At 39.2% G+C, this 72,089-nt stretch overlaps 2 protein-coding genes and 1 non-coding gene across 4 annotated transcripts; 1 reads left to right on the forward strand and 2 right to left on the reverse strand.

Annotated features, from left to right (window-relative positions):
• The first annotated feature begins 32,671 nt into the window (after window positions 1-32,671).
• Window positions 32,672-43,002, forward strand: LOC110908632 (DNA topoisomerase 3-beta). Of its 2 annotated transcripts, none has more exons than XM_022153571.2 (15): window positions 32,672-32,843; window positions 32,927-32,983; window positions 35,157-35,260; window positions 35,382-35,475; window positions 35,574-35,673; window positions 35,745-35,985; window positions 36,905-37,067; window positions 37,143-37,262; window positions 39,230-39,309; window positions 39,403-39,681; window positions 39,924-40,092; window positions 40,674-40,802; window positions 40,886-41,098; window positions 41,188-41,367; window positions 42,173-43,002. In XM_022153571.2, exons 1-15 carry the CDS (start codon window positions 32,823-32,825, stop codon window positions 42,812-42,814), a joined length of 2,592 nt encoding a protein of 863 aa, XP_022009263.1. In that variant the 5' UTR covers window positions 32,672-32,822; the 3' UTR covers window positions 42,815-43,002. The 2 variants fall into 2 exon arrangements, with proteins under 2 accessions (XP_022009263.1, XP_022009264.1); XM_022153572.2 differs by having other exon boundaries at window positions 32,803-32,843; window positions 35,387-35,475.
• A 2,956-nt stretch (window positions 43,003-45,958) lies between these two features.
• TRNAQ-CUG lies at window positions 45,959-46,030 on the reverse strand. Its single transcript has one exon. It is a non-coding gene; the product is annotated as a tRNA-Gln (tRNA).
• A 4,059-nt stretch (window positions 46,031-50,089) lies between these two features.
• On the reverse strand, window positions 50,090-53,420 carry LOC110908631 (dCTP pyrophosphatase 1). The gene is made up of 2 exons (XM_022153570.2): window positions 53,196-53,420; window positions 50,090-50,543 (listed from the first exon to the last, which is right to left on the reverse strand). Exons 1-2 carry the CDS (start codon window positions 53,319-53,321, stop codon window positions 50,226-50,228), a joined length of 444 nt encoding a protein of 147 aa, XP_022009262.1. The 5' UTR covers window positions 53,322-53,420; the 3' UTR covers window positions 50,090-50,225.
• Between the last annotated feature and the right edge of the window lie 18,669 nt (window positions 53,421-72,089).

Genomic DNA, 72,089 nt, shown 5'->3' on the forward strand with positions numbered 1-72,089 from the left:
GATAACATTACTCATCGGATCATGAGATACTATGCTTCAACCCTTACTCGATTTACAACTCCTAGTAGTACAAAGTGCCACCCGATCGAACATGCTGTTCGATCGATCAGGTGACATCCAGCTGAGGACTCACTAATGAAGTATCTAACCAATCGGTTAAGCCGACCGATCAAACAGATCGTTCGATCGATCGACCTGAAAGGCAAGAACACTTCAGTGTTTCCAAATACTACAACGAAAACTTCAAAAGGTCAAACCGTCATACACAAACACATCCTATTCAAAGGAAGAAACAATCCACTCGAACAGTCCATCCGATCGAGCCTACCGGCCGATCGAACAGACTGTCCGAACGGACTGTCCAGCCGAATGAACAACCCGTTCGATCGAACCAACTGTCCGATCGACCAGGCTGTTTGACCCATCATCACTTGTTTCTGTTTTACGTATTACTCATCGTTATGCTATCGAACTATTCAGGCTAACCCTACTCTCAAGCGCTCCCTTCAATCCATCAATCAATCGCTGTGAGTATACTCGATCCCTTTTTGCTTTTAGCACTTTTGGGTGTTACATACGTTACTTATAACAAAACACAATCGAACACACTACTCAATTATTTGAACGCTAACCGATTCGCATGTATTACGTGACTAAATGAATGCTTGTTGTTATGTTTACACGTGGAATGTTGTCTACCTGCCTTAACGATGTAGTACTATAGTTTGGACTCAGCACCTGTTCACACGGGGGTTGTTAAGGACAATTACTTGCAAGGATTACGGTGGTAATCATGTAGTGCGAACTGTCTCGGACAGTCAACCCGCAGTCATTGGTATCGATAGATCCATGTCGATAATTAACATGCTTCGTTTTCCTCTGTGTACGTGCTGGTTATGCGTAAACTATTCGAACTCTATATGCTATTATCAAACTTGTATGCTCACCTTTACATTATAAGTATTGACTTTATTTTAACATATGTGACAGGTGTTTAAGATGTTTGCTTGCTAGGAAAGCGAGGCTAGAATAAAGCTCTAGAGGCCCCCAACAAATAGTTGTCTGTCAGGAACAAGCGTCTAGAGCATAGTTGTCTGTAGATCTTGTCCGACCGGGTCTTTAGGAGCATTTGGACAATATTTATTTGTTTCATTTAAATCCGAGTTGTCGGAACAGAATATTTGACTGGTTGTTATCTGTAATAATTTGTTTTATTATTTGGGACACGGTATGTGACGTGTTATTTAAACTAAATAGTGATGATAGTTGTTATGGAAACTTCTGGACAATCTGTTTTGCTCAGTGCCATGCCCCGATGATTCCGCCATCGGTTGGGGTGTGACAGATTGGTATCAGAGCCATAACTATAGGGAATTAGGCTAGACACGACCTAGTCCGGGTCGCTGTCTTAGAGACCTAGACTATAGTTAGGAACCAACAGACCAAGCTTATGTGCTATATTCTAATATTCCTCGCTATCACTGCACTCGAATTTTCAAATAGAGTCAAGCGATTTAGTCGAGATTAGGTGTGAAAGCCGCAAACTCTCGACTGAATTGTTTGGTCAATGCTGATTTTATCAATTTATCAATGATTTCCTCATTATTTTCGATAACAAACGAGGATAATTATACCAAATCAGGAGTGAAATCCATATTTTGATGAATAATCTCCTCAAATTTTGCTAAGACAAGGAAGAAGTTGCTAAGCTAGGGGTGGAACCCTAACCTTGACAACTCGTTCCGGATTTTTAATTATCTCACCAAAGCCTCGACGGACTCCAACGACCTGAACTCATGAGGATGACCTAGGGAGTGCGTGTTGAATGCCCAAGAATCGAGGCAGAAACGCGATCCAGAAAGTCGAAAAGTGACGACAAGTCTACTGCGAATAGTCGAATCGCTTTGGGTAGTCGACGTCTAGTAGCCGCAGACAATCTATTTCTCGATTTTATGTGTTTCGATTTTGAGCCCGCAACTGCAGACTCTGACAATTCGTCGATTTTATGAGTTTTAAGTGTGTTTACCTGTTTAAATTGTTAGCGTCTTGAGATACTATGGGTTTTGATCTAATGTCTTCTGCTCCCGCAAATCACACAACACACTACACATCGCTAACAAGTCGCTGCAATTCTAGGCGATACTATGCTACGATATACGCCATACTGCACTCGACATGCTATACGATTATACGATATGCGATCACTATGTATGAACGACACGCGAGCTTTGAAAGATAGGTTTCTGTATTCTGACTGCATCTGTGACTAAATGTGTATGTGCTTCTGTGCTTACGTGTCTATGTGCTCTACGTGCCTACGTGCTTATGTGCTTCTGTGATTATGTGAATCTGTGACTTTGTGCTTATGTGATATGCAATACATGTTTCGACGTAATTCTAAGCTCTAGTAAGTAGTAGACGTGTGAGGTGAGATTCAATCATGTTGTGATTGAGTCCTGTGACGATGTTTGTTGCAGACAATGTCGTCTGGATCCCGACACCATCTTACTCGCCAAGAGAAGAGAGATAGCCGTCTCGCTGCTATCATCGCCAAGAGTGTGGCAAAAGCTGTGAGCGAGGTATATGAGAACGTCAGCAATTCGTCCGAGGAGTCACAAATTAAAGCTCCTAAGGATGCCAACAAGACTGGTTTCAGCTTCAAACAGTTTAAAGCATGCGGACCCAAAGAGTTCACCGGAGAAGATGGCCCTACCGCCATATTTCAATGGTTTGATTCAGTCGAAGTCACTCTGCGCCAAAGCGGCTGTCCTGAAAATCTCCGCACCCTTAACGCTACAGGCGTCTTCCAGTCACGAGCTCTAGACTGGTGGACGGCGAAAGAAACAAGCGCGGAAATGATGCAGCCTATGAGCTGACTTGAGAAGAGTTGAAGGCGATCATGATGGACGAATTCTGCCATTCCCATAACGCCAAAAGCTGGAGGACGAGTTTTGGAACATCAAGCAGAAGGATGGAGACAATGCTGCTTTAACTGCTCGCTTCAAGCAGCATAGCATCATTTGTCCCGATAAAGTCAAGACGCCAGACATGGCTATTAAGAAGTATATTCGAGCTCTACCCGACTGTGTTGCCGATTTTGTTCACGCCGCCAAGACATCATCGATTGAAGAGATTTATCTGCTTGCCGCCGAGATCAATGACAAGCGGGTAAAGTCTGGTTTCTGGGATAAGCATACCAAGTCTCTGCACCAAGCCACCACCGCATCGACCGTCGACACCACCACTGCTCAACCCTCCAAGTCGTCAAGAAGAAAGAAGAAGCACAACAACAACAGCTCCAGCAACAAGAACTGTGTTGTGACAACAACTGCTGCCCCTCTGCAAGCCGTACAGGCTCAACGGCAGTCTCACCACCGACAAGCTCCAGTGGTCAATGCGCCGCCAGCCAAGCGCACTTACACAGGTCCCCACCCGCTCTACCTGACCTGCTCGTATCATCATCCGGTGGGAATCGCCTGTCGTTTTCACTGCGAATTGTCGTTATGGGCATTTCACTGCGAATTGTCGCTATGGTCCCCGTCAAGCCCCAGTTCAAGCCGCCGCTCATCAAGCTCTACTCCCAACCCCTCAAGGCCAACCTGCAGCTCAAGCACCCGCGGTCAATGCTCGAGTCTGCTTTGCATGTGGTGATCCTAACCACTTTGCAAACATGTGCCCGAACCCGGTTGTGAAACAAGAACCCCAACAGCAGCAGCAGCCTCAGCAGCAACAGCAAGCAGCCCAGGCCAGAACCTTTAACATCAATGCCCGTCAAGCCCAGGCTGACAACAACGTGGTTAATGGTACGTTCCTTGTGAATGGTATTTATGTATCATGTTTGTTTGATACTGGAGCCGATAACTGCTTTGTGTCGTTTGAATTCGAGAAGCTCCTTAGTCGTAAGCGTTCTTATCTCCCCTCGTCATTCGAAGTTGAAGTTGCTACCGGAAGAACCATCACCGTTAACTCTGTTCTTCGTGAATGTACCCTTGAGCTCAACAATCATATCTTCCCTATCGACCTCATTCCAATGCAGCTCGGAAGTTTCGACGTCATAATAGGCATGGACTTTCTTCGCGAAAACCATGCTGAAGTTGTGTGTTTTGAAAAGATGATTCGAAAGGTGTGTTTCGAAAAGATGAGCTCAACAATCATATCTTCCCTATCTTTTATGTGTATACGGTGAAACAGCTTCGAAAGGTCTCAAGCTCATGTCATGCATCCAAGCTAGCAAGTATCTCTGCAAGGAATACAGAGCTTTCTTGGCCAACATTGTAGTAGCGGAGAAGGAAAAGAAAAAGAAGGCCGAAGTCAAAGACGTTCCAGTGGTTCGCGAATTTCCTCAGGTGTTCCCTAATGACCTTCCCGGACTACCGCCAAGTCGTGATATCGACTTTCGTATCGACCTTATTCCTGGAGCTAACCCTGTTGCCAAAGCTCCTTATCAACTCGCGCCATCCGAAATGAGGGAACTTTCAAACCAACTCCGGGAATTACTTGAAAAAGGCTTTATTCGCCCGAGCACCTCTCCTTGGGGCGCGCCAGTCCTCTTCGTTAAAAAGAAGGATGGGTCGTTCAGGATGTGCATCGACTATCGGGAATTGGGAATTGAATAAGTTGACTATCAAGAACCGTTATCCTTTGCCTCGAATCGACGACTTATTTGATCAGCTACAAGGTGCTAAGTGTTTCTCGAAGATCGATCTACGTTCAGGCTATCATCAATTGTGCATTCAAGAGGAAGACATCCCCAAAACCGCTTTTTGAACTCGATACGGCCACTACGAATTCGTTGTTATGCCTTTTGGTTTAACCAACGCACCCGCGGTTTTCATGGATTTGATGAATCGCGTGTGTAAGCCATTTCTAGACTGTTTCGTCATCGTGTTCATCGACGATGTCTTGATTTATTCCAAGTCGAAAGTCGAACACGCGCAACATCTACGTTTGGTTCTCGAGCTACTCCAGGGGAACCAACTCTATGCCAAGTTCTCCAAGTGTGAATTATGGCTGGAGGAGGTCCAATTTCTGGGTCACATCGTGAATAGTCAGGGTATTCATGTCGATCCCGCGAAGATTGAAGCAGTTAAGAGCTGGATTACGCCTAAGAACCCGTCCGAAGTTTGTTCTTTTCTCGGACTAGCGGGCTATTATCGACGATTTATCGAAGGATTCTCTAAAATCGCTGTGCCGCTTACCGCTCTTACTCATAAAGACAGGTCCTTTGTCTGGGGAACTGAACAAGAATCTGCTTTTCAAACCCTTAAGCGCAAACTCTGCAATGCTCCTGTTCTCACATTGCCAGACGGAAACAATGATTTCATTATCTACTGTGATGCTTCCAACCTTGGTCTTGGTTGTGTTCTCATGCAACGGGACAAGGTTATAGCTTACGCATCTCGTCAGCTCAAAATCCACGAGAAGAACTATACAACCCATGATCTCGAGCTAGGCGCAGTTGTTTTTGCATTGAAGATTTGGCGACACTACCTGTATGGTACCAAGTGTACGATCTTCATCGATCACAGGAGTTTACAACACATCTTTAATCAGAAAGAACTTAATATGCGTCAACGCCGATGGGTAGAACTTCTTAACGATTACGACTGTGAGATTCGTTATCACCCAGGCAAGGCAAATGTTGTTGCCGCGCGCTCAGCAGACGGAGTTATTTGCTCAGTATCCGCAATACCCAATCCCAGCACAATCTCGAAACTCTCATCCGCGAAGCCCAGCATGCCTGTTTTAACGAACGCACCTTGAAGAAGGAGAGAATCTATCACGATGGAGCTCAGCTTGTAAGCAAGGCAGATGGGATTTTCTATTATCTGGACCGAATTTGGATCCCTAAGCGGACCGATTTGCGAAAGATTATAATGAGCGAAGCCCACAAATCTCGCTATTCCATTCATCCTGGTGCCGATAAAATGTACCAGGATCTTCGTTACAAGTACTGGTGGCCGGGTATGAAACGGGATATCGCCCTCTATGTTGGAAGTTGCCTGACTTGTGCGAGAGTCAAGGCTGAAAATCAGCGACCTTCTGGCTTACTCGAACAACCTCCAATCCCCATATGGAAGTGGGAGGCTATGGATTTCATAACCAAACTTCCGTCCACGCCATCAGGTCACGACAACATTTGGGTTATAGTTGATCGTCTGACCAAATCAGCCCACTTTTTGCCAATACGGGAAGACTACAAGGTAGAAAGACTAGCCCGAATCTACACCGACGAGATCATTTGTAATCATGGTACGCCTCGTGACATCATTTCAGACCGTGATGCTCGGTTTACTTCGCGATTGTGGGAAACGTTTCAAGCGGCCCTTGGTACGTCGCTTAACCTGAGTACTGCATTCCATCCTCAAACTGACGGACAGACTGAAAGAACGATCCGTACTCTTGAAGACATGCTCCGCGCGTGTGTCATAGACTTCGGTGGTAGTTGGAACAAATACCTACCGTTAGTCGAATTCTCGTACAACAACAGCTATCATGCCAGCATACAAATGGCACCATTCGAGGTTTTATATGGAAGAAGATGTCGTTCGCCTATTGTGTGGCACAAGATCGGTCATTCGTAACTAACTGGTCCCGAGCTATTACAAGAAACGACTGACAAAATCCTCCAGATTCATGACAACTTGTCGAAAGCCAGGGATAGACAGAAAAGTTACGCCGATAGAAGACGCAAGCCCCTTGAATTTGACGTTGGCGACTACGTACTCCTAAAGGTATCACCTTGAAGGGGTGTGGTCAGATTCGGCAAGAAAGGGAAACTAGCGCCTCGATATGTTGGACCTTTTAAGATTCTGGAAAGGATCGGGAAAGTCGCCTACAGACTCGAACTACCGGAGGAACTCAATAACGTCCACCCAACTTTCCATGTGTCAAACCTCCGAAAATGCCTAGCTGATCATGATCTGATTGTAGGATGATTGATTACTAGGTTTTGAACCCTTTGATATAAGGTTTCGAACCCTTTAAGTTTTCAAAGATCCCGTCAAAGTTTGGGTCTTATAATGTGAACACATGCGAACTGGAAGGGTGGATGCCTGTACCCTGGGTCTTCTGTCTAAGGCTAGAGTGTTCTTACAAATCCGCAGTATCGGACCAGTCACTCTTACCTGGGAACTCTTGGGGTGAGTGTCCACTTATAGGCGAGCATGTCTTCGCGATACATTATATTGACCCGCTTACTTTGATTAGTCACTGTCTCATTTGTTTGCCTTTGGTAAAAACAAATGGTCACAATCTTCATGCGTTGTTATTCTCTTTTGACTATCTTTCGCTTGTTTCCTCCTATGCCTTCCATTGTCTACAAGATGCCTCTTCATCGCAACAACACTCAAATGTCCGAACCAGGTGCTGTAGTTACCCAGCAAATAGGCATCGTACTCCAGAGGACCGTTGTTTTAGCTATCACCATGACTCGCCTCAGGGATGAAACCGTATAAGGGAACTGATCCTTGGTGCAATCAATGTAGCCGTCATCATCCGAATCAAATACCCTGTTTCAAGTGTACCCACGGTGGACGATGGGGACATTTGGTTAACATGTGCCGCTTTGTAATCCAAAGCAAAGCTGTTATAAACCCTGCTGTTGTTCAAACCTTCAAAACACTTTAGTGTAGTGTCGAGTCAAAGTTTCGGTCAAAATGCGTTTTAGCACGCATTTTGCAACGGAACTACTTTAGTGTATCAAAACACTTTGTTTTGATACCAAATCTGTAGGTTAAACATGTTTTGACATGTTTAACTCGACACTATTAGTTTAGTGCTTGTTTAGGGTCGTAAGGTAAGCGGTCTAAACAACCGCTTAGACTTTCGAACCCGACCCAGTTGGTCGATCTTTAGGATCCGACCAAGCTTAGTTAGTGATCATAGTTGCTTAGGGAATAACCACTGAGGTTATACCTTATGATCACATAGGATTGGTTAGTCATTTGCTAATTAGCTTGTATGCCCATAGGAAATGACCAAAATACCCTTTTGAAGCTAAAATCCGTATTTTGCCTATGTGAACTTATTTTTGACATATAATCTGATTTAGTAACATGTTTAGGGATAATTGGGCATGTAAGACTTGGCATAGCACATAGTTAACCATCCGAACATAGTTTTACTCTAACGACGCCTTATAGTAGCTTATGTTACCATAATGTGTCGAAACGGGTCAAAAGCACTTAGGTAAACTTTCCAATCAGAATGTAAGGTCTATTAAATCATACCATATGAGTTTAATTACTCGTTTGATTTATAGAACCTCATTCTATCCTATCTCCCGATTTAGGTCCGGTTATTTACATAGTTACCTATATAGGGTGCCGTTTGATTCCGTGATCCCTCTAGCTTTGCTTGGTTGTTGTCCAAGACTTCTAAGCACCCTCAAGTGAGTACATAGTCCTCTCTTTTACTGTTTTCAAACTGTTTTCGGGTGGAACACATGTGCCTACTTGTTACTTTCATATTTCCCATGTTTTTACATCATATACATACTATGTTCAATAGTACACTATTAGTACACGATTTCATTATGTTTTGCTATGTATGTTCACTTAACATGCTAGCACATTGATTTCCATATACTACATTTTGTCGCATATGCTCATCCAGCAGATGGACACATTGTTTTACATTTTGAACCGTTTGTAACCGTTGATTGACATAAACCGTTTGAAATCTGTTTGAACTATTGGGTTAGGGAAGTGATTAGGTAACGGGGCGGGTGTAATGTGTTAAAAGCATGGTGGATACGTCGCTGGTACTTCCTATATATAAGTGCTTTTATCACATTATATATCGTTGCGTTATCTAGATCACTTGGGCAATGGTAAACAAAACAAAGTTGTACCCTGGGTCTTCTGTCTAAGGCTAGAGTGTTCGTACAAATCCGCAGTATCGGACCAGTCACTCTTACCTGGGAACTCTTGGGGTGAGTGTCCACTTAAAGGCGAGAATGTCTTCGCGATACATTATATTGACCCGCTTACTTTGATTAGTCACTGTCTCATTTGTTTGCCTTTGGTAACAAACAAATGGTCACAATCTTCATGCGTTGTCATTCTTTTTTGACTATCTTTCGCTTGTTTCCTCCTATGCCTTCCATTGTCTTCAAGATGCCTCTTCATCGCAACAACACTCAAATGTCCGAACCAGGTGCTGTAGTTACCCAGCAAATAGGCATCGTACTCCAGAAGAACGTTGTTTTAGCTATCACCATGACTCGCCTCAGGGATGAAACCGTATAAGGGAACTGCTCCTTGGTGCAATCAATGTAGCCGTCATCATCCGAATCAAATACCCTGTTTCAAGTGTACCCACGGTGGACGATGGGGACATTTGGTTAACATGTGCCGCTTTGCAATCCAAAGCAAAGCTGTTATAAACCCTGCTGTTGTTCAAACCTTCAAATCCTGCTTCATATGTCGCCTTGGCATATCTAGCGCCTCAACCTCATGAACTTTCTACCTTGTGTATCGACTTAAGCACGCCTAGTGCAAGGTGTCGGAATACCTCTCGTTACACAAAATTCCAAATTCCAAAATAGGATCTTTCTATCCTCATAATTAGATCCTTATGGATGATTATCAATCAAATTGGAGACCTAAATTGAATTATTCGTATGCCTTAATACGTATATTACGATTCAATAAGGATAAATCCGAATTCCTATTAAGATCTTTCTATCTCCATAGTTAGATTCTTATGATTAAAGTGCCAAATGAAATCCACGGATTGGATTCCTGGTGTGCTTTAAATATCCATGTCCAAAGATAACAAATTAAAGGTCAAGTTAGTCAATTATGTGATTATGTGCTTATGTGTTCCCTTTTATGTTTGGTGTGATCCAAATTTTTGTTATCCAAATCCTCGTAGAATCTTCCATATCTTCGTATAAGGGATTCATAGTAGGATATCCAAAGGTACTATCTTAAATCCTTAATGGACTTCTACGTTGTAGTTAAGTCCCTTGGGTTATGAAGTACTATTCCATAATTAGACCCCTTGAGTGGTCTAGTTAAACAGATATATCCAAAAATCTGGTTAGGAATATCATGTGATGATATAGCTGAAAAGACTCCTTGGTGGTCTAATTAAAGAGATCATTTGTCGATCTAATTAAAAGGACCCTATGGTAGTCTAGCCACACTCATCACAGGTTTGATCTGCTTCCCCTACACATTATGAAATGAACTGTGCGGACTGTGCAAGGAATTACGTAATTATGGAGGCCTACATAATTATGGAATTTAGTGCACAGAAACCACAGCGAGTTTTGTCATGTGCCTTGAGTGAACCCTGTTCATTTCCAATTCTGATGAAGCACCCGTTGAAGAAAAATGAACTAGCTATTCATTTTTCACTTCTGAAAGAATATCCGTTGATGGAAATGAATATTCGTTTGTTTAATCCTTCATTTCCGTTCTGATGAAGAACCCGTTGAGGAAAATGGATCATCCATTCATTTTCGCTTCTGAAGAATATCCGTTGATGGAAATGAATATCCGTTTGTTTAATCCTTCATTTCCGTTCTGATGAAGAACCCGTTGAGGAAAATGGATCATCCATTCATTTTCGCTTCTGAAGAATATCCGTTGATGGAAATGAATATCCGTTTGTTTAATCTTTCATTTCCGTTCTGATGAAGAACCCGTTGAGGAAAATGTTCATTTTCGCTTCTGAAGAATATCCGTTGATGGAAATGAATATCCGTTTGTTTAATCCTTCATTTCCGTTCTGATGAAGAATCCGTTGAGGAAAATGGATTATCCATTCATTTTCGCTTCTGAAGAATATCCGTTGATGGAAATGAATATCCGTTTGATTATCCTTTTCGTTTCCGATTCTGAGAAAGCATCTGTTGAAAATGACTCCGTTTGTTCATTTTCGTTTCTGAAGAATATCCGTTGAAGGAAATGAATATCCGTTTGATTATCCTTTTCATTTCCGATTCTGAGGAAGCATCTGTTGAAAATGACTCTGTTTGTTCATTTTCGTTTCTGAAGAATATCCATTGAAGGAAATGAATATCCATTTGATTATCCTTTTCATTTCCGATTCTGAGGAAGCATCTGTTGAAAATGACTCCGTTTGTTCATTTTCGTTTCTGAAGAATATCCATTGAAGGAAATGAATATCCGTTTGATTATCCTTTTCATTTCCGTTTATGAGGAAGCATCTGTTGAAAATGACTCCGTCCATTCATTTTCGTTTCTGAAGAATGTCTGTTAAGGAAATGATAGGATTATGCTTTGCATATCTCTAGGGGTTATTTGACACAAAGTCACAGACAGACTCCTACGAATAAATTTCGGGACGAAATTTCCTAAAGTAGGGGAGACTGTGACACCTGTGTCACTGTGACCGTCAAACAAATGCCAAACCAACGAAATTTTGTGTTTCATACTTGGGATTTGAGAAAACATGTGTATCATTTGCACATATCAATTCTTGTTCGATTTCGGGCTTTAAATCGCTTTCTGGAAGGTTATACGCGATCTGATGCGTAAATATAGCCAGTTTAATGCAACAAACACTCCGGAATAGTGACATAGGCTTAACATACCTTAAATAACCTTTACGTAACTTAGAAATAAGTTTTGGATGGTTTGGTATGCCGAAATCAAGTTTATTCGCTTACAGGGACTAAATTCGACAAACTGCGAAAGTATGCCGATTTGTACTGTAATGAACAATCCGGAACTTGACCATAAGTTAAACACATCTTAAATATCCTTTACATAGCTTAGAAATAGGCTTTGAGGGGTTCGGTGTGCTAAAATAAACTTTATGCTCATTCAGGGACTAAAAGCGTCAAAAAGTGCACAAGTTTGTATTTTCGCGCATATCTTACGTTCTGAATACATCCGGACTTCCAAAAATTTATGTAATCATTAAAATATTATATTTTAGTGATTGGCATGATAAAATTCCATTCGTCGTTCAATTTGGATCGTTTTTGCGTTCGTTACGACTTCCGTCGTAATTAACCGAACAACGCAACCGTGCGACCAAACGAACCGACATCCGAGAAGTTTTTGAGCATGTTTTGAGTTCCCAATACTTTAACTTCATTTTGGAGCTTTGAAATGAGGTTAACGGGGCTTAAACGTGTCAAAAATCAGCCGAAATCCAAGTTTCTGAAGTGCAGGGACCTGTTTTGACATTTCTGTCAAACTTTACTCAGGCGGGGCGCGTAAGACTTCTTTGAGTCTTACGCGGGGCGCGTGAAAGTGCCAGCGACTAGAAAGTTGATTTTTGCAATCTGTTTGATAATTCAGGGGCTGTTATGCAAAATTCTTGGTGTGGTGAGCAAGTTACCACCTCCCCAAGGCTTTGTACCTGCATCAAACAAGTGTATGGCTAGGATCTTATGCTTGGAGGTTACACAAACATGTGTAATGATCTTGTGAACCTCCAACAAGTATAAATAGCCATGCTCTCCTCCTCATTCCTTGCTCATTCTTCTCATTCTCCTCTCTACATCTGCTTTGGGAGCATTCTCAAGCATTTGGGACTTTGTCTTCTCTGTAGAAAAGATAGCAAGGACCCTTAGTGAGTATTCTTTCATTCTTTTATTGCTTACTAGTTTAAAAAGTCAAACAGTGTTTGACTTTCAGTTTGACCAGCCTTTGGTCAACGCAAAGTTCGGTTGAACTTTGCAACGTGATTGTAATCACGTTGGTTATAATCCTTAGTGATTATACCCGCTGATTACCACGTTCGCTAGGTGTAGTGTCGAGTCAAAGTTTCGGTCAAAATGCGTTTTAGCACGCATTTTGCAACGGAACTACTTTAGTGTATCAAAACACTTTGTTTTGATACCAAATCTGTAGGTTAAACATGTTTTGACATGTTTAACTCGACACTATTAGTTTAGTGCTTGTTTAGGGTCGTAAGGTAAGCGGTCTAAACAACCGCTTAGACTTTCGAACCCGACCCGGTTGGTCGATCTTTAGGATCCGACCAAGCTTAGTTAGTGATCATAGTTGCTTAGGGAATAACCACTGAGGTTATACCTTATGATCACATAGGATTGGTTAGTCTTTTGCTAGTTAGCTTGTATGCCCATAGGAAATGACCAAAATACCCTTTTGAAGCTAAAATCCGTATTTTGCCTATGTGAACTTATTTTTGACATATAATCTGATTTAGTAACATGTTTAGGGATAATTGGGCATGTAAGACTTGGCATAGCACATAGTTAACCATCCGAACATAGTTTTACGCTAACGACGCCTTATAGTAGCTTATGTTACCATAATGTGTCGAAACGGGTCAAAAGCACTTAGGTAAACTTTCCAATCAGAATGTAAGGTCTATTAAATCATACCGTATGAGTTTAATTACTCGTTTGATTTATAGAACCTCATTCTATCCTATCTCCCGATTTAGGTCCGGTTATTTACATAGTTACCTATATAGGGTGCCGTTTGATTCCGTGATCCCTCTAGCTTTGCTTGGTTGTTGTCCAAGACTTCTAAGCACCCTCAAGTGAGTACATAGTCCCCTCTTTTACTGTTTTCAAACTGTTTTGGGGTGGAACACATGTGCCTACTTGTTACTTTCATGTTTCCCATGTTTTTACATCATATACATACTATGTTCAATAGTACACTATTAGTACACGATTTCATTATGTTTTGCTATGTATGTTCACTTAACATGCTAGCACATTGATTTCCATATACTACATTTTGTCGCATATGCTCATCCAGCAGATGGACACATTGTTTTACATTTTGAACCGTTTGTAACCGTTGATTGACATAAACCGTTTGAAATTTGTTTGAACTATTGGGTTAGGGAAGTGATTAGGTAACGGGGCGGGTGTAATGTGTTAAAAGCATGGTGGATACGTCGCTGGTACTTCCTATATATAAGTGCTTTTATCACATTATATATCGTTGCGTTATCTAGATCACTTGGGCAATGGTAAACAAAACAAAGTTGTAATACAAGGTTTTTCCAACAATATATTATACTACTCGAGTTTTTATTCCAAAAACGATTTACAAATCTGGATTTAATTAAACAAATGTTTTGGGGTTAGGAATCATGGCTACGAGAAATTTATAAATTATAACCAATTTGATTTGAGTTGGTTAATTGTGTCGCAATACTATACTTTTCAAAACAAGGTTTTTAAATAAGTATTGCAACATGCAAACTAGCCATGAATCTGAAACTCATACAAAACCTATGTACTCGCCGGCATTTTTATGCTGACGTACCTATTTTCACATGTGTTTCAGGTACTATAGTTGATGATGCTTGATGATGATATTGGTGCACTCTCACATAGGAAAGAACAAGGCCTTAGCGACTTTAAAACTTGAAAGATAATAGTTGTATTTATCTAATTTGTATCAAAACATTTAGTTCAATAATGCAATAAAACAAAACTGTTTAACCCATGGTTGTGAAACAATGATTCTGTTACAACACTCCCCGACGTTTCCGCGACGTTTTGTTGTTTTACGTGGTCGGGGTGTGACAGAAAAGTTGGTATCAGAGCCAATGGTTATAGGGAATTAGGTTATTAGTAATGCTTTGACCTAGATTATAACCTTCCTAGGACCCAAACGCGAGTTTACTTGCGTTTAGTCATAAAACAATACCGTCACCTATCCTTAGGTGATAACCACAACGAGAACACAAAATTCGAATCCGCTTTGAAAACTAATCATCTGTTCTAGGATGATTGATTACTAGGTTTTGAACCCTTTGATATAAGGTTTCGAACCCTTTAAGTTTTCAAAGATCCCGTCAAAGTTTGGGTCTTATAATGTGAACACATGCGAACTGGAAGGGTGGATGCCTGTACCCTGGGTCTTCTGTCTAAGGCTAGAGTGTTCGTACAAATCCGCAGTATCGGACCAGTCACTCTTACCTGGGAACTCTTGGGGTGAGTGTCCACTTAAAGGCGAGAATGTCTTCGCGATACATTATATTGACCCGCTTACTTTGATTAGTCACTGTCTCATTTGTTTGCCTTTGGTAACAAACAAATGGTCACAATCTTCATGCGTTGTCATTCTTTTTTGACTATCTTTCGCTTGTTTCCTCCTATGCCTTCCATTGTCTTCAAGATGCCTCTTCATCGCAACAACACTCAAATGTCCGAACCAGGTGCTGTAGTTACCCAGCAAATAGGCATCGTACTCCAGAAGAACGTTGTTTTAGCTATCACCATGACTCGCCTCAGGGATGAAACCGTATAAGGGAACTGCTCCTTGGTGCAATCAATGTAGCCGTCATCATCCGAATCAAATACCCTGTTTCAAGTGTACCCACGGTGGACGATGGGGACATTTGGTTAACATGTGCCGCTTTGCAATCCAAAGCAAAGCTGTTATAAACCCTGCTGTTGTTCAAACCTTCAAATCCTGCTTCATATGTCGCCTTGGCATATCTAGCGCCTCAACCTCATGAACTTTCTACCTTGTGAATCGACTTAAGCACGCCTAGTGCAAGGTGTCGGAATACCTCTCGTTACACAAAATTCAAAATTCCAAAATAGGATCTTTCTATCCTCATAATTAGATCCTTATGGATGATTATCAATCAAATTGGAGACCTAAATTGAATTATTCGTATGCCTTAATACGTATATTACGATTCAATAAGGATAAATCCGAATTCCTATTAAGATCTTTCTATCTCCATAGTTAGATTCTTATGATTAAAGTGCCAAATGAAATCCACGGATTGGATTCCTGGTGTGCTTTAAATATCCATGTCCAAAGATAACAAATTAAAGGTCAAGTTAATCAATTATGTGATTATGTGCTTATGTGTTCCCTTTTATGTTTGGTGTGATCCAAATTTTTGTTATCCAAATCCTCGTAGAATCTTCCATATCTTCGTATAAGGGATTCATAGTAGGATATCCAAAGGTACTATCTTAAATCCTTAATGGACTTCTACGTTGTAGTTAAGTCCCTTGGGTTATGAAGTACTATTCCATAATTAGACCCCTTGAGTGGTCTAGTTAAACAGATTTATCCAAAAATCTGGTTAGGAATATCAGGTGATGATATAGCTGAAAAGACTCCTTGGTGGTCTAATTAAAGAGATCATTTGTCGATCTAATTAAAAGGACCCTATGGTAGTCTAGCCACACTCATCACAGGTTTGATCTTCTTCCCCTACACATTATGAAATGAACTGTGCGGACTGTGCAAGGAATTACGTAATTATGGAGGCCTACATAATTATGGAATTTAGTGCACATAAACCACAGCGAGTTTTGTCATGTGCCTTGAGTGAACCCTGTTCATTTCCAATTCTGATGAAGCACCCGTTGAAGAAAAATGAACTAGCTATTCATTTTTCACTTCTGAAAGAATATCCGTTGATGGAAATGAATATCCGTTTGTTTAATCCTTCATTTCCGTTCTGATGAAGAACCCGTTGAGGAAAATGGATCATCCATTCATTTTCGCTTCTGAAGAATATCCGTTGATGGAAATGAATATCCGTTTGTTTAATCCTTCATTTTCGTTCTGATGAAGAACCCGTTGAGGAAAATGGATCATCCATTCATTTTCGCTTCTGAAGAATATCCGTTGATGGAAATGAATATCCGTTTGTTTAATCCTTCATTTCCATTCTGATGAAGAACCCGTTGAGGAAAATGGATCATCCATTCATTTTCGCTTCTGGAGAATATCCGTTGATGGAAATGAATATCCGTTTGTTTAATCCTCCATTTCCGTTCTGATGAAGAATCCGTTGAGGAAAATGGATTATCCATTCATTTTCGCTTCTGAAGAATATCCGTTGATGGAAATGAATATCCGTTTGATTATCCTTTTCGTTTCCGATTCTGAGGAAGCATCTGTTGAAAATGACTCCGTTTGTTCATTTTCGTTTCTGAAGAATATCCGTTGAAGGAAATGAATATCCGTTTGATTATCCTTTTCATTTCCGATTCTGAGGAAGCATCTGTTGAAAATGACTCTGTTTGTTCATTTTCGTTTCTGAAGAATATCCGTTGAAGGAAATGAATATCCATTTGATTATCCTTTTCATTTCCGATTCTGAGGAAGCATCTGTTGAAAATGACTCCGTTTGTTCATTTTCGTTTCTGAAGAATATCCATTGAAGGAAATGAATATCCGTTTGATTATCCTTTTCATTTCCGTTTATGAGGAAGCATCTGTTGAAAATGACTTCGTCCCTTCATTTTCGTTTCTGAAGAATGTCTGTTAAGGAAATGATAGGATTATGCTTTGCATATCTCTAGGGGTTATTTGACACAAAGTCACAGACAGACTCCTACGAATAAATTTCGGGATGAAATTTCCTAAAGTAGGGGAGACTGTGACACCTGTGTCACTGTGACCGTCAAACAAATGCCAAACCAATGAAATTTTGTGTTTCATACTTGGGATTTGAGAAAACATGTGTATCATTTGCACATATCAATTCTTGTTCGATTTCGGGCTTTAAATCGCTTTCTGGAAGGTTATACGCGATCTGATGCGTAAATATAGCCAGTTTAATGCAACAAACACTCCGGAATAGTGACATAGGCTTAACATACCTTAAATAACCTTTACATAACTTAGAAATAAGTTTTGGATGGTTTGGTATGCCGAAATCAAGTTTATTCGCTTACAGGGACTAAATTCGACAAACTGCGAAAGTATGCCGATTTGTACTGTAATGAACAATCCGGAACTTGACCATAAGTTAAACACACCTTAAATATCCTTTACATAGCTTAGAAATAGGCTTTGAGGGGTTCGGTGTGCTAAAATAAACTTTATGCTCATTCAGGGACTAAAAGCGTCAAAAAGTGCACAAGTTTGTATTTTCGCGCATATCTTACGTTCTGAATACATCCGGACTTCCAAAAATTTATGTAATCATTAAAATATTATATTTTAGTGATTGGCATGATAAAATTCCATTCGTCGTTCAATTTGGATCGTTTTTGCGTTCGTTACGACTTCCGTCGTAATTAACCGAACAACGCAACCGTGCGACCAAACGAACCGACATCCGAGAAGTTTTTGAGCATGTTTTGAGTTCCCAATACTTTAACTTCATTTTGGAGCTTTGAAATGAGGTTAACGGGGCTTAAACGTGTCAAAAATCAGCCGAAATCCAAGTTTCTGAAGTGCAGGGACCTGTTTTGACATTTCTGTCAAACTTTACTCAGGCGGGGCGCGTAAGACTTCTTTGAGTCTTACGCGGGGCGCGTGAAAGTGCCAGCGACTAGAAAGTTGATTTTTGCAATCTGTTTGATAATTCAGGGGCTGTTATGCAAAATTCTTGGTGTGGTGAGCAAGTTACCACCTCCCCAAGGCTTTGTACCTGCATCAAACAAGTGTATGGCTAGGATCTTATGCTTGGAGGTTACACAAACATGTGTAATGATCTTGTGAACCTCCAACAAGTATAAATAGCCATGCTCTCCTCCTCATTCCTTGCTCATTCTTCTCATTCTCCTCTCTACATCTGCTTTGGGAGCATTCTCAAGCATTTGGGACTTTGTCTTCTTTGTAGAAAAGATAGCAAGGACCCTTAGTGAGTATTCTTTCATTCTTTTATTGCTTACTAGTTTAAAAAGTCAAACAGTGTTTGACTTTCAGTTTGACCAGCCTTTGGTCAACGCAAAGTTCGGTTGAACTTTGCAACGTGATTGTAATCACGTTGGTTATAATCCTTAGTGATTATACCCGCTGATTACCACGTTCGCTAGGTGTAGTGTCGAGTCAAAGTTTCGGTCAAAATGCGTTTTAGCACGCATTTTGCAACGGAACTACTTTAGTGTATCAAAACACTTTGTTTTGATACCAAATCTGTAGGTTAAACATGTTTTGACATGTTTAACTCGACACTATTAGTTTAGTGCTTGTTTAGGGTCGTAAGGTAAGCGGTCTAAACAACCGCTTAGACTTTCGAACCCGACCCCGTTGGTCGATCTTTAGGATCCGACCAAGCTTAGTTAGTGATCATAGTTGCTTAGGGAATAACCACTGAGGTTATACCTTATGATCACATAGGATTGGTTAGTCATTTGCTAGTTAGCTTGTATGCCCATAGGAAATGACCAAAATACTCTTTTGAAGCTAAAATCCGTATTTTGCCTATGTGAACTTATTTTTGACATATAATCTGATTTAGTAACATGTTTAGGGATAATTGGGCATGTAAGACTTGGCATAGCACATAGTTAACCATCCGAACATAGTTTTACGCTAACGTCGCCTTATAGTAGCTTATGTTACCATAATGTGTCGAAACGGGTCAAAAGCACTTAGGTAAACTTTCCAATCAGAATGTAAGGTCTATTAAATCATACCATATGAGCTTAATTACTCGTTTGATTTATAGAACCTCATTCTATCCTATCTCCCGATTTAGGTCCGGTTATTTACATAGTTACCTATATAGGGTGCCGTTTGATTCCGTGATCCCTCTAGCTTTGCTTGGTTGTTGTCCAAGACTTCTAAGCACCCTCAAGTGAGTACATAGTCCCCTCTTTTACTGTTTTCAAACTGTTTTGGGGTGGAACACATGTGCCTACTTGTTACTTTCATATTTCCCATGTTTTTACATCATATACATACTATGTTCAATAGTACACTATTAGTACACGATTTCATTATGTTTTGCTATGTATGTTCACTTAACATGCTAGCACATTGATTTCCATATACTACATTTTGTCGCATATGCTCATCCAGCAGATGGACACATTGTTTTACATTTTGAACCGTTTGTAACCGTTGATTGACATAAACCGTTTGAAATCTGTTTGAACTATTGGGTTAGGGAAGTGATTAGGTAACGGGGCGGGTGTAATGTGTTAAAAGCATGGTGGATACGCCGTTGGTACTTCCTATATATAAGTGCTTTTATCACATTATATATCGTTGCGTTATCTAGATCACTTGGGCAATGGTAAACAAAACAAAGTTGTAATACAAGGTTTTTCCAACAATATATTATACTACTCGAGTTTTTATTCCAAAAACGATTTACAAATCTGGATTTGATTAAACAAATGTTTTGGGGTTAAGAATCATGGCTACGAGATTTTTATAAATTATAACCAATTTGATTTGAGTTGGTTAATTGTGTCGCAATACTATACTTTTCAAAACAAGGTTTTTAAATAAGTATTGCAACATGCAAACTAGACATGAATCTGAAACTCATACAAAATCTATGTACTCGCTGGCATTTTTATGCTGACGTACCTATTTTCACATGTGTTTCAGGTACTATAGTTGATGATGCTTGATGATGATATTGGTGCACTCTCACATAGGAAAGAACAAGGCCTTAGCGACTTTAAAACTTGAAAGATAATAGTTGTATTTATCTAATTTGTATCAAAACATTTAGTTCAATAATGCAATAAAACAAAACTGTTTAACCCATGGTTGTGAAACAATGATTCTGTTACAATACTCCCTGACGTTTCCGCCACGTTTTGTTGTTTTACGTGGTCGGGGTGTGATAGATAGTGTGAAATGTAGATGATTGTATGTTAGATATATTGATTGGGTCTAAAAGTAATTTGAATTGGAAACTCTATCGTACTCGTATCGTCTTCAATCGAAATCGAAATATCAGAAATCATTGCATCGAACACTCGAACCAGGCTGTTGATCGATCAGGCTGTCAGCCGATCGAACAGCCCAGCCGATCGGACGGACTGTCCGATCGAGGAGGTTGTCCGATCGGGATGCCTGGCCGATCGGCCAGCCCTTTCCTCTTTTGGAGCCTATAAATAGGCCTGTCATTGTCATTCTTTCCACTTTTGGAAGCTCTCTGACCGACCAGCTCGTGCTCCTTATCTTTTCTCAGATTTCTTCCAATTCCGGTAAGTTTTCATCCTAAATCTTGTACTTTCTTGATCAAGACACACTCCTACACCCTTCTATCTTTCAAATCTTGATTTCTAACCATGAAATCATCAAAATCTAAGCATTCTAGGATGATGTCATCATGGTGTTCTTCAAGAACATCATGTTTTGGCCTCAATCCACCATGAATAGCTCGGATCTAACCGATTTCCACATAAACAAGCTAAGATCTCTCATAGATCTGAACATTCGCATGATGTGAGGGATTGAAAGAAGGAATTCCAACTTTCTTTCAACTCTTTTACACTCAATGACTTCAAACCGGTAGAAACGGAGCTTGAGTCAACTCACCAATCATTCTAGTGGATGAGTGGTTCAAGATTCGGATTCTATCTACGAGGTTCACCGACTTCGGGTTAAACATCAAACTACCGTTCCGAACAGTTCACCGGTCGGACTTGGGTGATTCTTGTCCGAGCAGGGAAAACCAGTAAGAACGAAAGTTCCATGGTTCAGCTCGTTGTCAAACTACCTCGAAATAACGTCAAATAATCAAAACAGCCAAGTGTTAGACGAACAGGCCGACCAGGTCAGGATGCTGACCGAACGGTTAGGCTGTCCGAACGGACAGCCCAACCGATCGGACATGTCAACCGATCGACCAGGCCAGCCGATCGGCTAGCAAGTGGCCCCACACTTGACAATTTCATGAAGTACAGTATTGAACGAGGTGATGTCCGATCGAACGAGCTGTTTGATAACATTACTCATCAGATCATGAGATACTATGCTTCAACCCTTACTCGATTTACAACTCGTAGTAGTACGAAGTGCCACCCGATCGAACATGCTGTTCGATCGATCAGGTGACATCCAGCTGAGGACTCACTAACGAAGTATCTAACTGATCGGTTAAGCCGGCCGATCGAACAGATCGTTCGATTGATCGACCTAAAAGGCAAGAACACTTCAGTGTTTCCAAATACTACAACGAAAACTTCAAAAAGTCAAACCGTCATACACAAACACATCATATTCAAAGGAAGAAACAATCCACTCGAACAGTCCAGCCGATCGAACAGACTGTCCGAACGGACTGTCCAGCCGAACGAACAACCCGTTCGATCGAACCAACTGTCCGATCGACCAGGCTGTTCGACCCATCATCACTTGTTTCCATTTTACGTATTACTCATCGTTATGCTATCGAACTATTCAGGCTAACCCTACTCTCAAGCGCTCCCTTCAATCCATCAATCAATCGCTGTGAGTATACTCGATCCCTTTTTGCTTTTAGCACTTCTGGGTGTTACATACGTTACTTATAACAAAACACAATCGAACACACTACTCAATTATTTGAACGCTAACCGATTCGCATGTATTACGTGACTAAATGAATGCTTGTTGTTATGTTTACACGTGGAATGCTGTCTACCTGCCTTAACGACGTAGTACTATAGTTTGGACTCAGCACCCGTTCACACGGGGGTTGTTAAGGACAATTACTTGCATGGATTACGGTGGTAATCATGTAGTGCGAACTGTCTTGGACAGTCAACCCGCAGTCATTGGTATCGATAGATCCATGTCGATAATTAACATGCTTCGTTTTCCTCTGTGTACGTGCTGGTTATGCGTAAACTATTCGAACTCTATATGCTATTATCAAACTTGTATGCTCACCTTTACATTATATGTATTGACTTTATTTTAACATATGTGACAGGTGTTTAAGATGTTTGCTTGCTAGGAAAGCGAGGCTAGAATAAAGCTCTAGAGGCCCCCAACAAATAGTTGTCTGTCAGGAACAAGCGTCTAGAGCATAGCTGTATGTAGATCTTGTCCGACCGGGTCTTTAGGAGCATTTGGACAATATTTATTTGTTTCATTTAAATCTGAGTTGTCGGAACAGAATATTTGACTGGTTGTTATCTGTAATAATTTGTTTTATTATTTGGGACACGGTATGGGACGTGTTATTTAAACTAAATAGTGATGATAGTTGTTATGGAAACTTCTGGACAATCTGTTTCGCTCTGTGCCATGCCCCGATGATTCCGCCAACAGTTGGGGTGTGACAGGTTGGGTTATGAAGGAAGCTCCTGGGTGGAAGAATTGCCAAATGTCCTCTGGGCACATCGAACAATGCCTAAGACAAGTAACAACGAAACTCCTTTCAGCCTAACCTATGGTGCGAAAGCAATGATACCTGCAGAAGTCGGTTTACCCTCGCTAAGGCGTCTCACTACGGACGATGATAACGACAGGCTCCTAAGGGAAGGCCTGGATTTACTCGAAGAAAGGCATGAAGCAGCCGCCATCAGCGAGGAAAAATATAAGAAAACTTTGGAAAAATAATATAATCGGCGTGTAGCTCACCATACTTTTAAGGAAGGCGAGTATGTCATGCGCGATAATGAGGCCAATAGAGCGGAACCCACGGGCAAGCTGGGACCCAACTGGGAAGGTCCCTATGTCATCCAAGGAAATCTAGGCAAAGTGGCCTATCGCCTATTCAGGCTCGACGGCACCGCGGTACCGCGTAGCTGGAACGTGGCTCAATTAAAAAAGTGTTATATGTAGTGCCTTGCTCCTAACGGCGGGGTTTGATTATTTTTCTTTTTTCTTTGCAAACAAGTGTAATTCATCTACAGCGATGTCGCTTCCTCTATCTAAGTTTTGAGTTAATAAAAGTTATTTCTTTTTTGTTTTCCTCATTACTTAAATATATAATATACCATCGCAACTAATCTGCACTATACGGTATAAAACATTACCATCGCAACTAAACTGCACATAACGGTAAAAAAGACACCCTTGCTACAAAATATTTTATAAGCCAAAGGGTGATAATATACAACGCTAAGAGCGGGTATCTTGGTAATAGATACATTAACCGCTACAAAAAGATAGGTATTTTGGTAACAAATACATGCAACTATCTTACAAAAACAAGTACTTGTCCCTATTGTTAATACCAACATACGGGAACCAAAAACGAACATGTTCTAAAACCTATTTCTAGGAAAGGTCTGTGACTACCTCTGCAGGGGTACGCAACACTTCTCCATAACACTCCAACGGACGAGGATCAACGATCAACTCATCGGTGTTTCCCTCATCAACCGGTTTCTTGCCGGAAGGCCACCACGACGCCTTTCATACACTACTCCACACCTTCGCAGGCGATCAGGTGGAAAGGCCCTCATCAAAGTATTAGCTGACAGAACAGCAGCATTTGCCTCGACATGAGAAGGCTCTTCATGTATAACGCTCTTACATGACCGGCTAACCCGGGGTACGACATTATCATGAGGCACTTCCTCTCCTCGGATCATATCTTCCGTCACCAGGACTTGGAGACAGACTAAACCGTTGGCGGCATCTAAGCGCCAAAAATATCAGAAAGCCTCTGTTTATAGCTTCTCCGACTCATCGTTTCAAATTACCAAATTTGGAAAAGGAAGCTTAATTTATAGAGAGACAAACAGGATTGACAGTGATGACGTTAGCAGAATTAATGAAAAATAATCATCACACGTCTAATCGACACATTTCAGATAGACGACGGCGTCATCGATCATGACATTAGCATTAATGTCTGACAAACAACTCAAGTACTTGCACAAAAACCAAGTAAAACAACGGTAATACAAAATATCTGAAGAACAGTGTACATAACAAACGCAAACGAAAACACTTATTCTTCTTCCGATTCTTCCACTGGCTCCAGCATTAGGCGTAGGGCATCCACGCCGTCTTCAGCAACGTGTTTTGTTAAATCAGCATAAGTGGGTAGTGGATCGTTGCATACAGCCTCCAAAGCATCTGCCATATCTCCTTGAAGCTTACCCCTCGCCACATGGAACTCGGGGGTAATCCTACCTGATTGATGGCACTCATGATAGCCGGTGTACACACCATCATGATGACCAGATTGGTAAGCTGCGGCGGAAAGACGGTCTAGCAACGCTGTAAACGACCCTGATTGCCGAAGATACTCAAAGGCCCCGACCAGGCCGTTGGTTATTAGCCAATTCCTGTCACCCCGCAGTGCAACCAGTTGGCTTGTTAAGCCGTCCACCTTGGCGTTTGCCTGCACCAGAGCATTTTCTGCCTCGTTAAGGCATGCCTGATCGGCGGCGGAAGATTGAGTAAGTTTGTTCTTTTCAGTGACCAGGCAGTCACATTGCTGCTGCAATTTCCTAAGCTGGTCCTCCCGCTCCTCCAACTCAGCTTGTTTGGATTGAGCCTTAGCGTGAGAAGTTTCCACCTCAACGGCCAAAGCCTGGTACCGCTCCTGCACCTGAGACACAAAGTCAGTATCAATTCGAAATCTTTCCACTTGAGCGGACATTTCAGATCTCACCTTCTGAGCTTCGGTAATGGCTTTACGCTCCAGTTCCTCCTGCACATTTTTAGCATGAGCAAGGACCCAGTCCTTCTCCGCTATGTCACGAGCCCATATTATCCGTTCCTCTGCCAGGTTGGCGGTTACCCATTTCAGATCATCATCCGCTTTGTTCTTCTCAGATACAAATCTGCTCTCCCTCAATCCAGCAGCTTGAAGCTGACTCTCCAAACGGTACTTTTCATCCTTTAACTCCTCTATAGCAGCTTGTGCTCGGTGAAGCTCATTATTGTCGTGCATCCACCTACGCCGGATCTCTGCAAGCCTCCGGGGCTGACTAACGGAATCTACAATAGTAGAGTTCATCAAATTCTCATTGTTTAAACCTTCCACATACGCTGACTCAGCTGGCGGATAAGCCCGCTCAACCCAGTGCTGAATCACTGGTGGAAAGATCAGTCTGGAGGACTCGGCTATTTTCCATTTCGGTTGATACCGTTTATCTTGTATGTTAGGATCCCAGTTGATGGTAGGCAAGTACAGGTCATCACCCAAGTGGGCTCCATCATCGGCGATGCCGCTGCTTGAACCCCCGACATCGCTTAGGGCGGCATCTTGGGTACTGGTCGCCTCATGGGCAGCAAAGACCGTGGGTGTCTCTTTCTCACTTGCAGAAAAAACGCTAAGAGGAGAATCGAACAAAGTAGAAGGAATTACACTTGATGGCAGAGGTGTAGACACCGGACTGGTTGTAACAGCCACAACAACAGTAGGCATGGGTGGTGGCATATGACAACTAACCACAGGGGTAGCACTTGCCTGTGATATAAGATTGAAGAGGTTGGATTCGCCAGCAGCAGACGGGATGGTTCCCATAGACGCTAATGGGGCAGATGATACGTTCTCAACATGCACCCCAGCGGCAGGACCTGTGTAAAATTAAGTTCTCCATAAACATATGATATCACGCCTATGATAACACTCACAGGTAAAGGCTACTTACCAGTAGGTATGATATGAGCGGCTTGAATAGCCTCGAAAGCAGTAAGAGCGAGGACAACCTTCTGTTTTTTCCACACATGCGTTGGACTTGTCTGCTCAGCAACACTACCAGTGGATGTGGTCACGCTCGCCGACGAAGCGCCCGTTCCCACAACCATGTACTTCCTCCCGGTGATTTTCACCTTGATAGGTTTTTTCTCTATTACAACTACATTTCTTCCTTCACTGGGGGGAGGTACTGTGATATAAGCATTGGGGTCTGCTGGTACAGCCGGTAACAAAAATTGCTCCAAATGGATCTTCAGGACATCTGGCTCCTGTTCACCAAGTACGCGGTTCGCAGCCTTTAAGGCAGCATGCCGTGGAGGATCCACAAAATCGAACAAGCTCCATTCACCTGCGAGTTACACATGTGTCAATATATACAGCAGGCAAAACAAAGACGAAGCCACAAGTCACGTACCTTCATCCTCCCTTTAGAAAGAAGGGTACAGTTTTATATCATGCCACGAAAGGCTCATACTCGCCATCACCAACGCCCCCTCCGGGATTACCGTACACTCAGACGGGTGTCCACATAGCATAGTATACAGGGCATTGGACACATAGGCGTCTTTTGGGGGAGCCTCATCTTTAACTTTGTCTTTTAACCCCATTTCCCTCCACTACATCTCTCCGGGGATGACAGCGGCATCGATGTAAAAGAACTTTTTCTTCCAATCCTTGTCCCTCGAACTGGCAGGAATGTCTCTCAAAGAAGACACGTCGGTATCCCTCCTATCAAAGGTAAAAAAAAGGGGATTTCCACACAAGGACGAAAAAAGCCCTAAAAACGAGGAGTCCTGGAATGTGCCCTAGAGCGATACAGGCAAACTCAAATTGTCGGAGTTTTACCAGCCCTATGGGATGCAGTTGGGAAATATGGAGGGGATAATGGTCAAGGACCAATTTGCAGAACTTTGTCATCGGCAGTCGGAAGTTGCAGAACTTGAAGAAATCACTAAACAGGGTAATTTTACCCTGCTTTAATGGGAAGGCCGTGTCCGTCTTTAACGGCAATACTGGATTCCACTCCGCCCTAATATTATAATCTTGAAGAAGATTATTGAACGAACTCTGCCCCCACTTAACATACAGGGCATCGGAACTTGTCGGGGCAGATGAAGATGATTCGCCGGTCTTGGAGGCCATTTGGTGGTTCAAGAAACGAAAGAAAGTGGTGGTGCACAAAGAGGAAATTGAAGTTTAAAATCCCTAAACAGGGACTCTATTTATACGGATAAGGTAACTTTTCGAATTCGAAAAGGCAAACGGATGAAAACACACGTCAGAGCAGGGTGGTGATAGTTGTCATCTTAATGATGACTTAACTGTCGCATCTTTTCCCATCGCCGTCATTTTTTCAAAAAACGTAACGGTACCCCACTCGAGGAACTAACACTCAAAGGGGGAAGGTTTGACTTTTCCTTTTTTAGTCCGATTTCACGAATTTCATTTCATAACTTCGGACTGGGGGGACATGACGAGGTATGACCCGAACCGGATACTACCGACCCGGTCATGACCTGTTATTTTATTATAAATAATTAATTATAAGCATTTATTCTAGAATATTCCATTCTGCATGGATAAATCACGTAACTGAATCCCCGTTCTTTTGGGAAGATCGTGTAAATCCCTAACTTATCGGAGCCCATCCCAAGTTAGGAGAAACCCTAATGGTAAACTATAAATAAGGGAAAACACCTAAGGTATGATCATCTTGCTCTCATTCATCTTCTCTACTCACTTATACTTTCTTCCAAAACCGATACTTATTCTCACGCCGGAGGGTGGTTACAGGAATAACCCCATTCCTGTAACGAGTCCTAACGGTGTTCTGTTTTGCAGTTAGTAGTTCGGATCGCCAAAGAGTTGAAGTCCTAATTGGATACTACCGTGAAGGTCAGTGTTTCTTCACAACAGATTCACATGTGCATTTCATTAACACATATCTTCCTCCCATTCCACATAAGCGCATCTTGATGTGTCAATTTCGTACAATTTCTCATGTGTGAAAAATCAAATTCATATAGTTACTTTAGAGATAAACGTGATCATGCATATTGCATAGGCTAGAAAAAGGCATTTCCTCTATATTAATTTACATATTTGCTTATAGACACAAATATACTTTTCAACTTTGTCTAAGTTTTGTTGCATGTAATACAAGCACATTTAATGTTATACTTTAAAGGCATCTTCTATTAAAGCAACACTAGATGTAAAACCTGTGTACAAACACGGGTAGTCTTTAGAAATTTTACATACCAAATTTTTATTAAACAAATGAAAATAATACAAAACTTTAATTTATGTTTGAAGACTTATGTTAGAACAATGGTTGAAGACTTATCAAAATAAACTCATTGTTACATAATGTGCCATAATTAACCATATTGTCTCTTTTAGAACAATGGTTAAAGACTTAATCAAATAAACATGGAAAGAAAGTGTTCTATTATGGCCACGCCACATGGCCGGTATACATGCTTTATAATTTTCCAGACAATAGAGATTTTGCGCATAGTCATTGCTAAACCAATACATACACGTACTACAATTCTCTAAGATTACCTTAAAGCCGTTGATGTTGGGACCTGAACTATCAGGTCATCTTCTCTGGAAATTCTCCTGCAAACACTTCCAAACAAACTCTTTCCGGTGTTCCCTTCTATTCCGAGAAATAGTATAGTTATAATTAACATCAGTGTAATAAAACAAAAAAAAAATCCTTGAAAAATCGAATACCTTTACATTGAATGCACCGGGTTTGGAGATCAGGTTCCATTGAAGCGGCTATACATATTTCAAAACAAAACAAAACAAAACCTATTAAATTGGAGGAACTTATATAGGATTATAGTAACTAACCTAAGGTTGAACGAAGCGGTGAATGGATTAAAGCGTACCAGGGGAAATTTGGTTCATCGACGTTATCTCTGGTGCTACAGCCGCTATTGTTGTTACTTCCACATACCACCGTCCTCACTCGTCATCTCCTACAAAACCGTAGACCCACCAGGGTCGGGTTTGTGACAGCTGGGAATTTTATCACCGCCTCTCCTTGTTCAAGATCATGATTACCAAAGCCTTTCTTTCTTTTCGTGACTACCCGTTTAGCCAACCTATCTCCGTTAAACACAACTTCAAACATCCATCAAGTAACACATACCTAAATACTTGGAATTCATACATGGCATCTAGTGTTATTGTAATGCAAGTAGTTATTGCTTGATGGTGGTCATATTACTTTGCATATTATCATTTCAACCTTATTTACACAAAAAAATAAAATAAAAAACTTAAATTTATAATTTAAATAATTTGTAATATCAATGATCATTAACCAATTAAGTCATAACTCATATATATACCTGATCATGACGTTTAAGTAGGCATTCCTCATATTCTGCCCCATCAAATGTATAGTAGCAAGTTGTAAAACTAGGGTGTGCATGGGTCGGTGTTGGCCTAAAACCATAACCATGATGTCGGTTAATGAAAACCATAATCATAACCGATCGGTTATGGTGGTTATGGTTAATCGGTTTTGATGGTTATAGCGGGTTGGTTGTGGGTGGTTAACCGTGTATTTAGCCTAGCTAAAATAGCTTAATTTTTTAACATGGAATAAATTGTTATTGCCTATAGTATTAAAAAATACATATAATCTATAATATTAATACTAATTATTATCGAATATTCAAATAAAATGATATAATATATTCCATAAATTCAAATAAACATTCAACAAAAACCACAAAACGATATGAAAAACCCGTAAATACTAAAAATCTTTAGTCAAAAACATCAAAAGTAAAAATATGATGAAAAGTCTTAAATCCTATAAAGATTTATTACATGTCGGTTCAGTTTGGTTATTGGTGGGTATGGAAACATTGATAACCATAACCGACCCGCTACTTTCGGTTTTCGAAAAAACCATTAACCGACCCACCGGTTTTTGATTTGGTTCGGTTTTTTCGGTTCGGTTTTGTTGGTTAATTCGGTTATGGTTCGGTTAATTCGGTTTTTTGCACACCCCTATGTAAAAGTAGGATCTAATACAGGACCATTTAAGTAAAATAAAACAAACAATGAAAACCAAAGATACCTCAATTCCATCTTGTAAAGAGTGATAAGTCTTATTCATTCGTATAAAAAATATGGTCGATAATCTCACTACTAAACCTTAAACGGAAAACCCATTCAACAACATGTGAAACAACTAACAATTAAGAAAACATACCATAAAAAATACATGGTATCATTCCGGAGTACTGGACCCCGTAAACCTCCGCGCCAGCACCGCCTCCACTGCCAGAGCACCTCCGACCCTTCAATGGAAAGTTACTCTAACTATTCACTATATTTAGGCCATAAAACAACCTTTAAAGTTTAAAGTATAAATTATATAAGGTGACACTTTTTAAGTAAATCAATTCAAGGTGCCATGTATTATATAAGGCCCACATACGTTACGCAAATAAGATCTAAATAATCATGTATAATAGATTAGCTAATTGAGTTATCAGATTTAAGTATACCTTCCTGTATGCAATTTAAGAGCCATGTACTGAGTTTTTATTGTTGAGGGGTCCAAAAATGTCATGGCAAAAATGAGATCATGATCAAACAAAAATAACCAATTAGATTGTTTCTGTTGTTCAGTTGTTGAGTTTTTTTGGGTACCTAGTCCTGATCAGACAAAAGATGAAGAAAATTGTTTATGTAATTGGTTAAAAATGGGTCATTCAGGCTGTGTTTATCTACGGTTTAAGTCTAAAAGTTTAGCAAAAAAGTGAGCATGTCAAACAGGTTGAAAATCGCCTAAAATTTATTTACGACACATATCTTAGTCATTTATACAAAGACCTGTTGCAATAAAAGTGTTGATATCTATTCACCGTTTACACATTATATTTATAAAAGATGAACATAGAAAGACCTATGGCACCTCTGATATGAATTAATAATATTTCCTCTAAATCTGTCATGTGTGTTTTACATTTATTTGTTTCCGTTTGTAGTGAACATACCTCAGAGGATTCAGACGGTGAAATTGGTCTAGGTCTATGGGTGCAACTGTAACCCTTGCTTTGGGTTTCTCATTCAATAAACTATAAAAAAAATGCAAACTCATCTCAGTTAATAGCATCTAAACTCAATCTTCATCTTCAAATTTAATATCCCACAAAAACAACCTTACTGATTCCATTCGACGGCTGCATATCAATTCATCAAACAATCTAAACACTCGGCTGCGTGGCATCATATGTTGTTTTGGAAAAAAAAAACATACCATTTCGGGCTTTGTAAAGCCTTAAAAATGCCAATATAATAATTTTTGAACCATTCACATACATCCAATGATGATAGTCTTATCATGTTTTGACTTTTTTTACAGTCAAATGAGTCACTTTTAAATCGCTCAATCATTTTATTAGATGGTTTAACAAAGCATCATCAAATGAGTTTCATTTAACGAAGGAAAAGAAATGATTTGGAAGGATGTCAAAAAAAAGTCGCGTTCCAGAGTTTTTTTAAGAAGGAAATGGAAGGAAAACTTGTGTCTTTTTCCTTCATTTTTAATCCTTCTAACTTGGAGAGATTTGGAAGAACAATGTATTTAATACATAAAATCCTTAGTTTCTTTTGATTTCCCGGTAGGTAATCAAAATTTTCATTTATACTCATTTTCTTTTCCCTGCTTAATTCATTTTCTCTTCTTTTCTTTTATTGATTTAAAGTATGACAATTTTGCATTCACATATATATTGTTTCATTTGGATGGGATTAAAAGACGATAAATGTATCAATTTAGTTAGTTAATATAATAATTTTTGAGCTTCATATATTTTCTATACAGTTATTTTCTAAAGTTGACGAGAGAGACATAGAGAATGACATATGTAATCTGCTATACAGTTATTAAATTAAACAAGATCATATATTTGGGAATTTGAACTAGAGTTAAGGTAAGTTCGAAAAAGAAAGTCGCATATACAGATACACAAAATAAAGATATATCACAATCATCTAAATCTCAATCCCCAAATGGCAGAATCCCATTTCATACATCATGTATATATGATTAACTTATTACAAGTCTCTTGAGGTGCACAAAACAACCGGATATTATACCCTACCCCAAAAAAAAACCTAAAACCAGGTATTAGAAAACCCGAGTATTCCCAACCCGGTTCCGTATACCTGACCCTACCTACCCGATCACTTTCTCTCCAAAACCAAGTTTCAAACCCGACCCGGGTATTGCAATACCCAATTTTTGACTTCGTTAACCATACCCAAACCCGATTCCATAACAGAAATCAAGTATGGAAAAAACGCAAAATGTGCACCTCTAGTCTCTAACTAGAGTCGTATTATTTTTGATCGACTTGTAAAAGTTATAACCTTTGTATAAGCCCCTTACTAACCTAACCCATTTAGTAATCACATAGCCCAAACAGCCGATCCAGATTCGAAAAAACTGAACCGGATTCGGTCGGGTCGGGTATTACAAGGAAGGGAAGTTCTTATAGTTTTGACTTGGGAGAGCGTCTGTTTGATTCAGCAGGAGGTTAACAATGGCGACCAAAGTACTCATGGTGAGATTAATACTATTCCTTGCTCTTTTTTAGGGTTTTCAACTCTCAATTTTCATTCAGTTGTTACTACTGACTTTGATTAGGTTGCGGAGAAGCCAAACATCGCTCTTTCAATTGCTACAGCACTCTCTGGTGGTCGAGTAAATCCTTCTATCTCATTTTCTCTCGTTTTAATCGCGCTAGTGATTTTTATAGATTTTAAGTTGATATTGATGAACTTTTATGATATTATATGTTATCGATTGCAATTCGTAGTGTTTTCACTGCTTTCATTGGTTATGTGGTTGGTTATACTCCGTTTGAATCTGTTCATATTAAGATGTATTATACAGGTAAAATTAGACAAAGGTATGTTGATACACATTTAAGGAGATTCAGTTTGTTTGGGATTCATTCATTTGAATATTTGATGGGATGTCTAAGCACCATAGGGCCGCGTAACAATTAGGCCGGTGGGTGTGGTTTAACGCCACTCGCCACCTCATCCTCCATAGCGCCCCGGGGGTGCCATCGGCCACAATGCGGCAGTGAAAGGGGGGCGCCATGATGTGCTCGCCAGTGTGTTAACGAGGGTTAAAGGTGTGTGCAGTGAGGCCCACCTATTTTCAACCAATATTTTTTTTTAATTTTGTTTAATAGGGGGCTTTATACCACACCATACAAGTTAAAGGGAGGGGCTTTAAAGCCCCCCATATGACGTGGCGCCTAGGTGGATCTGACGTGGCGTGATAAAGCCCCTAAGGGCTTTATACCACACCCTCCAGCCTAATATGTTGAGAGCTGTATAATGCACTTGTACATAGTGCATAAAAGATAATTAGAAGTAGTGGTCAGTGGGTGAGAGAAACCGAGCTGGCCACATAATTGTCGTGTGTATTGCATTGAGAGCGAGCGCTAGGTACAGATGCATTATTCAGTGGTAGTTCGTCCCTCGTTTTGTTTCATATATCAATTCTTCGTCTATATAGATGCATTAAATATTTAAATCTTTATGTCTTAACAAACCATGCAATTTGATTTGGCTGTTGTTGCGTTTTTGTTTATATTACAAGGGAGATACCATATGCTAATGTCATATTTCACTTTGATTCAAAGAGGGGGGGGGGGGGGGTTACTACATCCAACGTATATTCTTGATGGGTTTGGCTAATTTTTTATATATACAAAGTGTATTTGGTTATTCTAGTTATGCTTGGTGGATTGCATTTGAAACCTTGATTAGAAAAATAGAAAATGAAGTTGATGACTAGACAAATCATGAAGCAAATCACTGACAATCACCATGTTCTGTGCAACAGTTTGGTGTTTTTCACCTTGACAAGTTTTAGATTTCCATTGCAAAATACTACTTGACTATGACACTCTACTCTGCTTTTGCTTCTTTTCTCATCTGAAAACATTGAGCTAATTTCTATTTGTTTTCATGCATTAAGCCTAGGAATACATTTATTTGCTAATACGATGATGGCCAGTCATAGTTTAGTAAACATTTTAAGTGTGTTCGCTTGGATTAACACAATAGCGAATTAAGAATAACCATTTTTGTTCGTATTATAAGTGATGTTGTTGGGAAAGACTACTAGGCTACTATACTAGTCTGGAGTTTTTTTCTTTCTTTCTTTAGTTTGAAAGCATTGAGTTTAGAATCTAGAAGCAGCCTGTTTGGTATTTTTAATCGTCCCACAATTAATATTCACTTCCACGAAGTTTTAGATATTCAGGATATATGATGTATTACTGCAATAGTGAGTTTGGTATATTGAGTTATTTTTACGAGTGAATTGCAAGTTTTGTCCTTTATCTTTAGGCCATTTTGCAAGTTTTGTCCTTTATGTTTAAATTTGACGAGTTTTGTCCTTTATGTTTAAAAATCAAGCACGTTTTACCCTTTGGGCCTTAAAAATCAAGCACGTTTTGTCCTTTATGTTTAAAAATCAAGCACGTTTTGTCCTTTATGTTTAAAAAATCAAGCACGTTTTGTCCTTAAAAATCAAGCACGTTTTGCCCCAAAGGGTAAAACGTGCTTGATTTTCAAACATAAAGGACAAAACTCGTCAAATTTAAACATAAAGGACAAAACTTGCAAAATGGCCTAAAGATAAAGGACAAAACTTGCAATTCACTCTTATTTTTACACATCATACTCTCATTACCAAAGTGTCAGTTTTCTTTCATTGGATCAGCTCATATCTGATATTATGAATGGTATTACTCTCAAAAAGGAGCTTTGGAGTTGCTCACTAATTACCTTATATCTCTATGCTTTATTTCTCATTAACATTTTTTCTGAGATTTACAACACTGATTTTACAGATGTCATCACGAAGGGGTAGTACTGAGGTTCATGAATTTGATGGCACATTTCTAGGATATCGCGTGCAATATAAAGTGACGTCAGTTATTGGTCATGTTTTCAGGTTTCCTTTCATTCAAACTTCAAAGCACCATAGAATATTTTATTAATCATTTACATATTTAAATAGCGATAGTTTTTTTTTTTTTTTTTTTTTTTTTTTTTTTTTTTTTGTGCAAATCTAGTGTAGATTTTCCACCAACGTATCAAGATTGGGCCGCTACGGATCCTCTTAGTCTTTTTCAAGCTCCAGTCGTCAAGTCAGAATCAAATCCGAAGGTACTGTCACATTACTGAATATTGGTTATATTTCTGTTTATATTTGACCACCTTACTTACCAAAACCTTTTTATTTTTGCTAAATTTACCGTAACAAGGCTCATATTCGCCAACATCTAAACCGAGAGGCACGTGGATGTGACGATCTGGTACTGTGGCTGGACTGTGATCGTGAAGGAGAGAACATATGCTTTGAAGGTATTCATTTCGCGTGCAGCCTTTTATTCTTGTTTTATGATTTTCTCATTTTACATTTTTCTTGAATCCAGTCATCGAGTGCACAGGATTTAAACCCCATGACGGTAGAAGAATTCATCGTGCACGATTTTCTTCTGTGACTGAGAAGGACATTACTCAGGCGATGAAAAATCTTGTTCAGCCCAACAAAGATGAGGCGTTGGCTGTAGATGCTCGCCAGGAAATAGATTTGAAAGTTGGAGTTGCGTTTACGCGGTTTCAAACTACTTACTTTCTAGGAAAATATGGAAATCTCGATTCTAGAGTTATCTCGTATGTTCCTTGTTATAACTCATGTTTTTAGTTTTACCCAGCGGTGGTAACTTTGACTCGTTTACTAATGAACAGTTTGATTAGGGTTATTATGTATTTCTAACAGGTCCGATGATTAAAATAAAGATGGGAATGTCAACCATATTGATTTTTAATGCATAAAACCTCTGAAATCATAGTATTAAAAATTTAGTAAAGTACACGGATGGTCCCTGTGTCTTACCAAAATTTTAGATTTGGTCCCTAGCATTCCAAAAGTACACGGATGGTTCCTATGGTTTGCAATTTATAACGCATTTAGTCCCCAACTTTTTCCAAAAGTTCATGGGTGGTCCTTGTGGTTTGCACTTTGCAACACATTTAGTCCTTAACTTGGACCTGCTGAAACCTTTAGATTTGTTGGCTAGGGATTAAATGCGTTACAAAGTGCAAACCACAGGGACCATCCGTGTACTTTTGGAAAGCTAGGGATCAAATCCAAAATTTTGGTAAACTACAGGGACCATCCATGTACTTTACTCTATAAAATTTAGAATTGTTATTGAAATAATTTAATTCATCTGATCATATCCGACATAGTAATTGTCTATAAAGCTTTAAAATTTTAGGGCAAAAATGGGTTTTGGGGAGTTCTCACCCGCCTCCTTTCAAATCGTACAGAAGTTACCTAAATTTACCCGTTTTGACCCATTACCCAACCGCCTCTTTTGCCGTTTCTCAGTTTCTGGTTTTTGGCCGTTATGTGCATGTGTTACTAAGCATACGAGTTATATCTACATCTTATCCCATACTGTATTTTTCATGGTATTCAGATTCCATGTCACATTGTCATGAAACTTTTTTGAAGTGAAAAATACTTAAAATCCTTCCTGTACAAATATAAACTCAATAATATATCTTTATTGTCTACTTTTCTCAGATATGGCCCGTGTCAAACTCCTACCCTTGGATTTTGTGTGCAACGCTACCTTCAAATTACTACCTTCAAGCCAGAAAAATTTTGGGTCGTGTATCCTTACATAATAAAGAACGGTTTTGAACTAAAGCTGGAATGGGATCGTAATAGGTTGTTTGATCATGACGTGAGTCCCTAACTGCTTTAATCTTCATTTCATTTAAGTTACATATGTGCTACTGACTTTTACAACATCTGACAGGTTGCAGAGATGTTTCAAAAGTTGATAACTGAAGATGGAGTTGTGAAAGTTACTGGTATTTCAGAAAAGCAAGATAGCAAAGGTCGTCCTTCTGGTCTTAATACAGTCAACCTTTTGAAGGTCAGGAACAGAACACCTTATTATCACCCTTGGTTTTAAAATGCGCGCATAATGCGTGATGCGCCCGATGCGCTAATGAGAGCGCATCGCAACAGCTGATGCGATGCGTTTACGTGATGCGAGAATGTTGCGCGCATTTCGCATAATGCGCTCATCGCATAATGCGCTCTGATGCGCGCAACATTGTTTTTTATGCTTTTTTCCAGATTTTATGAACTGTGTTCGGTTTTTTCCATAATTAACATCTTAGTATGCTTGATTTGAACCAAAAAACACAACTCTTACCTTCTAATTACGTCAGTTGTTTTACTTTAAGTATGTTTTTATTTATAAATAATTTTTAACTATTTTTTTTATAAAGAACGCATCACATACGTGATGCGCTCGCATCACGCATCGCGCATAAGATTTTTGGACTAAACGCATCGGAGCGCATCACGCAATTTAAAACCAAGTTATCACCTAAAATTGTTGATTCATATTATCCTTTGCATGCCACTTTTAGATGAATGCACTTTTCTTGCTTGCTTCAGTCTGTAATATTCTTTTTAGCTATGCAGTTATAGCGGTCCAAAATTGAATAGCGGTCAAGGTCCGCTATATGATATATAGGTTACAGCGGTGGTATAGCGTTGATATAGTGATAATTTTTATACCATGCATAATTTATGTATTTTTATATATGGATAAATATATCTTTGAAAAATATTAATAGTAATATCAAAATTCATAGTAATATCATTCCATTATCAAAAACATGTTGCAAATCAAATACTAATAGTAACTTTGAAGTATTTAATTTAAGAATTAACACAATCAAACACCGTTACTGCTATAACCGCTATAGGCCACCGCTATAGCACCGCTGTAGCACCGCTATAGCGGTATTTAGCGCCGCTAATAGCGGAACCACTATAGGCCACCGCTATTTGGACCGCTACACACCCTGAGGTCCGCTAACCGCTATAGCACCACTATTGACTGCTTAGCTTTTTAGTTTTTATATCCAAATTTGTAGTTAGTTATTGGTATGTGGAAAATCACAGGAAATTTCACCTGTGAAAAAATACGGTTATTCGAGACTCATCTAACTCTCTACCTCCTGCTAATCACAGATCGTGTCTTTTGTGGTTTCAGTATATTCCCTTTGTGTTTGATTTTTGTATATTATCAATAAAAAATATAATGTTTATGGCTTTTATTGTCTAATTTTCATTTACAATCCTGATCTTTGATAAGTTTAGTATTTAGTCCTTTAACTTTAATAAAGTTATATTTTTCATTTCTTTCTTTCTTTGCTTTCGTTTTTTGTAACCGATTTTCACTACACCCCCTAAACTTTAAAACATTCATCATTTTGAGTTTTTAACGAATTTTCTGTTATGTAATTTTTAGTGTTGTTTTTAAACCAACCGGTTGTTTTAAACCGCTCGGCGCTCATCTCTAAATACACCATTGTGGCGTGTTTTTTATGTAATTTCTGTAATGTTGTTTTTAAACTGTTCGGTTTTTAAATTGTTCGATTTTAAACCGCCTGGCGTTCATCTCTAAATACACCATTGCGATTTGCGACGTATCTTTTATCTACGTATAAACCGGTCCACTATAATGCGCAGCCGTCTTGTTAATCTTTATATACATTTTGGTGTAAGTTTTGTTTTAATAACATGGCTCTCGTATACAACGAGGTAACTTTTCCGTGACTTTCGAATATACCTTCACAGCGTGGTTTTTTATCGTTACGTTCACGATTTGCTTATTTTTATCTACGTTTCGAACCCTCTGCGAAGTGCGGGTAGTAACCCACTATTTTATTTATTAAGTATCCATCTAATGGGACATGTGAATACCATCATTTAGTAGCATAATAACTTCAATAGCGTGTCATGAATTTTCTAGATTGTCATCATGCATAATGTATAAAAGGCGTTGCATGACAATTTTTTGTTTACTTTTTCCCAAACCAGGTCGCATCAAGCGCCCTAGGGTTTGGACCTCACTTGGCGATGCAACTGGCCGAGCGTCTGTATACCCAAGGCTTTATCAGGTAGTCTTTCCACATTTTACTAATTTCCATATTTTAACATTTCACATTATAATACCCTTTTTATGTCGAACTTCCCTTTGTATGATGTTCCAGCTATCCACGAACTGAAAGTACAGCATACCCTTCGTCATTTGACTTTAAAGAAACTCTTGCCACATTGGCGAGTAATCCAGTTTGGGGCGGTTATGTGCAGACACTGCTCAACAACGGTTACCATAAGCCCAAATCAGGAACTGATGCAGGGGACCACCCACCGATTACTCCTATGCGTTCGGCTAATGAAGATATGTTGGGTGGTGATGCTTGGAAACTTTATCAGTATGTCTGTCAGCATTTTCTCGGTACTCTCTCTCCTGACTGCAAATATGTAAGGTAAGGGATCTGTCACAGTAGAATATTCTTACTAGTGTGAGATGCAGATGAAAAAAATCACATTCCTGTTAAAATGTTACGTAGATTGCTTTGTTTTACTTATTATTTTTAGTACAAGGAATATGGCGTATTTACTTTTAATAAACAAAATTTCCATTTACCATGAAGGTAAGAGTTGTTATGTACTGGGTTATGTTTTGTGATAAGTTTATTGTTCCATAACCGAAGGTAAATGTTGACAGGACAAAAATCGAGTTTTCTGTGGGCGGAGAATTCTTCCATTGTGTTGGGCTGCGTGTAACCGTGAAAGGATTTACAGCAATAATGCCATGGTTGGCAGTAACTGAAAAAAATTTACCTCAGTTTACAGAAGGGGAGAAAATACAGATTTTAAAGGTCGAGTTATATGAGGTACTGTTTTGGCATTTTTTTGTATTTATACATTTTACCCAATGTTCAAGTTAATGCCATTTCGTCCATGAGGTTTTGCCAGTTTTGCGACTTTCGTCCAAAGGTTTGTATTTCCGCATCTGGATCCAAAAGGTTTGAAATCTTGCCATTTTCATCCGGCTCGTTAACTCCATCCATTTTTCTCCGTTAAGTCAGAGGAATTTCCGTCTTTTCTGTTAACTTTAAGGGCAATTCGGTCTATTTCACTTTATGTACAAGCATTTAGCATAATGTACAAGTATTCAAAAGAACAAATTGCCCTTTAAGTTAACAAAATGACGAGAATACCCTTGGCTTAACGGAGAAAAATGGATGGAGTTAACGAACTGGATGAAATTGGCAAAGATTTCAAACCTTTTGGACTCAGACGCGAAAAAACAAACCTTTGGACGAAAGTCGCAAAACTGACAAAAATGGCATTTTACTCAAAATAATCCTTTAGACCACAACCCATTACCCAACCTAAATGACCCGCCCATTTTGCCAGCTCTATATCGAATCTCCCGTTTTTGCCACTTTGTAACCATGGTGGAACTTTCCAGGGTAAAACCGCTCCTCCAGATTACCTGTCCGAGAGTGAGCTGATATCACTAATGGAAAAGCATGGAATAGGAACCGATGCCTCGATTCCTGTGCACATCAACAACATAAGTGAACGCAACTATGTAAAGGTACATATATAAACACCCTACACATATACTCATTACCTATTTTTGTATATGGAACTAATGTTGTCTCATCTTCTGTTAAACAGGTAGAGGCTGGAAGAAGGTTGGTTCCGACGGTTTTGGGCGTTAGTCTTATACGAGGCTATCAGTGTATAGATCCGGATCTTTGTTTGCCCGACATACGTAGTTTCATAGAGCATCAAATCACTCTGGTTTCTAAAGGTCTAGCAAATCATTCACTTGTCGTGCAACATGTGCTCGAACAGTTCAAACAGAAATTCAATTACTTTATTAAGCAGGTAAATTATTACGCGTTACAATATCTATTTTGAATTTCCTTCAATTTTATTTAAATGGAAATATTCTGTTGTGGTGGGCCCTTATGCAGATCGAAAATATGGATGCTTTGTTTGAAGCGCAATTTTCTCCACTTTCAGATACGGGACGTTCGCTTAGTAAATGTGGAAAATGTTTGCGATATATGAAGTACATATCTATGCTTCCGTCACGGCTGTATTGTAATACGTGTGAAGAAGTCTATTATGTTCCTCAAAAGGGGACTATTAAGGTAAAGCAAAAATTGTTGAATTTTCTCCTTTTTCCTTTTTCATAAACAATTAGGGCTGCAAACGAACCGGACAAACACGAACAAGGCCTGGTTCGTGTTCATTTGTTAAGGAAATATACGCGTTCACGAACTGTTCATGAACACTTATTGAATGGGATTTTATGTTTGTGTTCGTTCGTGAAGGAAATGAACGTGTTCATGTTCATTAAGTTAGATACCGAACGCAAACGAACGTTCATGAACACAAATGAAAACAAACGAACACAAACAAGCGTTACCGAACTGTTGTTAAATATTTTCTTTGTCATAATTTTGAAGTATTTAAATAAAATATAAAAATTAAATGCACTAACAAACTATCGAACACAAACGAACACGTTACCGAACGTTCATAAACATCAATGAACGAACATGACCTCTGTTCATGTTCGTTCATTTAACTAAACGAACAAAATTTCTTGTTCGTGTTCGTTCATTTATTAAACAAACACAAAGGAACTTCCCGCCGAATAGTTCACGAGCTGTTCGCTGAACGTTCGATTCTTTTGCAGCCCTATAACAATTGAAATCGATCGAACTGTCCAAACCAAAGCAAGTCAGCCGGTTTGAGATTTATGTGGTTTGGTTGGTCCATTCAAACCGTCAAACTGCAAAACCACCAGGTTTGGTTTACCATTTTCAAAAAAACACAGTTAATGGTTTGACCTAGAATTTCGTCAAAATTGGCCGAACTAGACCATGAACACTTTAACTATGCAATACCAATTTGAATTTGTGTTACTTTCCATTTGTTCTCATTTGACAGCTGTACAAAGAACTCACCTGTCCACTAGACAACTTTGAGCTCTTACTGTTTTCCATGGCGGGACCCGACGGCAAGTCATTCCCACTTTGCCCTTATTGTTACAACAACCCTCCGTTCGAAGGCATCGACACATTATTCGGTGCCCCCAAAACCGCCGGTGGTTCAGTCAAGTTAGGTAAAGGAGTCGGCATGCCTTGTTTCCTCTGCCCGCACCCTACGTGCCGCCACTCGTTAATATCCCAAGGCGTGTGTGCCTGCCCGGAGTGTGACGGGACCCTTGTTCTCGACCCGGTCAGTGCTCCGAAATGGAGACTTTACTGCAACATGTGCAATTGTCTTGTTTTGCTTCCGGAAGGTGCTCATAGGATTAGCACAACGAAAGAAAGATGCCCTGAATGCGACTCGACGATAATAGAGGTGGACTTTAACAAGAAAACAACACCGTTGAAAGATGGAGCTACATTACACATTGGATGTATTCTTTGTGATGAGTTGTTACATTCGCTAGTGGAAATGAAGCACGGGAAGTCGTTTTTTAGACGCGGTGGAGGGAGAGGAAGAGGGCGGGGGAGAGGCAGAGGTAGAGGGCGGGGACGGGGCGGTAGGAAACAAGACCCCAAAATGAGTTTTCGCGATTTTTGAAATGTGACCGGAGTTTGTATATTTACCTTTTCTTTTTGGTAACATGTATGTGATCATAGACTTGTTAACAAATTTAATTTTGATTTAGGATTTGATAAGAGCTTGAAAATGATTCAGAAGATGTATGCTACTTTAGAGGTGTTAGTTTTAACCGTTATGAATGGGTGATTCAAATTATGTTTTATGTATAGCAGCGCATATCAAACGGGTAAAGTATAAAGAGAGCTAAAAAACTCTAAAAAGTTGTATCTGAATAAAATAACTTTTAGATAAAATAATAATTTTTTCTCCCTTAGATATATTGAAAATGCATATTTTTTCCTTTATCTTCGTTAATTTTGTTGTAGATTTATTATATAAAAGCTTATGTACAAAAAACCCTTATATAAGCCTAGTACAGGCATATACGATGAGCAAAAAAGACCATTTTACCACTGGTTTGGAACTGTATCTCAAACCAGAGGTAAAATGGTCTTTTTTGCCTATACGCCTCGTATAGGACTATACAAGGCATACATGACATAATATGGCATAATGAGAGCATGATATGGCATAATTAGAGATTGGCTTGGAAATTGAAAAAGGTTATACGCCCCCGTATAGGCCTATACGAGGTATATATGAGGGTGTGTGAATAGGCACTTGGGTGTGTGAATAATTGAATATATAGACGTATAGAAAGAGAAAAAAGAGAAAAGGGGGGGGGGGGTGGTAAAAAAGAAAAACTATTGTGATATAGAAAGAGAAAAACAGAAAAAAGGGGGTAAAAGAGAAAAACTATTGTGATCTAGAAAGAGAAAAAACAGAAAAAATGGGGTAAAAGAGAAAAACTATTGTAATCTAAAAAGAGACAAGATAAGGTCATGTGTAGTCATAAGATCCCATGGAGCCTTATAGTGGAGGGTTATGTGACAAGTGACAATTGTGTAAGAAAGGGGGGCTATGAAGGGTTATATAACTTGAGTGTGTAGTGTGGTTATACTCCTTCAATTATACATATATATGTATGTATACACATGTGTGTGAGAGAAGAACATATGGTGGAAGGTATGACTTCCGTGAAAATTTTCGCGGAGGAGGGGAAGAACCAACCTATAGCACCTCCTGTAGTGGTGTTCGTCGACGTTATAGGTGGAGGTGGCGCTATACCAAGCCCCACTGAAAAGGGACTAAGAGATAAGAGGGAGAGTGAGGGATGGTGCTGAGTTGTAGACCAATCAAAAGAAAGAAAATTGAATTGTAGATTTGTGAGCAAGAGAAATTTTGAAATAAATATAAAAGGTTGACAACTTACTTTCCAATTTTATTTTTTCTAACTTTCCAATTTTATTTTTTCTAATGGCTTAAGCTATATTAAATTCGTCTTTAGCGAGGCTTAAACTCTTGAACTTAAGACTGCAGGGTATGGGGCGGGAGTTTGGGCGTGGGTAGCGGGAAAACGCCCAAGCCACCACCCCGGGTGGGCATGGGTTTCGGCGTGGCCCTTGGGGCATGGGTTTCAAGCCGGGCGTGGGGCGGATTGGCCATCCTAGTTGGCTGAATATCATTGGCTCACCCGCCATGTCATAGCGGGCCATCCCAAAAGTTTTGAATTTTTAAATTCAAACCGTTGGCTTGGCCAAGCGGTCACCCCAACCGATCACCCAAACCCCAACATCCTCTATAAATACCCCCAAACCCCAACCAGGTGGTCTATCCCAACCCCCACCGTGGTCCCAAAAATTCGACAAAACCCACCCGCTACCCCAGCCGGTCACCACAAACCCAACATCCCACGAACCCGCTATGGCATCCTGGACCCACCACAAAGAACTTGCCCTAGTCACAAGCGTCGTTGACGCTATGAAGGGGCGGCCACCGGGCCAAACCAAATATTGGCCGGAAGCTTTCGCGGCCTACCGACTAAACGTCGGTAACGACCGCCACAACATGAACGCGTGCCAACATAAATGGCGCGAGCTACGTCCCAAGCTCGACCGTTTCAAGGCTTACTACGAAGCCGTTCCCGAGGGCGAGTTAAGCCACGAGGACCGGGTGGCGGTGGCGAACATAGAGTTTCGCGGCAAGGAAAAAAAGGCGTTCGACAAGATGGACCTTTTTGAAATTTATTTAACGCTTTAGGTTTCTTATTTTGTAATTTTTAGGTTTATGTAATTTTATAAATAATGAAGTTGTATGTTTATTTTTATAAATGTTTGTGTGATTTTTTTAAATTTTGTATATATATTTTTTTATAAACCACCCTGCCACGCGGTGCACCCAACCCAAGCCCAACCCACGCCTCACCATACCCCGCGGACACGGGGGGGGGGGGGGGGGGGGGGGGAGGGGGGGGCTCCCATTCCACGTGTCATCACCCGCCCCAACCCACGGCCAACCCAAGCCCCACCATACCCCGCAATCTAAAAACCTTCGCTTCAATAGTTTGCCAATTTAACTCAATCCCACTCTAAACTACTTTCCACCTTAAAAACCTTCGCTTCAATTGACCTTAAAAAACCTTCGCTTCAATACTCCTTTGTACACTTCTTATTTTAAGAAGCCTTTGTATTTGATCCCAATTCTGATAAACATAGCCCAAGTCCCAAAACAATTTTTTTTTTTATTATCGTTTGTTGTTTATAATTGTATGATTGCACATTAAAAAATTCTTTTTGAGATACCCCTAAATTAATGGGTTAGCTCCGCTACTCACATTATACAATTTCTTTGATCAAAACATAACGAATTAAGCACCCATTGATGAAAACATGTTTGCCTTTAGCCAAAAGTACAATAATGATTGACTTCTTTCGATAACAAAGCCAGATCTATCAAAAATCTTTATTCTAAGACTATCAGATGAATAAAAATATTGTCAAACACTTGGTATGCTACACAAAATATTCAAATATTGATTGTAATCATGATGAACTCTTCAATTGACAGAAATTAGTTATAAATGTAATAAGGTTAAAATCCTCGCATGAGATATAATTAGTATTTTATTAATTTAATGATAGGAACAGGAGTAATGTAACCTTTGCTGTTAAAAAAACGGATTAAAGAAATGAAAAACTGAATTGGGGATTCGGCCCTGTGCCCCAGTTTCTTCATTTCTTACATAATCGAAATTACAAAAATAAAAAAAAATATGTTAAAAAAAGGTCCTACCGAGATTTGAACTCGGGTTACTGGATTCAGAGTCCAATGTCCTAACCACTAGACCATAGGACCAGGGTGTTCTGTTTTCTAAGAATTAAATTATTATATTGAACAATCAAATTTTTTCGCTTTTAAGCAAAAGAACTGGTATCATATTTAGCTATAATGATTCAATATTTCCTCTCATGCTTAATATCTATTTTGGAAATGTGCTTGTACCATGTTTTTTTATATAAAATTATCATATATTTTCGTCAAAAACAAGTAGATAAGACAAGAAAAAACGTACCATTCGAACTCAATTTTGGATACGTTTGGCCAAAAGCCTACTCTCTATTAGATTTGGATTATTGATATGAGTTTGGATGAATTATCCATCTTGTTTGTTGTTAGAATAGATAAATAAGTTTCAATTAACGGTATTCTTTTATGGAACTTTTTGAGTACATAAATAAGTTGCAATTAACGGTAATTTTTTTTATGAAATTCTTTTTGGTACATAGTATTCTTGAAAAAAGATTATTCTAATCTTATATTATAATAATAATCCCTTGCTGAAGTCTCACTCCTTTCCGTTTCCATTGATGTAAAATTCTTCTATTAAATATTAAAACTAGCAGCATTATCCGTATTTCGCAGCGGGGTTCAAGTAGTTTTTTTCATAGTAATTAAATTTTACCTTCGTTGATACTGTAGGTGATGATTTTAACATTACACATGTGGCAAACCGGAAGTCTAGCAAAACTGTATGAATATCTCTAAAGTCTCTTGACGCGTAGTACTTCTCGTCATGGCAATCATGTAATGTAAGTGAATGTGTACGTCTTATTCGATCAAAATCCCAAGACTCACATTTATTTGTCTAAATGTAAATATGTATTATATTATAGTTATTATAAACATAAATAAATATATAAAAATAAAGAAAACATAACCAAAGATGTCTCTTCCTTTAAATCTAATACAATTCAAATCTAATATAAATTACCCTATATGTTAATAATCAGATCGAATGAACAGTATTTTTAAAATATTTAATATAATTAGATACAACTTTTTTATAGTTTTATTATTTTAATATTATAAAATTGTTACTTTCTTTACTTTTCAAGTTTGATAAGTTTGGTGTCAACCGGTACTTTTATCGAAAATACCGGTTCGTTATCGGTACATGATGGTAAAAACCAGCACCAGCCTGGTACATAAAACACCAAAAGTCGGTACCAGATTGAGTTTGATAGTCTTTTAGTTCGAGAAGTTTGGTACTGCTACCCAGTACCATTTGCTCATCCTTGATCACAGGTACCATACGAACAACAACGGTATCGTATAACTTTTTTTTTAGTTTCAGGGGTAGGGATGAGCTCGGTGCCAACTGATACCCATGTTACGGTATCGGTATATGAAGGTAAAAACTGGTAGCGAACCGGTACCAGGAACGCCAAATGTCAGTACCGAACTAGTACTTAGGATCTTTCGGTTCAGGAAATTTGGTACCGGTACCCATTACTATTTGCTCATCTCTGACTACGGGTTTCTACCGAACAACATCATTACCATATAATTTTTTGAGTTGATTTTCTTTCGGTTATTTTTTAGTGTTTTTATCTACATTTTCTTTTTATTATTGTCAGCGGTTCCGTGTGCAACACGCTCGTAGTGATTTCAAACACATATAAACACAGAGTAAAGTTTTATAACTAGTTAAAAGTAAAATTTGAATGGAATGAATTAACAACGTAGAGCAAAGAATATAAATACAAATCGTATCGGTAAAATGCTATAATTATTTGACCTTTTTAATTTAAAAATACCATGTTAACCAAAGTTAAAACCGCCCATCAGTAGTAGGGGTGTTCGAAAAAAATTGAAACCAAATAAAAACCGAACCGTAACCGAAAAAACCAATCCGAATAACGTATTCGGTTTTGGTTTGGTTTTTAACCGAAACCGAATCGTGAATTTGGTTTTGGTTCTACATTTTCTTTTTAACTTGGTTGATTTAGTTTATTTGGATAACCGAATAAACTGCTAATTTAATTAACTGTTAAATAAAAATATAAATTTTTAGAGTAAATTACTATTTTGGCCCTTGTGTTTTAACCAGTTTAACCCCTTCAGGTCAAAAAGAAACCTTTTGACATATCAAACCCTAAAATACATGTTATAACGGTTTTGGCCCCTAAAAATCATATATTTTTATTAGTGTTAGGGGTCAAACCGTTATAAAATACAATCTCAGAATTTAATATGTCAAAAGATTTTTTTTGGACTGAATAGGTTAAACTGTTTAAACTACAACGGCCAAAATAGTAATATACTCTAATTTATATCTATCTATAATACATTAGTAAGCATTTTGGATGGACTTAAAGGTAATTCCCAAACAATTTTAAGATGGCAGAAGAATGGTCACAATTCAAATTCCCGCTCTTCCTATTTTTTTTTTTTTTCAAAACTGCCCCTGCTCTCACCTCGTTGCCGTGTCTGCCTCTAATACATGATAATCTAAACAGGATGTTCAGAACATGGTGGCTTCAAATTCTAAGGGAAATTGAATGCTGACGTTTCAGGCTTCGAACGTTTGGGATTGAATACTGAACCACATGGATCAAAATGACAGTTAACTCTTCACAAAAAAAAATAGTTATTTTTGTAATTTTCTTCAAAAAAAAATGTATTTGCACTTTTATTTGTTTTGTAGAACAGTTTAATTACACCCTGTAAAATGAACTAACAGTTTAAAATGAACTAACACATCCACACCGCTATCTACCATAAGACTAGGTTCTAACAAGTTGGTCTAGTGGTTAGTCACTTGGTCTCTCTCCTTGAGGTCGCAAGTTCAACTCCCACTAGTATCACTTTGAAATTTGAATGACATCGGTGGTGGCAACGAAGTTTAGAACTAGGCCTCTCTGGAGGTCGCTTGTTCGAAACCGAGCCAAACCAGGTTTTACCGCAGTGGGCCTTCGGGCGGGCTGACTTTCCCTGGAACCGATGGCTTGGTGGCTCAGGTATGCATCCAACTCTAACCATTATGAAGAAGAGGATGCATTTGTTCGTTTGAGGACATCTCATCCAGAATGTTTATCCGATGATTTAGTTGGCCGTTAAAAAAAACTTTGACTAGATACCTCAACTAGTTGAGGAATACATTTATTGTATTTGCACCTTGATATGGCTATCCCTTTGGTATTTACACTTTATGCAACACCAAAGTCTTGGACCATCATGATTATTGGAAAGACACCCCTTTTTTAATGTCAGATGCAAGTTGATTGGTTTGATAAAGTGGCCAGTCAACACAGAGGAGTTTCAAAATTTGTACATTCCAAGACAAAAGTTCAAAGGACCACCTGCTAATGTTCCCAACCACATAAACATGGACCACCACCAAGGTTCAAAACCTGTTTCTCTTCTTACAAATCAGGTCACTAAATCCTATTGTAAGACCATGTGTAGTGGTTAACAACTTAACACCCCACTCTTGGACGTTTTGCATCATATGACAGCCCAATCAGCAATGGGGCATTATGAGATGTTTTCTAAAATGGGTGTAGTGGGGATGTGAGTAATGTGAGGCATTATTAAATAAAATTAAAAAAAAACCAACAAAAAAATGTTAGGACAAGAAAAAAGAAGATTAAAGATCATTGGTCAAGCCCCTTCTTCTCTGGCGTGATTCAAAACACGCTGCCGGACTTTTTTTGAAAGAAAACGCCCAAACACGCCCATGGGGGCGGCCTTGCCGGCGTTTTGGGGCGGGATTGGGCGGGATTGTGGGCAAAAAACGCCCATTACGCTTGGTCTAATATGTTGGCACAGTTACCCGTAATTACGCGGTCCCTTTGAGTTGCAACAAATTTAATGGTTTTTTCTTTTGTTTTATAGTGCGAACCGGTTACAGGAAAACTCACATGACCCACTAATACCACACTAACCAACGTACGAATTGTAATTTGAACAACCAATAATTGAAAATATATAGTGTATGCATAGTTATGATGTTATATACCTTCTGCAAACAGTTGTGAATGGACCCACAGTCCACTTGGCTAACCCAGGACCCTACTGGCCAACCATGGTCCATATATGAACCATCCATCATATTCACATAGTGTACACATGAAACCAAGAACATCTTAGATCAAGGTATTATATCATAGACCATACTTGAAAATGTAGCATATCAAAAGGACTTGGAGGAAATGATTACCCACATTGGGTCAAAGGTCAAAAACATTAGATAAAAGGTTAAAAAAGATCAAACACCATCATGAGAGACACCATCATCCTTGATGTTGCTGCTGCTAGTGTCACTGTTGTTTATTATTTGATTGTGCTTTTTTGATGACCCCTTGCATAGCTTAACCGGGTACTTAGTCGCGTTAATTTCCAGTTTTCTAAGTACAGCTTTACCAAGATCAACACCACATATATCAGATAATCGTACTAAGTATAGCAACACATCTGATAATTCTTCTCCAAGGTGTTGCTTTTCTTTATCTTCCCAACCCGGAAGTCCTCTTGGTACCTCACCTTTCCATTGAAATATCTCCGATAATTCTCCTACTTCTCCTACCTGAAAAATTAAAAAAAAAAAAAAAAGTTTAATTTCTGTGTTAAGTTATGATCTTTCTTCAGCATAGCCCATGAAAAGAAATTTCTTGATATTTTTTCTGAGAAAATCACAAAAGTTGCCAATTTTTCGAGTGTGTGTGTTATACATACATAGCCATGTCAGTAACAAATCACTAAAATTTCTTGATATTATTTTTGAAAAAATCACCAAAGTGGCCATTTTTCGAGCGTGCTAATACATACATAGCCATGTTCGTAACAAATTACTAAAATTTCTTGATTTTTTTTTGAGAAAATCACAAAAGCGGCCATTTTTTTTCGACCGTGTTATACATACACAGCCATGTCAGTACAAATTACTAAAATTTCTCGATGTTTTATATGAGAAAATCACAAAAATGGCCATTTTTTCAAGCGTGTTATACATACATAGCCATGTCAGTAATAAATCACTAAAATTTCCTGATATTATATTTTAGAAGATCACAAAAGCGGCCATTTTTTCGAGCGTTTTATACATACATAGCCATGTCAGTAACAATTCACTAAAATTTCTTGATTTTTTTTCAAGAAAATCACAAAAGTGACCATTTTTTGAGCGAGTTATACATACATAGCCATGTCAGCAACAAATCACTAATATTTCTTGATATTATTTTTGAGAAAATCACAAAAGTGGCCATTTTTTGAAGTGTTCTATACATACATAGCCATGTCAGTAACAAATCACTATCACGTACCTACTTTTACTCGCTCAGTCGCTTAACTAACTTGACTAATGTAATTCACAACACAACACAACACGACACGTGTATGTATTCTTATTCACATATGTATTCTTCGTGTATAGAAAAAAAATAATCAGGGTATAGACGAGTAAAAGTAGATAACCGACTAAAGATTCTCATATCTAATGACATTATGTGTGGAATTGTCCTGACATAATAAAATATGCATAATACAACTCATAAAAAATAAAAAGGGCTATTTTGGTTATTTTCTCTATTATAATTGGTATGGGACACTTGTTGCCAAAATCTCACCCAAATCAAGACATTATAGTGATTCTGATGATCTCTCTGCCATAACATATAGAAGAAGTATACTGCTACAACAAAAAATCTTTTGAAAACTGTTCACACATATTAGTTATAATGTGACTTTATTGCTATTCTACTTCATGGGTATTGTCAACAAAGAAAACTTTAAAGTGGTCCCACATGACCAACCAAACAGCACTCACTAGTTATACAAGGCAGGCAGGGCCCTTTTTTCTCAGCAGCAGACAAGTGCCTACTTTAATTACCCCCAAAGATTTACCACAAATGGTAATACCTTCATAGATGGTTTTTGTACAATGTTGAAGGACAAATAAAGCAAAACTGGTTCTGGCTCTAGCTGTATATCTATCTATATTATGTACAAATATCTGTATATGTAATTATCCCAATCCCCAAAGATATTTATCTTAATTATATCATCCCATCAAATTTACTTCACATTAATCTTTTATGTGCATCATTCATAACATCATTAGCATCATCCATCAATAAGAATATATGGGATAAATTTACTTCACCTTGCAGGATTTGGACCCTATGGAGTACACCACTTTTTTATTTGAACAGTAAACTAACCTACTCTTAATTACTCGTATATCTACACCATACCTTGCAGGATTTGAACTCTATGGAGTACAACGCTTTTTGTTTTGAACAACAAACTAACCTATCCCGTGTAGGATTTGAACCCTTGACCTACATGCTACCACCACACCATGTCCTGTGGGGACCGGAGTCAGTGGCGGACCCAGGAATTTTTCCATAGGGATGCGGAATATTTTTAAAGATTTTAAGCCCCAGGCCGGTCGGGTCATGTAAAACAAAAGAACATTAAACTAAAATTTATATAACCATAAAAAACACGTCAGACGTCATTACAAACTTGCTTAAAATCGTGCCCTACGGGTTTTCATTTTTTGAAATCTGTGCAAAACATCATTTAGATTTACTTTTCTAATGGTTCCTCTCGAGAAATCTCGCCAAAACTTCCCTACTAATGGTTCATATCACATATAAATTGATCCATAAGTTCACAAAAAAACTAAACACTTAAACAAAATAAACAACCGGTCCAGAGTACACCACTTAACCAACGGTATGTCCCCTCGGGGACGGACCATATGGAAGCCTAAGGTTACGGTTTTGGCTCCATGAGTCCATAACCTTCCACTTTACCATATAGATCATTTTAACCCTAAAAAAACACTCCTTTAAGTTCAACCTAACATCATTTCAACAAATTATGCTTATTCAACAAATGCATCTACAGGAAATATTGTGATCCTAAATCTTCCAAGTGTTAGATATATTGCATGTGACTTCATGTTGACTAATGAGGTGCCAATAGTGGTCCAGTCAACTAGCTACAAATAAATGTTCAAAATATCCTTCCCCCAAGTAATCCACCCCAAAAAATATCCTAATTAATGTTCAAAATAAACAAATAAATGTTGCTAAACACATACAATTTATTTCACAATACAAACCTAAATGCGTGAAATCAAAGCAGCGTTTCATATCGTGTATATGCTGCTAACATACGCATCCGCTACGTGAAAACCTAACAACGAAAATGAGATCGGAGAAATTACCAGTGCGAGAAGGAGATTTCTAGGACTGTGAAACTGATCCCAGTCTCGTTCCTGTGCGAAATCGGCCATTTTGTTCTTCAATTCGGAGAGGCTGACGTCATCCTGTGTATCTGCCGGAGTAGACATAACTCCGGCCGCCGTTGGGGTGGTCAGTTCGGTGGTTCCGCCGCCGGAGAGGGAGAGGGGGAGGAAGAAAAGGTGACTATGGTTTACGAGGAAGTCTCTTGTTATATGCTTTTTATATAGGGGAAAATGGAATATTAATATTTTTAATTTAATGTATCTATGTATGTTAAGTTTTTATTTTTGTTATTTTTTATTCAATCAGCATTAAAGGATAATCTTGTATTAATTACAAAACCTTTTTAATATAATTCTCGTACTAACTATGTGTTCGTTCGTTAGACAGGGAATCTATACAAGTTGAGGTGATAACGAGTTGTTTGAGATTTTTAACGGTGTCGTTAGTGAACTTGAACCCAAAACTTTATCCTGTCAAACTCATATATTTAAAGATTTTACCTACTTTTACCGATGTCCAATAGACCACCACCCAATTGATGAGTTGTTTGAGATTGAGTTGTAGAAAACTAGAATGTAGAATTGAGCTGAGTTTAAATAAGCCCAAACCCTGGCTAGGCCTTTATTGACTACTTTGATAATGAGCTCTAGTCTGATATTCACATATCGAGCTAGAGTCGGCTTCTGAGTCTAAACGATCATCTTATATATACAATTTTTATTTCTTATATTAAAATGTATTTTTATAAGGATGTTACTATATAGAAAATTAAGATAAAAAGAATAAACAATATATATAAATAATACAAATATTAAACAACCCAGACTTAAGCTTGAAAATCTACTCATAAACAAAACTCAAGCGTTAAAAATGAGCCATATATAAACTGGAGCTCAGCTTATTTACACTTGTAACAACATAACCAATTTCAGGGGTTTAGTTCATTATAAAACTAATTGAACATATAGTCACAAAATCTTACAATTACCTAACCATATTACATATAATAGTAAAAGATATATGTATAACTGTTTATACAAGTCTCGCATTTATTTACTAAACAAACTTTTATATATCACATGTAATATCCAAATTTATATATTTATATGGTGGGGTTCGGCTACAAAGTCTAAATCTCCTAAAAAGTGTACAAAGTTATAAAACATCATAATTTCAACCCTAAAACGCAACCAAAACCCACATATAACAGAGTGAAGATTACTAAAACACTATATTCAAACTCTAAACACATAATGTTAGTCATTGGATAATCAGAGTTTTATTATCCAAAACAGAAAACAAAACCCATAGATATGGTTTTTAGTAATCTTTATTACGTTATTTGTGGGTTTTGTGTGTGTTTTATGATTGACATTACGGTGTTTTATGACTTTTACACTTTTTAGGAAGAGTTAAATGCCATTTTAGTCCCTGTGATTTGGGTCATTTTGACAGTTTAGTCCAAAGGTTTCATTTTTCTCCTGTAGTTCCAAAAAGGTTTCACCGTTGCCATTTTAGTTCACTAGGTTAACTTCATCCATTTTTTCTGTTAACGGGAAGGGCAACTCGATCATTTTATATGTAATTCTTTTAACTAGAAGGACAATTCGGCCATATAAAATGACCGAATTGTCCTTCTCATTAACAGAAAAATTGGATGAAGCTAACCCAGTGGACTAAAATGGCAATGGTGAAACCTTTTTGGACTCACGGGCGAAAAATAAAAAGTTTGGACTAAATTGGCAAAATGACTCAAACCACAGGGACAAAAATGACATTTAACTCTTTTAGGAATTTTAAACTTTATAGCAAACTCCTAGCCTATGTATATATGTGTGTGTATGTGTGTATTCTAATAAAAGAAAATTCTTTTAGAAATCGGGGTTGTTGGTAGGAGGAGTTTGGGTCGACAAACCGAAGCTCATTAAGAAGGAGGTATTCTATTTCTTTAGAAGTAAGTTTATGGAAAAGTATGGTCGTAGACCTATACTGGTATGTGTGGGTATTTAGTGACTAAAGGAGAGTGATGCGACATGGTTGATCGGAAAGTTTTCAAAGGGGGGAATCAAAAATGTCGTTTTTGATTGCGTGAGTGTTTGGCCTCCGGTGCCCGACGGTTTTAATTTTAAATTCATGAAACGAATCTGGGACCTTTTCGAATCAAATTTCGAAAATATTATGAATCGTTTTCTTGTAAGAGGGGAGATAAGTATTAGTCGTAGCTCTTCTTTTATAACTCTTGTTCCTAAATCTAATGACCCATTGGACCTCACTAATTATAGACTTATTAATTTGGTTGGCATAATCAACAAGGTGATCTCAAATGAGGTTCCCCTCGGTATAGTGCGGTTCGATTCTTAGCATCTTGAAATACGCCTGATCTTCAGTCCTTATTAATAGAGTGCCTACTTTCAAATTCCAATGTAAGAAATGTATGCAACAAGAGGATCCTTTATCTCCTTTATCTTCCTTGTGGTGATGGAAGCGTTACTTGTATGTTGAAGAAGGCGGTGGAGATAAGTGAATTCAAATGCGTCCTGTAAGACCCTAATCCTGATTTGACCGAAAACGACGCAGCGGAAAATGAACCGTAAAATTTCTTCCTTTTAACTACTCTAACATGCTTGAATACCGTAAGGTCAAACCTTTTAACATGAATACATCATTCATCATTTATTTAATGTAACTATGTTATCAAATAATTACAACAATGTGACCGCTTTCCCGTACAATCCATGATCTTCAACTCGACCCTCGTTCACTTGTCCATCATGAATATTTGTAACCTGCGATCACCATATATAACCAACACGTTAGTACATGGTAACATCATATATAATTTAATACATATCCTTAACAGGCTATATCACATTCTAGCTACGTAATGTATTCCATTGAAACATCCTTTCAATTTTATTTACTCGAGTCCGACATCAATTCCTCGAGGGTCCGACGTTCCCATACCTGCACTCCATATATTTCATTCTCAATAGTAACATGGTTAGGGGTACGTAATCTCAAACATATTGAAAACCCACATCTTCATGTATACGTATACCAGTGATCTACAATCATTAGATTACAACACGTGTATACACTTTCATATATCTAAGTACATTCATACGTATCTCATTCATATGCACGTGCATACAAGTTCACACGACTTACACACGCTACAGTTCCATATCTACATACATACAAGTCACATTCACTTATTTGTAAGTTGAGCCTTAACTACAAACATATCAACACAAATCAATGCAATTACTAATAAAATAACCGACTAACTTCCAACAAACATGATGAACATTCAGCAGCATAATGAACATTCGTTTAACACAATGAACATTCAGCAACATAACGCACATTCCATTAACACGATGGACATTCAGCAACATAATGCACATTCCATTAACACAATGAACATTCAACAACATAATGAACATTCCATTAACACAATGAACATTTAGCAACATAATGCACATTCCATTAACACGATGAACATTCAGCAACATAATGCACATTCCATTAACACGATGAACATTCAGCAACATAATGCACATTCCATTAACACGATGAACATTCAGCAACATAATGGACATTTCATTAACACAATGAACATTCAGCAACACAATGCACATTCCATTAACACGATGAACATTCAGCAACATAATGAACATTCCATTAAAACAATGAATATTCAGCGACATAATAAACATTCGTTTAACACAATGAACATTCAGCAACATAATGCACATTCCATTAACACGATGAACATTCAGCAACATAATGCACATTCCATTAACACGATGAACATTCAGCAACATAATGCACATTCCATTAACACAATGAACATTCAGCAACATAATGCACATTCCATTAACACAATGAACATTCAACAACATAATGAACATTCCATTAACACAATGAACATTCAGCAACATAATGCACATTCCATTAACGCGATGAACATTCAACAACATAATGCACATTCCATTCACAATGAACATTCAGCGACATAATGAACATTCAACAACATAATGAACATTCAACAACATAATGAACATTCCATTAACACAATGAACATTCTGCAACATAATGCACATTCCATTAACACGATGAACATTCTGCAACATAATGCACATTCCATTAACACGATGAACATTCTGCAACATAATGCACATTCCATTAACACGATGAACATTCAACAACATAATACACATTCCATTAACACGATGAAACTATCATCTTAATTTACATTAAGGATAGATGAAGTTCATATGAACTTACCTTGGTACTTACCCTTACCCGTAAATTCTTACATGGTTCCCTATATACAACATACCAAACTTCATTTATAATTAAGAAGTGATTCCGGAAATCACTTACCTTAAGCGTCTGTTTCATACTTGCTTCCTCACATCCTTCCCGTTATCCTTCCATGGTTCCACCCACCTTGACATGATCCTATACTTTCATGTCATTATGGTTACCGCATTATTAGCATACACGCACATTCTAAATTACATTCATTCCATATAATTCTTTATATCGTCACACATAACATTTATTGATATAGCATGTGCCTTGCGATTTCCTTAACACTACATTTGTGGCCAATTATCTTACTATGCTATTTATGCACAGTTGACTTTTAGAAAGTCAACTGTCCATCATTTGAATTATCAGCTTAACCTCATACATTCTCAACATTAATAGATTATACTATAGACATTATACACATTTCATACTCATATAGCAATACACATAATGTGCATCATATTACCCAAGCATATAGTACAACTTCTAATGCATAGTGTTTACCAAATCATATAATTAACCAAAATCCCACATGTATTCCATTCAAAACATATTTCTCATGTTTAATTATCATCGAATTACATCACCTCCACACATTATACACTTTCATCCATCATTTGCATACCATTTCATCTATTAATCTCACCTAGGCATTTCAACAAACACTTGGTGTGCATACTACTTTCTTAGCACATTGTGCAAGCATCTTATGCTCATCTTCCTACCCATTTCCTTCATCCATCAAATACAACTAAAATCAACCTAATTCCATACCATACTCAACCTATCTAACAAGTATTCATCACATACAACATATTACATCAAATTTTGAACACGGATTGGACATGGGTGTTATACCCATGTCGCCATTTTCACTAACCTAAGTGGGTTTCACCTTCAAACATCAAATTACTTGATATCATACATAAAACAAGTTCTATTTGGTCATTCTAACAGATATCCATGCTCAATTTCAACAAATTTCAGGATTGATCACAAACCCACTTCATACAAGATCACCAAATCACAAATTACAACTTACCACATGTTTTATCTTATCTAGATGGTAAGGATTCTTCTTTCATGCATTGATTTCACATCCAATTGACCTTGATTTGAGTTGGAATTGCATACTTGTTCTTGTAAGAGGGTTTTCTCCTCTCTTTCTTTCTCCAGACGCACGCACATATGCACATTCTAGCTCTTTCTCTTTTTTTTTTATATAAACTTAATTCCATTCCACCAAGTTTAGCCCCTCAAGTTTGCCATTTTTCTTATTTGTCACAAACTTCCTTCCTCACCATTTAACTCATACTTTAACTAAGTTATTTAAAACCGGTTAACCCACTTCATGCCATAAAACAAGGAAACACATGCGTAAGTTAAACATTTGGGTTTTGGGATGTTACATGTCCAAATCCCGAATGGGGGCCTGGGCATCTCTCATCTCCTCTACGTGGATGATTCTATCGTCTTAGGAGAATGGTCAGTGCATAATGTTTTGAAAGTGGCTTGGATTCTTAGGTGCCTTCATACGTGCTCCGGTCTAAAACTTAACCTACAAAAGTCTAGTATTTATGGATGCATGTTAGAAGTTCTTACTCTCAATAACATGGCGGTGGTTTTGGGGTGTGTTCCTTTCACTTACATGGGCTTAACCGTTGGAGGTAACATGAATAATATCAACAATTGGAGACAAGTGGTTGAGATTTTTGAAGTGCGACTTTCCGTGTAGAAAGCTAAAACTTTATCGATTGGTCGGCATGTCACGCTTGTTCGATCGGTTATGGAAACCTTTCCTAATTACTATTTTTCTCTATACAAAGCTCTGATTGCAATTATCAAGGTTCTTAAAGGTATGATGAAACACTTTTATTGGGTGCATCAAATGACTCCAAAAAGATGCACTTGGTGGCTTAGGAGAGGTAGCGCTGACAAAGGATAATGGTGCTCTAGGCATTAATAGGCTGTGAGATGTGAACACGACATTGCTTTTAAAATGGATTTGGAGGTCCAAGTTAGAAACCAAAGTTTGTGGAAAAATGTTATCGATGGCTTACATCATAGCAAGCCTCTTTTATTCTGGATTGTCGCAACCCCCGTCCCCCTATTATAAACCCGGGAACGGGCGGCCGCGGCCAGTTTTGGTGGTATCTTGTTTTTGTCTATTTTGGCAGCGGAATTTACATCAGGACCATAGTTAGGAAATATTTTATCAGAGTAAAATACCACACTTTCATAATATTAAACACATGGGTAAAACCCAAGTTTTCAGTACACACTTTTTCGTAGGAATAAATCCTATTTTTATTTAATAAAAACATCTATCCGTTTTAGGTAACTTTATTGCCACTTTTCCAAGCCTTCAGTGCTGTCCAGCTGGCTTCTATTCGGCTTTCACATTTTGTTACCTGAAACGCGTTTGAAAACATTTTGTCAGTGGGAAATACTGGTGAGTGAATCCCAGTTCAATCAAGTTTTAATAAAAACCATTGTACAGTATTGAGGGCGATCTCGCAATTACATTTGTTTCCAAGTCATATCAATTACCACCCACGGCACTGTCGTTCCGACTTATGGTCATGTTACTCCTCGCAAGGCAGTAACAAGTTTTGTATACAAACCCCCAAATTTATCGACTGTAATTGTATCCTTACAAATACTCAATAACTGCTTAATATATAATTAATTAAGTGAGGTTTTGTAAAAACAGTTTGCAAAAAGGAGATTACTCGCATTGCTGTCTTAGGATTTTCAGTAAGGATTTCCTGGGAATAATCTATAAATTACACAAATGCACACGTGTTAGTATAGTAACCCATTTTAACATTAGTAATACCCTCCCCGAGACGGCATTCCAACGACTACGTCGGGCAGAACCACGACAGCCGCTACGGAACCCTAGATCAATCGGGCAGAGTATCTAATACGTCTCCAGGGGTTATGATACTTACAACGGAGCAGAACCTCGTTATTTTGGGGGGGTGTTAGACCCGAGTATAATGCCTACTATTCAGAATTGAGAGAGAAATTTCGAATTTGAACGAGCAGACTGAAGAACCGATGGCCTCTACTTATAGGGCCTGATCTTGACCTTGTCGCGACCCGCGTAAAATAAGACCAGGGCTTACGCAGCTCGCGTAGTAGCCCAGGTAGGGTTTAGGTGATCCGGGTCATCGACTAGGTTCAACATGCGTTATGACACGTGTCAACACCGGGGTTTATCGGACCTTTAAGTTGTCGCGGCCTGCGTAAGGGTAGCCAAAGGGCTACGCGGCCTGTGTCAAACCCAAAAACTTGATTTTTAATTATTTTAATAATATTCAGGTTATTCGGGGTCCGTTTTCACGTATGGGGTGTTTTTAGGGACATATTGGGATATTTTAAATATTTTTAGGGTGTCAGCAAATATTACGAGGGTGTCGGTTTAGGGTTGTTAGACGGATGATCAGAACTGGTCGGGGGTTTGGAAAAACATACCCGTGGCTATTGGGAAAACTATCTTTGATGGGGGGGGGTCTTTCCGGGATATTTTTACGGCTAGAGTGGGGTCGGGTGATACAATTAGTTTCTGGGTAACATTCCTGTTATGAATCTTTTTCGAATCTGTATGCTTTAGAGAAGAACAACTGATGTAAAGTTCGTAATTGAGTCCATTAGAATAACACCGGTATTGAATGGCGATGGGAGTGGAAACGCATCCCAGAAACGGCTATATAAATAGAAGAATAGGAGAGATGCTTTCAAGCTATTCTTGCGACTAGTAACACTGGTGACAAAGACTCTTGGTTTTGGAAGGGGGATAATGTCACACCCTCAAATTCCACATACGGGGTTTTACCGCGAGGCGCATGACATCCAGGATCAAGCCACTAATCATGTTGAACCATTTCAGATTTATTTGGAAAATGTTTAGCTATCACATTCAACATGAATAGTGTTAAGAGTTTCGATGTTTGAAAACGTTAGTTTAAGTTAACAGCGGAAGTAAAACCATAAAATCCAGACGTAATCAAAACCACAATTGTTAAGCATAATAATGAAAACAATTTAACCAAAAGCCATGGCACTCTCCAAGCCGCAAGTCCCATCCGAGCTGTAACACCTCGAAAAATTTCGTCCAATAATGTCTTGACACGTGTCATAAGGTTCCGGTATGTGAAAACAAACTTTAGAGGGACTAAAAGTGACAAACAGTGAAAACTATGGAACGTAAGGGTCCAAAGTGTCAACAATGGATAGATAGACTCTATGATAACCCTACATAATGTTTATAACCTTAAACGGGTGGTTCATGGATCATACGACGCGGAAATTGCACAAAAGTGAGGAATTACAAACTATAGGGGCCAAAAGTGTCAACATGTTGAATTTATACCTCTGAGTGAACTTTTGGTAGACCCGAAGCTTTATAATGCTAAAATATACTCACTAGAATATGTGGTTAAAATTTCATGAAGTTTCGTCAACGTATGAGAAAGTTATGGCCAAAACCGTACTTGAGGGACTAAAAAGTTATGCTTTTCGGTTGAGCGCAAAGTTATCCGAGGACATTACCATGTAGGTAAATGTCCCAAGGTTCTTAAAAACCAAGTTTGGGGGTTTACGGGTCAAGATAAGTAGCCGAACCATCGCAAACAAGATCAGGGACCAAAGCTGTCAATGTTTGAAAGTTGTTGGCTGATCAGCAGGTCAGGCGACCCGCCTGGACAGACCCAAGCGGGCCGCGTGGGACTACCAGCATCAGAAAATCGGGAAAATGGGTTATTTGGTCCGAAATTGATGTGCATAACAGCTCATTCCACCTCTCTTTTGCTCCAATCAGCTCCCATGCATGCCTAGGACATCTGTGAACCTCTACAACATCTGAATTCCCCTCTTAAATCAGATTATTCACTCATTCTTGGCAATTGCATTTGTAAACAAAGAGCTCTCAACTCTCAAGAACCCTCTCAAGATTTCTGGAGCATTTCTGGACATCAAGGCCGACTCCAAGTGTTTGCTAGGCTTCATTAGGACCTTGGTAATCTTTTATATCATCCTCAAATTCGTTCTAGCATAGTTTAATTGCTAAAAGTCAAACTGTTGTTCTTATACTTTGACTTTCTGATTAAACGAGTTTTACTATGTCATTTCTCAAATTGAAACCACATATATGTTGGTATTTATGTGGGAAACAAACCCTCAAAAGGGAATTCTCTAGTTCCCACTTTATGCATGCTAATTGTCGAGTCAAACTTGTTTCTAAAAAGTCAACAGAAGTTGTTTTTGCAAAAATAAGCTTAAATGGTAATGTTGATGACATGCAATCCGTTTGATCATTAAAAATAGCTTTATAATGAATATAAGAATGTGTTTTACTATGATCAACTCGACAATCTTTAGTATAAATACGAATCGGAACCAAAAGTCTTGTAAAACGACTTCTTCGTAGACTATCGATTCGGATTCGTACATGCATGTTTGAGATCTGTATTGGAGAGTATTTTTGACCATTTTTATTTTGGTAAAACTTTCTGGAATTTTTGTTGTTTGAGTCTATGCTTAGCCGATTCATTTGCATGTTTCCGATTATGCTTAAAAGTTGACTATTTTGCCCTTTTTGATATAAAATGTGATTTTTGGAAAAGTGAAAGAGTAGAAATCTTTATTTCTAATATATAAACTTGCACCGAAAATTTCGGATCAGTTGGTGGTCCAGATTTTGAGTTATGGCCATTAGCGTAAAACTATGTTCTTAAGTTACATAAACGGCCCTTTTCGCGTATAACCCATTTCTGGCGACGTTTTGATACAAAACTTTTTACCCACTGATGTTATATAATATTTTGGGATTTTTGATGATTTTTATTTAATTTTTGGCTGATCGTATCTTGGATCGCTTAGTTATTTCGGTTTATGTCGGTTTTGACCGTTTAGGCCATAAAATGAGTTTTATGCATTCTTTTGACCCGAAACCTTTTCCTACTGATTTTATATGTTAAATAAATTATTTTAAGTATTCTGGAAATATAAAAATCCCAGATTTATTTTGAAAACCCGGAAACGGCGTTAAATCGCATTTTAAGCATTTTTAGCGCATAGTAAGCGTTATACTCATTTTAAACATATAAGACTTATACCTACTGATGTAATTAGCATATTTTCATATAATAACAGTAAGTATAAATATATGAACTCAGATTTCCAGTTTTGGCAGTTTTAGCCCTTGTGAAATTACTAAAATACCCCTACGGTGCATAGTTTGGTTTTTAAATGTTAAGTTTGGTATATGGGTCATACCCTACTGTTATAACATGTTAAATGAAGTATATTTACTGTATAAACCAGACCCGAAACTCAGATTTCTAATATGACTCTTTTACAATCTTTTAAATGACCAAAATGCCCTTATGAGGCATAAATCGAGTTTAAAATTATCCCGGGCAATATAGAACATAACTTACTGATATTATATCATATTTAAAGCATATTATCTCAGGAAACTTGCATTTGACTCTTTTGGCTACCCGTAAAGCCCTTTTTGCGTTCGGTTCGGTTTACGTAACTAGTTTGCGTAAATTGACCGAAACGGGTCAAACGTTATCATTTTTATATCAAAATCCAGAATGTATTTAGTATACCCATATTATACAAGTATTCAAACTTGTCGGGTCTAAATCACATTCTATCCGGTCTTTCGCTTAATCGTGCGCATGTACCGTATCGTCCTTAAAACTAACCGGTCAAAGCTTAGGCTTAAATAAAAGACCCGTTAGGAATCTAATAGGTTAATTATAAACCTTTGTTCCAGATTAGGAGGCCCAGTAAAAGCTACCACACTTACCGTTTGTGTTACATACTTGCTCAGGTAAATACATTTTGACTTATTTTCCCTATACGGGCTTGGGGTACGGTATTTAAAATACCGCTTGATCGGGCGCACAAGTCCTGCGCCTTATGGGTGTACAGTCTTGAATAGCTTGTGCGACTCGTTTAAACAGTCTTGTCTTACTTTAGGCTTTGGGGGGTTATTGACCGTGTCCCGGATATCCTTGGCATTATCTTACGAGATGGCCACGACCAGAGCACGGGGTGTAGGCGTACACCCGGCGTGTATAACTCTTTAATGTGGTGTGTTATTTAACCTTTAGCCCGGACAGCAGATCCCGGGCCACCATAAGTACGGGTACATGTAAATCGTTCACAAGTTTATATTGCATAATTATCCCAAGTTAATAAAAATATTTATGCCTTGTGCATTTAAATCAATTTTCAATCATTTTCAAAATGAGTCAGTCGATTTGTATTTACCAGTGTAAACTGACGTATTTTTCCCAAAAGGTTAAGTGCAGGTACTATACGAAATAGGCTGGCTGTTTCCTAAGAGCGTCCACTATAGTCTCGCAAGCTCGGACGACAGAATATCTGTTGAACAATTTTTATCTTATTTTATTTGATCCGCCTGTGGACCCGTTTCAACTACTGTGATATTTATTATTGCAATTTATTTAAAAGTTGAAATGTATCTATTTCTGCTTCCGCTGTGCATTATTATATTGTGTTGTTTGTCTATGACGATGCCAACTACGTCACTGTACCCCACACCGGGCCCACCGGTGACACGTGGAGATCGGGGTGTGACAGGTTGGTATCAGAGCCAACGCTGAGTGAATTAAACACTAGTCCCTTGTGTTTAATCTCAGTTACACAATTGCACATTCCTCGATTTTCGAGTCTAGACGAAGAACTTAGGAAATGCTCGACATTTCGTTTAATTTATTTTTATTTATTATTAGCTTTGTCTTATATATTTTGTTGTGCAACTTGTTTGATTTTTGACAGGATCATCATGCCGCCACGTATGCGAGGACGAGGAGGATTCGCCACATCGCATGACCATGAGGCAGGACCCTCACACAGGCGAGCCCCATCAGCTTCGCACAACACTGCAGCCAACGATCTTTGGAGATCATTTGCCGAGCCAGCCAGGCACTCGGTATCTGCGAGCACTTCGCCATCACTACCCCAATCATTTGGGCCCCACTCGGAAAATGGGCCCCATGGTTCCCATGGATCTTATATACCTCTTCATCAGTCACCTCACCACTACCCAGCACCAGCTTATCAGGGCCTATACAACCCTGACGCTTTCTTGGATGAGCCGGTGGGTCATAACCTACTAGGACCGGAAGACCACTTCTCTGGTGGTAACGAGATGGAGGTTGACGAGGACACTGACCCTTCACTGCCACCGTCAGGTACGCCCAACCATCCCATCGAGATATCGGATGGGTCACCATTTAGGGGATCACCCTACAATGGTGTGGATAGCTATGAGGAGAGATTTCGGCAGCACGATTGGTATTACACCCCCAGCCACCACAACTCTCCGATGCTCCAGTCTCGCCATGGTTCGCCGGTGCACTCGCAGCACCACTCTCAGCAGCAGCAGCTTCAGCAGCCGCCCTTGCAGCAGGACCTATCTGAGGCCCTCTGGCGCGACGTGATCACTCCGTCGCCACCGCCACCACCAGTTTTGCCTCCTCCGCCTCGGAGGCCAAGGAGGAATGCGCGTATGTCTACGCGAGGAGGGATTCGCATTGGTACCCCTCCGCACATTGGTAGCAGCCGCTACTCACCTCTTCATGAGGAGTCCGAGATGGGGGAGTCTCCGCATCCCGTTTCGGAGGTCACTTCTGCGCCGATTCCGCCTCTGCCGCCGCAGAACTTTGGAGAGCCGATTCCGGCTTACGCCAGCGCAGCGCAGTTCAACCCGTTTGAGCCGACTTTTCCTCCCGGTTATGATTACACGGGAGATCCCTACTGGTTAGCCTCAGGCTACAATCCTCTCAATCAGGAGAGTACTTTTGGAGGTCCCTGGACTACGGGACCATCAGCTTTTGGTTACCCTCCGGGTTACCAGCAGCCATCGCAGCCACAGCAGTACCATCCACCACCGCCGGCACCTATGATGTCGCCGCCGCAGGTTCAGGAAATCCTGCAAGGAATAAACAATGTACGACGTGATTTGCAACATGAGATGCGAGCTGATCGCCGACGCAACGATGGCATGTTAAAGAAGATGTTTGATTTGCTCAAGGGTAAGAGTAAGAAGGATCATTAAATCCTTTGTTGTTAGCTCTTTTACTCATGTCCCTGCGTGGACATCTATTCCTGTATTCTACCCCTGCGTGGGTATATTTCTCTTATTCTACCCCTGCGTGGGTATGTTGTTCTGTTAACCCCTGCGTGGGTTTGTTTTATTTTATTTGTTGTTGTTATTTGTTTAGCCCCTGCGCGGGCATGTTATGCATGTTATTTGAATTAAAGTCCCGTTTAGGGCAAAGATGTACTAGTTACTTTAATTAAAATTTGAAATGGTTAATTTGAATTTCTCATTTTATTTATGTGCATGAAAATAATATTAAAGTAAATGGAAAATATCAATTTTTATTTGATTTGCCATTTTAATAAGAATCTTAGTAAGGTAGAACCTAGCTTGAATGCCTTATTTACAGGCCTAGCCAATATGGTAAAACCTGGTTGAAAAGATTCGAATCTCTGTTAACATCTGAAAACATGTTAACATTCCTGGCCAAGCGTGATCTGTAGAATCACACAAGCCACTTTTTTTTTAAAATTATTTACAGATTATATCTGTACACAAGTCTGTTTATGACTTGATACCTATGGGTTATGACTATGTCATATAGTGGCAGTTGTGGTTTATGACTCCCTGCCTAGTAAAGGATTATTTGTTTAATTATACAATGCTAATCCTATAAAAATCTAAATTTATAATTTAGTAAGTTGTCCGAAGTGACTAGGCCTATTGTGCCAATATATATATTTCATTCCATAATATAGTTGCTAATAAAAGCCCTGAATGAAATTAAATAAATTAACTATTATGATTCTTAATATCATGGTTAATAAATCGTCTAGAACGATAATACTGTTAGGTTTCTAAATAAGACCTTGTCCTTTTATGTAGCTTAAAGCTACATGGCCAAATCAGAGGAGACCAACAGTCATTCTGGAGAACACCCAGATAATACCAGGATTCACGTCACTGGTGAAGAATTGCAAGCACTGATAGATAACGCTGTTGCCAAAGCTATGGATAGGCAATTCAGGGAATCTAGCGGTACTCGGAGTAGGACCCGAACAGTATCGCACGTAAAGCCCAAGACTCATTCTGAGGCTCATAGTAAGCCACCTTCTAAAAAGAGTGAGCCAAAGAAAGATGAGGATGATAATCACTCCTCCAACCACAGCAGTGTTCCTAAGCAAGAAGTCAAGCTGAAACATGATACGCACAACAAGTCCTGTACGTACAAATATTTCGTATCTTGCAAACCCAGAGATTTTACTGGGGAAAAAGGAGCAGTTGATTGCATGACGTGGATTGATGAGATGGATACAGTTGTTGACATCAGCGGGTGTGCTGATAGGGACGTTGTGAAGTACGTGTCCCAGTCATTCAAGAGAGATGCGTTAGCATGGTGGAAGTCACTCCTACAAGCTGCCGGTAAGGCCACACTGTACGGTTGTCATGGGAACAGTTTGTGGCCCTGATCAAAGAGAATTTCTGCCCGCAGCATGAGGTTGAAAGAATTGAATCGGATTTTGTATCTCTGGTTATGAAGAACCTCGATTGTCAAGCGTATCTTACTACGTTCAACACCTTATCCCGGTTAGTGCCTTATTTGGTGGCCCCGGAGCCGCGAAGGATTGCTCGATTTATTGGGGGTCTGGCACCGGAGATAAATGCAAGCGTCAAGGCTTCAAGGCCTACGACATTTAGATCCGTAGCTGATCTATCCCTCTCCCTCACTCAAGATGTAGTCAGAATGAGAGCTATGAAGAGCTCAGAGGAGAACAAAAGGAAACGTGAGGATGACACCTCACGAAGATCTGAGAAACGACACCGAGGGAACAACGACCATAGGAAAGGGTCGGGGTTCAAGAAAGGAGATCAGTCGGGTGAAAAACCCAGATGCAAGAACTGCAAGAGACACCATTTTGGGAAATGTCGTTTGGAGACGAAATCCCAGTCTCAAGAAAGGCGATGTGGAATCTGCAAGTCCACAGATCATAAGGCCTTAGATTGCAAGAAGATGAAGGATGCAACTTGTTTTGGTTGCAACGAGAAAGGGCATATCCGGCCGAATTGCCCAAAGAATGCAAAGAAAGCTGACGACGGGAAGAAGACTAATGCGAGAGTCTTCAGAATGGGCGCCAAGGAGGCAGTTCTTGAAGACAACGTCATTACAGGTACTTTTCTTGTAAATGATGTTTTTGCTAGAGTCTTGTTTGATTCAGGAGCTGATAAGTCGTTTGTAGATGATAAGTTTTGTAAATTGTTGAACCTTCCTGTTAAAACCTTAAGCGTGAAATATGAGGTGGAACTAGCCGATGGAACCATAGAAACCGCCTCGACTGTTCTAGATGGATGTGTTATATCCATTAGGAATCATCCGTTCCCGTTATCCTTGCTTCCCTTTAAGTTAGCTGGATTCGACATAGTGATAGGCATGGATTGGTTATCGAGTAACCAAGCCCAGATTCTGTGCAACAGAAAGCAAGTAGTAGTGAAGACTCTGTCTGGTGAGTCACTCACTATTCAAGGAGATACCCAGCATGGATTGCCGGAGCAAGTGTCCATGCTCAAGGCATCCAGATGCATGCAGAAAGGATGTGTCATTTATATGGCACAAGTTACCATTGATGAGCCGAAACCAAAGATTGAGGATATCCCTGTTATCTCAGAATATCCTGAAGTATTCCCTGAAGAACTACCCGGTTTGCCACTGGATAGGCAAGTGGAGTTTCGGATAGACATCATTCCAGGTGCTGCGCCTGTAGCAAGAGCACCATACAGATTGGCACCAACGGAGATGAAGGAGTTGAGGACACAGTTGGATGATTTGTTAGCTAAAGGTTTTATTAGACCTAGCTCGTCTCCTTGGGGAGCACCAATCTTGTTCGTTAAAAAGAAGGATGGATCGATGCGTCTGTGCATCGATTACCGTGAGCTTAACAAGGTCACTATCAAGAATAGATATCCATTACCCAGGATCGACGATCTGTTCGATCAGTTGCAAGGAGCAAGCTATTTCTCCAAGATTGACCTGAGGTCAGGTTATCATCAGTTAAAGGTCAAAGACGAAGATGTGCACAAGACAGCGTTTAAGACTCGTTATGGACATTACGAGTTCCTAGTGATGCCTTTTGGGCTCACAAACGCACCAGCCGCGTTCATGGATCTCATGAACCGTGTCTGCAAACCTTATCTAGATAAATTTGTCATCGTCTTTATTGACGACATCCTTATCTATTCGAAGAGCCAAGCTGACCATGAGAAACACCTTCGTTGTATTCTCAAACTTCTGCATCAAGAGAAGCTTTATGCCAAATTTTCGAAGTGTGAATTTTGGCTTCGAGAAGTCCAATTCCTTGGACATGTCGTAAGTGAGCGAGGTATCCAAGTAGATCCCACTAAAGTAGAAGCAGTCATGAACTGGCAGGAGCCGAAGACTCCTACCGAGATTCGCAGTTTCCTTGGATTGGCGGGATACTATAGGCGATTTATTGAGAACTTTTCAAGAATTGCTGCGCCCCTAACTTCGTTGACTCGTAAGAAGATTAAGTTTGATTGGGGCCCTAAGCAGCAGGAATCCTTCGACATCCTGAAGAAGAAGTTGAGCAACGCACCAGTATTGACACTGCCCGATGGCATAGAAGATTTCATAGTGTATTGCGATGCATCACACACTGGTATGGGCTGTGTGCTCATGCAAAGAGGCAAGGTCATTGCCTACGCTTCTCGCCAGCTAAAGGTGCACGAGAAGAACTACACCACCCACGATTTGGAATTGGGTGCGGTTGTGTTTGCTTTGAAGCTATGGAGACATTACTTGTACGGAACCAAGTGTATAATTTATTCGGATCACAAGAGTCTTCAACACTTGTTCAATCATAAGGAATTGAACATGCGTCAAAGGCGATGGATGGAAACTTTAAATGACTATGACTGCGAGATAAGATACCATCCAGGCAAGGCAAATGTAGTTGCCGACGCCTTAAGCAGAAAGGAAAGGGTGAAACCAATCAGAATCAATGCCAAGCGCATTGAAATAAGAAATAATTTGAATGAAAGGGTGTTAGCTGCACAGAAGGAAGCTATGCTGGAAGCTAACTATCCTGCGGAAAAGTTAGGAGTAACTGAGGAGCAGTTATCCTACGACAAAGACGGTATGCTACGACTAAACGGACGAATATGGGTTCCAGTTTATGGAGGACTTCGGGATGTTATCCTCCAGGAAGCCCACAGCTCTAAGTATTCCGTTCATCCTGGAGCTGATAAGATGTACCAGGATTTGAAAGCAAACTACTGGTGGATTGGTTTGAAAAAGTCAGTAGCTGAGCATGTAGCTAAATGCTTGACTTGTGCGCAAGTCAAGGCTGAGCATCAGAAGCCGTCAGGTTTGCTTCAACAACCTGAAATTCCCAAGTGGAAATGGGAAATGGTGACAATGGATTTCATCACCAAGTTGCCGAAGACGAAAAAGGGAAATGATACCATATGGGTCATAGTAGATAGACTGACTAAGTCAGCTCATTTTCTACCCATCAAGGAGACGTATAGATCAGATATGTTAGCACAATTATATGTCGATAAGATTGTAGCGTTACATGGTATACCTATATCTATTATCTCCGATAGAGATACTAGATATACGTCGCATTTTTGGAAGAGTTTCCAACAATCGTTGGGCACTCGTTTGAATTTTAGTACGGCTTATCATCCTCAGACTGATGGTCAGAGTGAGCGTACTATTCAAACTTTGGAAGACATGCTTCGTGCATGTGCGATCGACTTGGGTGGTAGTTGGGATAAGAACCTACCACTGATTGAATTCTCCTACAACAATAGCTACCATTCCAGCATAAAGGCTGCGCCTTTTGAGGCCCTATACGGTAGAAAGTGTAGATCACCCATTTGTTGGGCAGAAGTTGGAGAAGTCCAACTGTCAGGACCAGATATCGTCTTTGAGACGACAGACAAGATTGTTCAGATTCGCGATCGTTTGAAAGCTGCCAGGGATAGGCAGAAAAGTTATGCGGATCCTAAGCGCAAGGATTTTCACTTCGATGTAGGTGATAAGGTATTGCTTAAAGTATCGCCCTGGAAGGGTGTGATGCGATTTGGGAAGAAAGGCAAGCTAAGCCCAAGATATATAGGACCTTTCGAGATTATCGAACGTGTCGGGTCAGTTGCTTATAAGTAAAACTTGCCTGAAGAGCTTAGTGCTATTCACAATGTGTTCCACATCTGTAATTTGAAGAAGTGTTTCGCTGACGAATCACTGGTTATACCGCATACAGATATACACATAGACGAAAGTTTGAAGTTCGTAGAAAAACCTTTGTCGATTGAGGATCGACAGGTGAAAAAGCTTCGAAGGAAGCACGTGCCTATTGTAAAGGTCAAATGGGATGCCCGTAGAGGTCCCGAATATACGTGGGAAGTGGAATCCACGATGCAAGAGAAATATCCTCATTTG

Source organism: Helianthus annuus, chromosome 14, assembly GCF_002127325.2.
Source record: "Helianthus annuus cultivar XRQ/B chromosome 14, HanXRQr2.0-SUNRISE, whole genome shotgun sequence".
In the NCBI taxonomy this organism is placed as follows: Eukaryota; Viridiplantae; Streptophyta; class Magnoliopsida; order Asterales; family Asteraceae; genus Helianthus; species Helianthus annuus.

Excerpts from the sequence above, each read along its gene's own strand:
- LOC110908631 (XM_022153570.2), bottom strand. The coding sequence starts at position 53,321 with ATGTCTACTCCGGCAGATACACAGGATGACGTCAGCCTCTCCGAATTG. Across the intron at positions 50,544-53,195 it reads GAAATCTCCTTCTCGCACTG|GTAGGAGAAGTAGGAGAATT; the intron begins GTAATTTCTCCG and ends TTAATTTTTCAG.
- LOC110908632 (XM_022153571.2), top strand. The coding sequence starts at position 32,823 with ATGGCGACCAAAGTACTCATG. Across the intron at positions 37,263-39,229 it reads ATACAGTCAACCTTTTGAAG|GTCGCATCAAGCGCCCTAGG; the intron begins GTCAGGAACAGA and ends TTCCCAAACCAG. Across the intron at positions 41,099-41,187 it reads TCAATTACTTTATTAAGCAG|ATCGAAAATATGGATGCTTT; the intron begins GTAAATTATTAC and ends GCCCTTATGCAG.